This window comes from Hippocampus bargibanti, linkage group LG01 (genome assembly GCF_051943395.1).
Source record: "Hippocampus bargibanti isolate YZ-2025 linkage group LG01, ASM5194339v1, whole genome shotgun sequence".
Taxonomy (NCBI): Eukaryota; Metazoa; Chordata; class Actinopteri; order Syngnathiformes; family Syngnathidae; genus Hippocampus; species Hippocampus bargibanti.
Window position 1 is genome coordinate 22,726,867 of NC_142734.1, and position 72,089 is coordinate 22,798,955.

Genomic DNA, 72,089 nt, shown 5'->3' on the forward strand with positions numbered 1-72,089 from the left:
ACTTATTTGACGTCTGACTTCGTAAGAAATATTGGTCAATGCGAGGCCCTTGTCTCTGCTTTCCCAAACACTGTCTTTTCCCATGGTGGATCTTTAACCCGATAGCTGATGTTACTTTTGCCCAGCCACACATGCACACCTTGAGTGAGTGTCCTGCTGCCGTTGTCTCATGTGCCTTGTTCTTGCTCATAGTCACATTCCTTCCTGGGTCGGTAGCCGTGTTGTCAGTCATTGAGCCATCTCGTAGGCTCTAGGGGTATCTTTCCCTGTATCCTTTCTGTAGCATTTAGCGGGTGTCTCCAACAAACTGAACCAGCGTTGGTGACTGCCACCATGGGTAGCTAGCCCATGACAGCCCCAATGGGGTCTATTCCCTCCTGTCAGCTGTCTCTCCAAGCTGTCACACAGACTTTGGGTAAGATGGTGACATTGGTGTTTAACGGTAGCACATATAAACATTTATCCTCATCTATAAAACCTAAATTTTGACCTGTACCGTATATTGCAACACATACTGGTAATCGCAATCCGCTCTTGGTCATAACCTGATTTTTAGTTTCCAGAATGGTATCTAAACTTTGAACAATCTCTCCTCTCGAAGCATTGCGAAGAACTGGAAAATGTTGATCAGGTTTATGCGAAGATATTAACATATATGCAGCTCGAGCCATTTTATCTCCAAATACCTTTGAATGCACTCTCTGTTGCATCACCGAATGTGACATTTTGGAACAAACGAAGCAATTACTTTTCCTATTTTGTTTAGCAATTAGTGTAGCATAACGATACCACGTGTTTGATAACAATGGATTCCAGTCATGTTTTTCTCCTGCAAACGGTTGATATAATGCGTCCATGACACCTGAATTTTGGGCTTTTTTGGCAGGTATTTCCATCCAGGCTGTCAGTTTGATGTGTGGTTTGCGCTGGAAAGGCGATGTTACGACTGGTGATGTCACAGATGACATCATGCATATAGTTACGGGAAAACCAATGTGATGTTCACGAAAATCAGGACAGAGTCTCAAGTCCATGCATCCTGCAACCTTGTGGGTTACGATAACGAGTTGGATATCTGTCATTGTGCCAGTTCCAGTTCCTAACCAGTTCCCTCGAGTTATCTTTCTGACAATTCGTTTCGCTTCTTGGGCACAGCTATTTTGAACCCATTTTGTTTTGGGCTCAGAATGGAGCATAACGGAGTCCCAACCAGTGGTCCAAGCCTTCCCTGACTTGATACGAGCGTACCAAGAACCATGAGGATAATCACTTCCATTTTGTCGTGCTTCGATCATGAGGATGTTAAGGGGAAATGAGATGATTCCTGCATCTTGTAGTGGCAAGCAGGCTACAGGATCTGCCATGCTTGGGCACTTTTCTGCCGTCGTTGGATGTAAGGGTGGAGTTTGGCAGGCCGATGGAATGGGAGGCTTTACGTGCGTCATCTGGATTGCCTCCACTAATTCATACAGCAAGATGATGTGGACCAAACCCATGGCTATTGAGTAGTTTGGCTCCGTCTCTCTTCCACCTGCTCAGGATCTGGTTGGTGAGCGATCTTGCAGTGGCTTTGATGCACCCAGGTGGTTCTTTCGGCGATCTTGATGGCAGTTGGCGTTGTTATCAGCACGGTGAATGGCCCCTCCGACTTTGGTGCAGACCTTGATCAGGGCCTTGCCTCCGGGGCCCAGCCTCTTTTCCTGTGGAGGGAACACATGACTGCGGCAGTACACGTGCTGGGGACCTCTTTGTTTTTGTAAAAATTTTACACGATTTTGCCAACAAAACGCTTGGATCTGATTCATTCTTTTGCCCAAAGTTCACCTTCCCATAATGGGAGGAAGAATGGTCTTCCATTGCAATATCTCAAAAGGCGTTAAGCCATTATTAGTGGGCATTATTTTCATATATATATATATATATATATATAATTTAATCAGAAATAGACGTTAAGGCCATAATTTGACTGTTGCCTCCATCGTTTTTCTGAGTCGATTTTTATCGTACCATTCGTTCTTTCAGCTAATCTTGCACTCTGTGGATGATATGCACAGTGGTTCTTTAATTTAATACCTAAATGTTCAGAAATTTTGTTTATTACGTCATTAACAAAATGTTAATGACCATTATCACTCCAAATTATTCTTGATATGCCATGTTCTGGAATAATATGTTTGCATAATGCTTTTGCAACGGATAATGTATCGGATTTCTTTGAAGGCACAATTTCCCCCTCTGGTGAATGAATCAATTAACACCAAACAGTATTTATAAGAATTACTTGTGCTTAGTTCAATGAAATCCATGTGGACCACTTTAAAGGGGTGTGAGCCCTGTGGAAATGTTCCTCTTTTTGGTCGCATGTTACCTTGTGGATTGTGTTTACAGCAAATCAAACAACTCCGACAAAAGTTTTTTGCATACGAATTGAAACCTCTGCTTAAATGGAATACTATCCCTGCTATAAACACCATGCCCGCTGTTGATACATGTGAACTACCATGGCTCAATCGAGCCACCATAGGGAACATGTTTCTCGGTAAACATGGTTCGTTGTCTATTTTATACAGCTCATCAACGAGCTTAGCACCATCGGCAAGCCACAAATCTTTTTCGGATTTTGTAGCTAAATATTGGAACAAAGCTATTGATACAGTCTTGTTCTCATCTTCAGTCTGTGATACATGAAGACATTTCTTGTGAGAAAAAAATTGGTGTAACGACTGAGTGTCCCCAGTAGGGGACGTGTGTTCCAATCTATTCTCATCCTGACCCACATCTGGTATACATAAAGCAGTAAGGGGGGGGGGGGGTGAGTGAATGTGGGGGAAAAAAAGAGGGCAGCCTTCTCGGGGAAGTGGTGGAGTGGACCCCGCGCGAAGATCCTCCCCACCCCTTTGACCTCTGACTCCCAAGCTCAAATTCCCCATTCCACAGCTCGCCCCGCCTACTGCATCGGTTAATTCTCTGTCTCAGCAATGGCGATTTTAAGAACATGAGCTCCTTTGTCCTTCTAAGGCAGGAGGTACTTCTTCAGCGGCCATCTTTGAAGACATAGCTTTTTCATTCTTTCTAATCTGCTTGAATTGCTCAACATATATGGAATCCTCATCATGTCAGAAAATAATACAGTTGGGGTGTCAGAAAAACACACTGAAAGCGTCCTTTCAGTATGTTTTTACATGTTTCCCATTTTTTATGTTATTATGTTGAATTTCCTACTCCGGTGGATTTTTTATAATGTCCGGATGTTGTCACAAACCAATCTTCGTTGTGTTGTCACCTCCTCATACGTCATATTTGTTCCCGTCGATGTTTTCCCAGAATAACACCCTTTCACCCGATTCCAATGATGTCCCAAGCATCTCCTGAGAACCTTCAGCGTTTCTTGTCCATTCAACTGATAAGAAGCACACAATTCCTCAAAATTCTCAGTCCAACTTTCCGCATTCTCAACAAAAATCACCTAATCCTTTGCATGCTTCAGGGACATCACTGTCGCACCAAGATGGTTTAGTCCTGTATGCTTGAAGAATTAGCCAATTGAACAAGTGGAAAAGCTTCACAATCACTTTCATTATTCATTTTAATTTCATTCAATTCTTCAAGCGGATACAACAGACATTTGGAGTCATCACAGGGGGGGGGGGGGCACCCGCCCCACAGGGGTTGAACAGTAGAAGGAGGAGGAAGAGGAGGAGGGGGGGTGGTCTGAGGCGCTCGCCTAGGGACAGCCCACAGCCCCTCCTCATGGTCTCCTATGGGGGTGTTCTGCAGTTTGGATCAATGACTGCATCCGATCTGCCATCTTTTTTAATTCGTTTCACTTCCAATTCCTGCTCTCTGATTCGCGCTTGTATAAGTCATCTATCACAAGCTAAAATCTCATCACGGATCTTTTGGAGAGATCTGCCAACCGCAGAGGCCTCTTCAACTGAAACATAATCTCGTTCAATGGCTGAACTTGCAAAGCACCAGAATATTCACCATGTTCCATCCATCAGACATTTAAACAGCTTCTTCCCCCAAGCCATTAACTCTTTGAACTCTTTCAACAGTAGCCAAAATGGAACTGTATAGTGCCACTTAGCAGTTTTTTTGTTTTGTTTTTTTTTTGACAACGATACTAGTGCAGCGTGTTCTACCGGAAACAAATTCCTTGTGTGTTCTACATACTTGGCAATAAAGATGATTCTGATTCTGATTCTTGCAATAAAGTTCACTTCCTGGAATTTTTTTGGACATGAATTCGACGTCTCGATGAATTTGAGTCTTTTTAGAAAAAATAGCACCCATTTTCAATTTTCCAACAAACAAATTCCTTCAGTGACTATCACTCAGAAAAGAGGCACACCCCGTGATGTTGATTCAAACCCAAGAACAAAGGGCGTGATTCGCGCCAATCCTCAGTCACGATGCGCGTTCACGCACACACAAGGAATGCACTTACGCATGCACACACACACACACACTAACGCAGGGGTGGGCAAACTTTTTGACTCGCGGGCCGCATTGGGTTCTAAAATTTGACAGAGGGGCCGGGCCAGGAGCATTTGGAGGGAGTGTTTGGGCCGGAAATACTCTGAACAAGTTATGTCCATAATTTATAAAATCACTTCAAATGACTTCGACTGAGCGTATTTTACAAAGATGTGGAATCTTTGTAAAATACGCTCAGCATATAGCTATAGTTTACGTTTTAAGACTTGCGCTGAATATTCATGAAGTCTTGTTTTCGAGTTGATGACGATCCCCATGTGACGTCACGTTTGGACCGCCCCTGACCGAGAAAGCGACATACAATGCATTTTGAGTACTTTGTTTGGTCTGAAAACTTCGTGTTGATCCGTGTTGATGGTGAAATTCGAAAGAAAACACATAAAGAACGCGATGGTGAATCGTTGTGTTGCACCAAGACAACTATTTGATATTCGCTGACACAAATTCCCAGCTGACAAATCAGCCCATTTCCAACGGAGCTTGGGCGCAATCTTCTGCATTTTCTGGGTGCTACATTGCTGTCATTGACGGCTCGAATTGATATGGGAGGACTCCTTGAATCAATTGCAAACATTTATGCTTTCCTCTTTAGAACTATTTGAATCATATTCATAACTGGATGAGTAACAAGAAAACATCTTCTCCGAATCTGAAGCCATTGTTTTGATTCTCGATCAAAGGCAAGACGTCTTGGCGTGACGTCACGAACAGGGGGGTGGGACCTTCTGAAACTGACCATTTCCGGATTCATTTGAAGTCATTTTTATTTTTGTTTTTCATTTAACTAAAAATATCAGCCTGCCTGATTTGGGTATTTTAGATGCTATAAAACGTTTTTCTGATGTCAGTGGGAAACAAAAACAAAAAATGGTGCCGGTTGTCCTTTAAATGTAGTGTGTACAAACCTCATAGCACAGTAAGAACACTACAACCGAATTTATTAACTGTCTTTCAAATGTGAAAAATATCCCTGATCAGTTAATAAATTTGTCTCAAGGAATATGGCGTTTACATACTATTTCGCAGATACTTGGAGGAGGAAATGGAAATAGATTAAAATAACATGCACTGTGATTTATCAAGATTATGTCTGTTTTTAATAAGTTTCTATCGAAGGGGCAAAGTTAAAGAAATCAACATTTATTGAAAAATTGAATCCCTTTCAAAATTCAAAACATATTATTACACAACGAAATTTCAAGCTCAATAATACCTACTTGTGTTAAATTCCGCCAAATCATCGATGGTTTGTCCTGACCGAGCGCTCAACAAACTCCTCACTGACGCCCTCGCCTACACGCACAAACAAAACACGTGTACCGTCGCCGAGCACACAAACATAGGCTACCTGCAGTTGAAATTTGCATACTCGGCACGGCAGCCAATCAGAAGCCTGCTTCTTTCTTCCGGACTTTCGCAAGCGTTATAAAGTCGTGCAATTGCATGTCATTTTCCAAAATAGATGCACAGAACCTCAGACCAGAAGAAAGATTCAAAAGAAGCTAACAACATATGTGACGCTAAAAAAAACGTAAATTTACATTAAACCGTGACTGTAAAGTGTACGTGAGACTTATGAAAGGGGCTTAGTGGCTCGTAGGAAGGAATGCAAATGTTGTATTGTGCACCGCAATGACAACAGACTACTGCAGCAAAAGCTACAGCCTTGCACATTTACCGTAAATTACGCAAGGTAGCATTTGTAGTAGGTGCATTCTTGTTTTAAAGAAAAAAACTTTATACTTTGTTACAATGTTTTTTTAATGTGATTAGTTGTGGCTTTGTGCTTCAAAAAATGGGACAGGCAACTTTTCAGTATCTGCCCTGTTGTTCGCTAACTTTTTGTCATGAGTTTTAGACACTGTTTGAACTATAATTTGGGCAAGTTCGGCGGGCCGGATTAAAAAGCCTAACGGGCCGTATGTGGCCCGCGGGCCGTAGTTTGCCCATGCCTGCACTAACGGCTCAAATGACTTCGCCCCCACCTTGCATTAATGCATTAATTTTTCAGATAACCCAGTACTTTAGCAGCTGCACTTTAAAATAACATATAACGTTTGCATCAGAATTAAAAACCTTTTGGTTTTTTCAACCGGAAGCAGCCCTCACACAAACTGAGTTCCAGATTATCACCACCTTGTGATCGATTCCTTTCGCTGGAAAACTTCCGAATTATAAGTCGGCGTGTGGAACAAAAACCAGACGTCTAGTCCATAAAAGCCCTAGAATGTCGCGTACACAAGTCCTTTTGTGCACCACCGGTCCCGTCTTCTTATTGGGCTCACCTTAGTCCAAAGAAAACCGTGTTACACCGGTATGTACATGGGTTAAATGAATAAGATACCTCTGGCCAGGAGGAGTCTCACAATACATTCAAATAATGGCTGCTAGGTAGCGTGTTACTCACCTCGTGAACTTTTGAACACTGCCGTGTAGTTTTCCAGCCAGAACGTCAGGAGCCCCACAGCCACCAGAAAGAAGTGATATTCTTCCCGTCTCTTGTGAGGACTCACAAGCAGGCTCCAGCGAAGAGCGAAAAAAAACTTCGTTTCTTCCGTAGGGTGGCGCCAGCCAAGGAGCAGGTTCGCCGCGCGTCCCCACGCGTCGTCTCCCGTTGAATTTTAAAACGGGCCGAACCACCGGGAGCTTCTCAAGCTTTCCCGTCTCTCGTTAACCGGGGCGCACAGGTGGAACTCTTCAAACGCGAATGGCTGGTGTGACTGGGCACGGATTTCAGCGCCAATTAATGTTCGGTTTAAATTCTTGTTTCTTTCCTGGTTCGGTGTTCAAAGAAGTTCAGTGATAAAAATATCAGTAACGACGATAGATGGTGAACAAAAAACTACTTTATTCTAGTGAGACAGAAAAAGCACTTCTCATCTAGGTAGGAGCGAAGACATGAGCACACGGACAAAGATAGGAACAAAGAGAGCGAGCTCCCGCTCTGACAAGTTTTTGAATGTCCACAGCAGCGATCTGTTGTCCAATCAGCTACGGACAACTCAGTGTTGGAAGGGTCTTAGATTGAAGTTGGAGCCGTTGCTTCTTTGCAACGACCATTGAACTAATAAGATTGATAATGCTATTAGACTGAAATTAAACGTGCAATAATCACAATGTGTACTAAGCTAAACATGAAATAACATAATATGTTTACTAATGTGCATAAAACACTCTATCACTATTAAGTTCGTAAGCCAACGTATCACTGTATCTTGTGTATTTCGGAGCACCTTCTCTGTGGGCTTTCTGCTCTTTGTCACTGACCATCATGTCTTCTCAGTGTCCAAGGATAGATTGTACAGACTCCTGCAACAAAACCAGACCTGGCACCATGCTCATGCATCCTGCCGGAAACCTCAACAGCGAACTGGCAAGTGTGAGGAACCATCCGGAGAACTCCCGTGTCATGAGGCTGATTGTTGACCAGGGAACAACAAGCCTGGCTTGGCCTCAAGCTCCAATCATGGAAGCGGTTAGACGGAAGTAGCGCTTCATTCTGGTTCTGGCAAAAGGGAAGGCCGTGTCACGTTTTGCTAGGTGGTGATGGCAGATGTGGATCCCAAAAAGCAGGCAGGAGGGAGGAACAGGTTGTATTTGAGAAATTGTATTAAAATAAAGTCAACTGAAACAAAATCTAAAATATCAAAATCTTTCAAACAGAAAAATAGAAAGTATCAAAATAAAGACCAAGAGTACAAGTCTGCCAAGATGAAACAAACACATGCAAACATGAATATAACATACATCAACATGTACAATGCATACAACAAACAATGACCAGACACCGGATGTTTGTGCCGGGAGTCATTTTAAGTGTCTCTGATTGAAACGACCAGCACCTGCGAGGCAGCAGACAGGCTGACAGCGCTACCCGGTGGTCGCCAATCCAAACATGGCAGTCCGCCAAGGCTCGGAACGACCAGCACCTGTGCAGGTGCAGGTGGGGCCGACAGCGGCGGCCTGATGGGAACGGGACTCAGCCTGGGGTGGATGAAGCGCGGCATGGATCGTCGTGGACGTGTGTGCGACCCTTCTCGCACAATCACATGACGACGCATGGCTCAACGCGGATGTCGAACTGCCAGGCGTAGAGTGGCACCCCGGACGGCCGTATGGGACCAGGTCTCGGCCGGACGCCAACGTGGGCGTGAACTGCCCGGCACCGGGGAAACGAGACCAGTCCTGAGCCGCTCCGGGATCCAGCGGTGAGTGGGGTCTCGGACTGACGACGCGGACGTTGCACGGCTCGTCGTGGATGCGACTCAATTCCACATGCACGACGCCAGCGTGGCTGGACGTGGGCGTGCACTGCCAGACACCCAGTGTCACCTTGGACGGGCACCTGGAAGGAGGTCTCGGCCGGACGTTGACGTGGACGTTACGGCTCGTTGAGTGACACAATTCAAACACCGCTACCCATTGGTCGCCAATCCCAACGTGGCAGTCCGCCAAGGCTCGGGACGACCAGCACCTGTGCAGGTGCAGGTGGGGCCGACAGCACCACCCGTTCGTCGCCAACAAGATCATGACAGTACCCCTCCTTCAAGGGACGGCTTCCAGAAGTCCCAACAGTCTCCCAAAAGGTCCAACTCGCCAGGAAACGATGGTGGAGACGGCAACCATTGCCTCTCCAGCATATGATGGGCGGCGGCATGATGGGAATGGGACTCAGCCTGGGGTGGATGAAGCGCGGCACGGATCGTCGTGGACGTGTGTACGACCCTTCTCGCCCAATCACGTGAAGACGCATGGCGCAACGTGGACATTGCACTGCCAGGCGCAGAGTGGCACCCCGGTCTGCCGTATGGGAACGGGTCTCGACCGGACGTTGGCGTTGACATTACGGCTCGTCGAGTGACTCAATTCAAACTCGACGCGGCGTGGGCTAACGTGCACGCGAACTGCCCGGCACAGGGGAAACGAGACCAGTCCCTAACAGCTCCGGGATCCAGCCATGAGTGGGGTCTCGGACTGACGACGCGGACGTTGCACGGCTCGTCGTGGATGCGACTCAATTCCACATGGACGACGACAGCATGGCTGGACGTGGGCGTGCACTGCCAGACACCCAGTGTCACCCTGGACGGCCAACTGGAAGGAGGTCTCGGCCGAACGTTGACGTGGAAGTTACGGCTCGTCGAGTGACGCAATTCAAACTCGACGAGGCGTGGGCTAACGTGGACGTTGCACTGCCAGGCACAGGGTGGAAATGAGACCTGCGGGATCCAATGGTTGGTCGGGTCATTCTGTCACGTTGGTCGGGTCATTCTGTCACGCTTTGCAAGGTGGTTATGGCGGTTGTGGATCCCAAAAAGCAGGCAGGAGGGAGCAGGAGGTTGTGTTTGACTAATTGTATTAAAATAAAGTCAACAGGAACAAAATCTAAAACGTTAAAATCATTTGAACAGAAAAATACAAAGTGTCAAAAGAAAACCAATTTTAAAAGTCCGCCAAGGTGAAATGAACACATGCACAGCATACAATTGCATACAATGCATACACAATGCACAATGCATAAAATTGCATAAAACTGCATTCAACAAACATCAAACAATGACCCGACAGCGAATGGTCGTGCTGGGAGTCCTTTTGAGTGTCACTGATTGTAACGACCAGAACCTGCGGGACAGCAGGCAGGGCTGACAACGCTACCCATTGGTCGCCAATCCCAAAGTGGCAGTCCGCCAAGGCTCGGGACAACCAGTACCTGTGCAGGTCCAGGTGGGGCTGACAGCGCCACCCGTTGGTCACCAACCAGATCATGACAGGCCGGACAACAACATTAGCAATGCCTCCTGTGTCGCGGCCAACTTGAATCACTCGGCACAATGGAAGGACCAGAACTGTGACCAGAACTGTGACTCCCAGCACCCCTTACAATGGTAAGTGGATGTCTGTATTTGGTTCGGAAAGGAGAATATTCCTTCAGGTCATTGCATAACAGCAGTCGGTAGGAACGAGGGGCGGTATCTCTCCTTCTTGCAGCGGGGGTGTGACAGTCTCTGGCCAGCCCTGGACAGGACTGGCCCTCTTGACCAGGCGCTTCAGCCTTTTTCTGTGCCGGGTGGTGACGCTGCCTGACTAGCAGACCATTCCATCATGGATGGATGAAGCGACCGCAGAGTTTTAGAAAGTCTTCAGGAGTGAAGTCAGGATTCAAGAGGGAGATAATAGTCCACAGGTATTCATTAGCTGGCTGGCTAGCTATTAGCTGTCTAGCTGGCTGGCTGTAAGCGGTCTGACTGGCTAGCTGTTGGCTATCTGGCTACCTATTGACTATTTATTTGCTATCCATTAGCTATCTATATAGCTATTAGCTACTGTCTGCATTGCTGTGAGGTAGGCATATAGACTCGCAGTCACACGATTCAGAAAGTACTTATGAGGATGTGCGAAAAAATATATATGTTTGGCTATCTGGCTGGCTCGCTATTACTGTAGCTATCTAGCTGGCTGGATGTTAGCTGGCTAGCTGTTGGCTATCAGGCTATCTATATGCTATTTATTAGCTATCCATTAGCTAGCTTGATAGCTATTCGCTGTCGAGCTGGCTGGCTCTAAGCTGTCTAGCTGTTGGCTATTTGGCTATCTATTTGCTATTTATTTGCTATCCATTAGCTAACTAGCTACCTATCAGATACTTTCTGCATTGCTGCGAGGCAGGCATATAGACTAGTAGTCACACTATTCAGAAAGTACTTATGAGGATGTGCAAAAAAAGATATTTTTGGCTATCTGGCTGGCTAGCTATTACTGTAGCTATCTAACTGGCTAGCTATTAGCTGTCTAGCTGGCTGGATGTTCGCTGGCTAGCTGTTGGCTATCTGGCTGTCTGTAAGCTATTTATTATCTATCCATTAGCTAGCTGGCTAGCTATTAGTTGCCGAGCTAGCTGGCTGTAAGCTGTACAGCTGTTGGCTATCTGGCTATCTGGCTATCTATTCGCTATTTATTTGCTATACATTAGCTAGCTAGCTACCTATTCGCTACTGTCTGCATTGCTGCGAGGCAGGCATATTGGATTGGATTTGCCTTTATTTGTCTCACAGTGGAGAAATTTCACAGCAGCAAAGTGATGAAAGGAATGAAAGTAGAAACACAAAATATATGAGCTGCTGGAAAGGCAGCCACTCTCGCGGTACCCTCTTGAAGTCAAAAGAACAAAAAAAAAACTGAAAAACTAACAAATATGTTAGCTATTATCTGTCTTGCTGGCTGACTGGCTAGCTGTTGGCCATCTGTCTATCTCTGCTGTTTATTTGCTATCCAGTAGCTAGCTAGCTAGCTTTCTCTCTATTTGAGTTACTTACCGGTTGAGTGAACGCTGGCACTTGTGGCTGCTGCTGCTCACCCACAGAAAAACTTTATCCTGTGACTGTAAAGTGACCTTGAGAGTTTTGAAAGGTACTTATAAATGAAATATATTATTATTATCATTATCTGTTGATTTGTTTGTTTGTTTGTTTGTTTAATTGTTTATTTGTTTGAATGAATGAAGTGGTTCATCCTGTGGCAAAACTTGGTCAGGCTAACAACTGTGCAGAAGAACGACTCCTCTGCGGTCCTCAATCAGAGTGCAGTCCTCGAGCAGGTAAACATCACTTGAAGTGTAAATCAAATGTCTTGGTCAGATCTCCTAAATGTCAACTTTGTGTGTTTAAGTTCCATCGAAGTCTGCAGTCCAACCGAAAAAGCCGAAAACTCGAGCTGGGCTGGAAGATGCGACAGCAGAACAAGGTCCGGAATAAACCATTTAAAAGTATTACTGGAACATGCCATTAGTGTAGCATTATAGACTAATGCCACTGATTCGTGGATTACATTGCTAGACCTTCAGTCGTGCTACGTCTGAATCACTCCGTAGCTGCGAGTGCGGTGTGATATTACTACACGTCCACAAGAGGCCAGTTGGCCAGTAAAGAATTTGTGACTTGAAGGAACTGAAGAAATAGTCATACCTCAGCTTATGAACTTAATTGGTTCCCAGAAAGTGTGTGTGAGGCGAAAAGTGTCTTCCAAACATTAATTTCTATGGCACAGTCATACAGTCAGTGAGGTGGCAGGGATTGCGCGCGGTCTTTACTGAATGCATCCCGCACGTCGTGGTAACATCGCGGCACGCCCTCGAGGAAAATCTCCTCGGGCGGGCCGCAGCTGGAGAGGTTGCGCCCTGCTGTGGCTGACCGAAGACAGTGCGCGTAGCAGTGGGGACTCCAGCCATCTATGGTGGGGCCCTCCCATGAGATGGAAGGGGCATGGGTGCTGAGCCAGGAAAGGCCCAGAATGAATGGCGTAAGAGGCACAGAGTTCGGGTTGGACTCCCGGACCGCCAACACCCAGGAAACTGCCTGGTCGGTATGTAGGCTCGTGACAAACGTAACCTTAGCCTCCTTGCTGGCGTATGCGGAGGGTTGTTGGTCGAACACCAACGAGCACTGCAGAATAAATTGGACGCAGCGCCCGGGTTCACCTCCGTAACGTGCTGGGTGTGGTAAGGGGAGATCGCGACTGCTTACCGAGGGGGTGGGGGGCCCCGTCAAAGTCGCAACGCGTGTCTCAACTCCTTCAAAGCGTTGGACCAGCATGGACATCGTACCGCGGATCTCCGCGATATCTTGTGCCAGCTGGCTCAAATGCTTTGCCTGATGAACTAGTGCAGACATAAAGTTGCCTCCATCGGCGGGAACAATAGTGGCCGGTGTATTCTGTCACGTCCGCACGAGGCAAAAAACAAAACAACCTCATCTGACAAAAAGGAGGTGTATCCGAAATACTCGATGGAGGAAGTAAAAGAGTTCAAAATGTTTTATTGAGACACGCAGGGGAACACCAAACAGAACGACAGCACAAAGGGAGAGCGACCAATCTGGCATACGGCAGTGGTGAAACACGAAAAGGAAATACACCAACAAATACAGAGAGAAACTGGGTGACTCTTATAGTCTTAACGCACATCAGTGAATGAGGAACTGGTGTGCAAACCGGAGGAACAGGGAGGGGAGGGGCGCGCACCTGTCGCAATTCAGGCTGTGACAAGCATAGGTACTACAATAAATAAAATACAATCACAAATAGAATACGACAAATAAAATACAGTTATAACTAGGGACAAGAGAAAGAGCTCCACAGAAAATGTGATTCTAAATAGGTGGGTTTTGAGATGGGATTTGAAGGTGGGAAGAGAATGGATGTTACGAATGTTGGGAGGAAGGTAGTTCCAAAGTTTGGGGATAGAGCAGCTGAAAGCCCTGTCCCCCATCGTGCTGGGAAGGCCAGGGGACACACAGAGGTCGAGGGTGGAAGAGGATCTGAGGGAACAAGAGGGAATAGAAATTTGAAGAAGATCAGATAGGTATGGGGGTGCAAGGTTATGGATAGCTTTAAACGGATAAAGACGAATTTAAAAGTTGATTCTATATTTCACTGGGAGCCAGTGGAGCTCTTGGAGGAAAGGGGTGATGTGGAGAAAGGATGAGGTTCTGGTGACGTTCCGGGATGAAGAATTTTGGACGAGTTGAAGTGTGTGGAGAGATTTCTCAGGGACACCAAGGAGAAATGAATTGCAATAGTAAATTCGTGAGGTGACAAGACGATGAACGAGGATAGAAGTGGTGTGAGGGGTGAGAGACGGGGGAAGATGATTGATATTGCCTCGGTGGAAGTACACAGATCGAGTTAAGTTATTTATCTGGGAGTGGAAAGATAATGTGCTGTCAAGGATGACACCTAGGCTTTTGACCTGATGGGAGGGAGAAACGGTCTAATTGTCAATAGTTAGAGAGAAACTATTAGCTTTGCTCAAGGTGGATTTGGTACCAACGAGGATAATTTCAGTTTTTTTTCGCTGTTAAGTTTGAGGAAGTTATGGGTAAACCCGGATTTAATTTCAGAGAGGCAGTGTAAGGGAGGGGGAAAGGGAAGAAGGGAGAGGGAGAGAGGCGTCCGTTTTGCTGGAGAGAGCTGGCTGTCCGCAAAGCAATGAAATTGTTTACCAAATATATGGAGAATATTGCCAAGGGGAAGAAGTTATGTGATAAAGAGAAGAGGTCCCGGGACAGAGCCTTGGGGCACACCAGAAGATACAGGAGAGGACTGTGAAGGAGTCAATTTGGATGAACTGAGATCGGCCACAGAGATAAGAGTGGAATCAGTGTTAGGACGTGTCGGTGATCCCTATGGAGGAAAGTCTGTCAAGGAGGATTGGATGAGAAATGGTGTCAAAAGCTTCAGTGAGGTCAAGAAGGACGAGGATGGAGAGTAAACCGGCGTCAGCTGCCTAAAGAAGATCATTCGTGACTTTTAAGAGAGCTGATACTGTACTATGGTGGGGGCGAAAACCAGATTGGAATGGTTCGTAGAGCTCATTCTGGGAGAGGTGAGAGTGTAGCTGAGAGTACACAACTTTTTCTATGATTTTGGAAATTAAAGGAAGGTGAGAAATGGGGCGAAGGTTCTTGAAGTCATTGGGATCAGATCCAGGCTTTTTAAGAATTGGTGTGACAGCCGCTGTTTTAAGGGTGACAGGGACGATTCCTGTGGACAGTGAGGAGTGAATAATGGCTGAAGTGAATGGAAGGAGAAATGGCAAGCAGGATTTGACCAGAACAGCTGAGAGGGGATCTAATTGACAGGGATAATTCTTGCAATTAGTTATGAGGTTCGAGAGGGATAGGGAGATCATAGAGTGTAGAGGGATGAGGGAGATCAAAAGAAGATAAGAGATGAGAGGGGGTAGGAAGGTTCAGGGTGGGGAGGGGTATAGAGGAGCCTAGATGTTGGTTGATTTTGTTGACTTTTTCAGAAAAGAATACAAGGAGAGAATTGCAGGTGTCAGCTACTACGACTGCAAGTCAGCTACAATACTAATAATAATACATTTGATTTCTAAGCGCCTTTCAAAACTCTCAAGGTCGCTTTACAGTCACAGGATATTTTGTGTGCCCTCAACCCGTATGAAAGCTTTCTAGCTAATAGATAGTAAGCTCGCTAGCCAGCTAGATAGATATACTGTATAAGTAATAGATAGCTAGCTCGATAGCTAGACAGCCAGCCAGATAGCTAACAGATAGCAAAAAGATAGCCAGTACATTAAGTACATTAAGGTTGGACTGCGCCGAAGCTAGCAAAAATAGCAAATAATATTGCAATTTGATGATGTTGTCATAAATCCACACATTTGTAGTCAAAATGTGAACAGTTTAATGAGAGTATTTCTTCAGTTTCTTTCAGTCACAAGTTATTTCCTGGCCAACGACATCCTCTGATGGACATGTAGTAAATCACACCACACTAGCAACTGCGGAGTGATTCAGACGTACTACTATTGAAGGCCTAGGAGAGACATACACGGCCCGCCACTGCCACTGCTATTCTGAAATACATTTCTGCAACTCATTGATAATTTGTCCTCTTTTTTTGCATGGGAATGTGCTCTTTCCAAAGAAAACTGCATTTTGAATGTAACAGTGAACAAAATGTCATGAAACACACATATCAGACCTGACACAAAAATCAGCATGAAAGATTACATTTTCATAATAATAATAATAATAATAATAATAATAATAATAATAATAATAATAATAATAATAATAATAATAATAATAATACATTTACAATCGCCTTTCAAAACTCTCAAGGTCACTTTCCAGTCACAGGATCAATTTTTCTGTCGGTGAGCAGCGGCAGCCACATGCGCAGCATATGGGCTCACTAGTTTCACCCATAGTTGCTAATATGTACATGGAAGAGATGGAGAAACAGGCCCTCATATCCTTCCCGGGGACAAAACCTAGACACTGGTTTAGATACGTTTTGTTTTAAACGTTGAAGAATGATGTTATATTATAACATAGGATTTAACTAAACACAAAGAAAAATGTATTTTATAATCGTTCATATTTATATTTACTCAGTGTGAAACCTGGGCCTGTTTGGACGAACAGAAAGCTGATATCCTGGTATCCTGATATGAAAGACACACAAAAAGCTCTTCCTCCACAGCTCTCAGTCTTTCTCTGTCTTTTGTTTTTACTGCAGTCAGGCTTGAAAAGCTCACCTCACACAGATATATTGTGGAAAATGGGAGCAGTGTCAAAATAGCTTTGTTAGCCAGCATGGATAACTCTTTGGCAGCTGCCAACTAAAAACTGTGTAAAAAACAGTGTGTAATGATCCCGTCTGGGTTTATTTCCCTCACTCTGCTTACAAAGCCTTTGGTGCGCCCGACCAGGGCTGCAGCTCCATCAGTGCACACACTCACGCAGTAATCCAATTTTTCCAGATATTCTGATGTGACGGAAAAATTTCCTCCCTGTTGTTTTTTCTGGCAAAGCCTTGCAAAATAGAAAGTTTTCTCTGATTGCATCTCCATCCACAAAACGCACATTGTCCAGGAGTTGAGCATGTCCACTTAAATCAGTAGACTCATCAAGTTGCAAGGCATATTTATTACTGATACAGCTATTGCTATTTCTTTAGCTGCTTCGGGTCCAAGCATCTCATTTACAATGGCTTTGCAGGCCGTGAGTATCAATTGCTCTGCCACAGTGTGGGACTTTTTTGATTTAGCCACAAGTTCAGCGACGTGGTAGCTAGCTTTAAGGGCTCGTTTACTTTTGTGGTTTTTCTCATGAATATTGCCTGTTTCCCCGTTTGTTCACGCAGGCGAACAAAGTATTCTACATTTTTATTTTGGACTGAGGGGTGTTTCGTTTGGAGATGGCGTTTAAGCTTACTTGGTACCATAGCGCTGTTGGAGAGCTTTGTGGTGAAAAGCACAATGGAGTCAGTGCCGCTGTATCTCCGGTAAAAGTAAATCCAAATGAAACATAGCTTTCGTTGTATTGCCTCACGGCAGAAACTTTGCTCGACTTCATTGTCTTTGCTTTTTTTGACCTCCATCTATACTAGGGCTTTCATTTGGGTCCGGGTTATGTCCAGGTTCTGAGTCATCATTTTTCCTCTTCAAAAACCTCTCCATCACTTTCACCGTCGTCCCGCTAGCCACAATCTGCACTTGCCGCGCTATCCATGTGTCATTAATTCGCTTGTCTCAAAGCGAATTAGTGACGCACAACTACCCGCTGTTGCCAACTGCTGGTATGGATGAGTACTACATGATTACTCTGCCAGGCGCTAGACTGGACAGGCACATAAATCGGATAATTTCCCGCGGCAAACCTGACAATATCTCGCGGCACAGTGGTGTGCCGCGGCACACTGGTTGAAAAACACTGTTCTAGAGGGTCTATACAGGTAACATCCGACTTAAGACCAGCTCGACTTACGACCACTCGTACTAACAACCACAACCTCCATTTTAAAAATTTTAAATCTACGCCTGGCACCGCAACGAGCTAGCAGGCCGGCAATGTGTTCGACAAATTTGGCCAGCCAGCCAGCATCTCACTCTCACACAGCAATCGACCGTGTGATGGCACCAGAGGGGGGAGTTTACCAGTCCCCATCTCTATTGAACATTATGAATGGATTTCAACTTACAACCGTTTTGACTTACGACCATTTGGGCAGAACGGAACTCGGCAGTAAGTCGGATGTTACCGGTACACTGTATATATCCCGACTGTCCAGAGGTGGCGTTGCCAGAACTCTTTTCTGCTTTCATAGCAGTCATATTTTAGACATCTCATTGCAAACGGAGCTGATTATCTTGCCATAAAACGATGCTTGAAAGTTTCCTCTGGGGATATTTTTTCGACATCCACAAGATGCTGAGCCTTCTGGTGTGAAAGACATGCAGCTAGTTTTCCATATCCATGTGAATGGTTTGGAGGTTAAACAAAAAAGAATCAAAGCAAATTTTAGCAAAAGCCAGACAAGCTAGGTGAGAAAATGTTATTGGTGGTTCAGACTGAAAAGTGTGAAGGGTCTTATGAGGGCTTTTCCCACTGACGAGAAGAACCTCCTGGTTGTGCTCTGCCCAGCTCGGTCGTGCCAGTTGTTGAGCGTGTTGGTCAGGTGTGTCAACACGGCTTCGTCAAAGCACGGCTCGTCATACCTGAACGCTACTAGCAACTTCTCCTTTGAGCCAAACTGTCTGAAAATGTATTTGATGACGGCCTGGACGAATCTGCTGTAGCTCACCATGTCCTCGGCCGCCAGCGACGCCAAGTTGACTTGGAGGATTTTTCTGGAGAGACGGCGAATGATCAGAAGCATATCGTCTGGCTGCAGAGACTTGCGGACCTTCTTTGGGAAATACTTGACCATTGTGATGATCAGCATGCTAACAAAGTTCCTGGTCACCTCTCGTAGAAAAGACTCACTGATAAAGGCCTCCGCCTGGTCGTGGTCTCCTTGGGTGGACGCAGACGCCGAAGCTTCTGACTCTGCCACCAGAGCCGTCTGAGAACTGAAAGCTTTATTTTCTGAGGTCACGATTGTGGTGACCAGAGTGTCAATGTCTTTTAAGGCACCGCAAACCTCGTCTGCGCTGGCTTTCCTCTTTCCTGGCTCCATCTGCATCCAAAGTAGCACCTGCTGCAAAAATTTCCCGACCGAATCCTCAATGATGTTTTTCATGATCTCTGGTTGCTGGACTATTTGCTTACCGGATCTGTTTGGAGATTGACCGCCTGAAAACTCCTCTGTGAGGCTAGTCTGGTTGGCCTTGATGTAAGTGCAAATTTTATCTCTCAGCTGTGTTGAAAATGTCGTGATATCACCTCTGAGGCTCTCCAGGGTTTCGCTGACTTTTGGTCCTTCCAACGGAAACTTGTCGTACAGGTCCTCCACATCGTTTTGTATTCCTTCAAAGTTGACTGAAGGAAGACTACCGGGCGTTTCCAGGTTGGACACCGGCAGGCATCCCTCACGATTTAATGAGTTGCCACGGGTTGAGTACTGCTTGATCCCCACCAGGAAGTCCGACTCCTTCTGCACATCCGGAGAGGCAACATCTGTGACAAGTTTGGCAAATCGATTTTTGGAAAACTCGAGAAAGCTGCTTTTTCGGAGGACCTCATGTTGGGGCGCGGGCTGTTCTCGAGAGGAAAAAAAGTTTGTCAGGGTCTTCAGGATCAACCTCAGATCAAAATGAGGACAGGCGGAGACGCTGCTCTTTCTGTCTGTGTTGGTGGCGTAATGAAGGTCACTCTTAATCATCGTCACAATATCCGAAGCCGTCCCGTGAAGGTCCGGGGAGATATTTGATCGGGTGCCGACGGGATCGGAGTTTGTGGGGCCTGACCACTTTCGTAGTATTTCAGTCACCGCCTCCGTCGTCTCTCCAATACCAATGTTGGATTTCGGACTGGAAAATGACTTTCGACTCTGAGGCTTCTCATTCTCTGTCACCTGAGTGCTGGCGGTGCGTTGACGCCAGCATGCTCCCAAACACCGGGTGTTGGATTCAACGTGGCCCAGGTAAGACCACAGAGCGCCGCAGGAGAGCCTTACCATCTTGTACAGAACCTCCAGCTTGGTGAAGGTCCCGGGGACGTAGATGACGGGCAACTGTTGCTCAGCATCTGTGTTTGTGGCCAAAGCCAAAGTCCGATTGACCCTCTTGGAGATCTCGTCCGTGAGCAGCGAGTCCAGCTTGTTGGCGTAGTCGCACGGCTGCTGAGGAATGCTGAGTGCCGATGCGAAGGCGGCATTCATGGCGCCGTCCATGACCAGCGTCGTACATTTGGACTTTGTGTCCGTCACCCGCTGCTGGAACATGGGCAGGATCATTTTCAGGGTGTCGGCTGAGAGTTTCTGAGCAATCTCTGTGCACATGTCGGCTAAAATGGCTCCCGTATCTGAGTCAAAGTCTCTGGCTGCAAGCAGGCACCACTGCGCCGAAGAAATGTTGTTAAAATGTTTCATCACAATCGGGAGGACCACCGCTTGCTTGTCTGCACAGCTCGACTCCATTGTCAAACATCAAAGGAGTCCAGATTGCGGTGACAATTCTTCCCGATGAAAAAATGACTATGACAATCTGGTCAAAAAGGGACACAGTTACACCCGATGACAACGGGTCCCTTTGCTAGAAAAATTGCCTTATGATGTCATAATGTTGGCCTTCCTCCTCTCATTGATGATGTAATTTTGCTATCTCTTAACAGTGCCATCTTGAAAGGTAAATAGTTTTTTTCAGTGCTCATTATTCACTTCAAATGAAACCTGACCATGGGTCACTGAAGGCTATTTCCTTGGACAAGTGTGAGTCACTCTTTACTGTCGATCACTTTTCAACCTTTCAATTTAAGAGTGAAAAACTTTTCGGGGCATTTTCACAGATCAGAAGATAATAACGTTGCCCAGAGAAGAGCTGTGGTATTGTATGAGGAAGTCTGGAGTGACGGAAAAGTATGTCAGAGCAGTGCAAGACATGTATCATGACTGTAAGACAGTTGTGAGGTGCGCTGTCGGTATGACTGAGGAATTCAAGGTGGAGGTGGGACTCCACCAGGGATCAGCTCTGAGCCCCTTCTTATATGCTATGGTGATGGACAGGCTGACAGACGATGTTAGACAAGAATTTCCTACGACTGAGAGCTTACACAGACGTACACTAAATGCAGTTATTATACAGTGCAGATACCACTACTTTTTTTCCTTTGACGTGCTCCTGAGTCCGAGCGTGTGTATAAATACATAAATGAACTGTAAACAGTTTGTTATATAATAGTATAATCAAAAACGTTGCTTAAAAACAACATATTGACATTGTATGCTATCCTGTCGTGTAAACGTCACGTTGGCCATTTTGAAGGGATTTCGATTTATGACCGTTTTGTCAGACAACCTGGTCATAACTCGGATGTTATCTTTATTGTTTTACCTATGATGCATTGCATTATTTACATTCTAACATGGCGCAGGGTTGCGATATAGAACGTGAGTAAAACTAAAACACATTCAAAATAGGAAGCAAACCAACATATTTTCGTTTTTTTAAGAAACAATCGAATAAGTCTGCGGAGGGTAGTGACAATTCGTTTCAGCAAACTGATGTTCATGATTCCATTTTGTGGCTAATGGGAATGATCTCACAGCTTTTGCAGCACATTGGAAATCTCAAAGCAAAGAAATTAGCTTAAATCGATGCTACTAAGAAATAGTGTGCTAACTCTTTGTGTTCTCTGTAATACCTTTGATAGTGTTTTTATACAGATCCGTAAACATCATGTTTAGTTTAGTACATAGTATGTTATTTTCATGTTTAGTTTAGTCTATATGGATGTATGTAGCTTATTAGTTAACTAGTTGTGCATGCAGAGTGTAACAACACAGTAACACTGTAAGTGTAGTACAGTGTAACAGTGTGTGGATGCTACAGCTGCGTGTTTGCTTTCAACATTTAGCTTGTAGTCGACGTGCACATTCCACCATGATGTCCCTGATCCACTGGTGAAGAGACACTTTGATCCTCTCCTCTTTCATCTGGAACTGCTTTATGTAACAAAGAGGGTACAGAAAGTGTTTAAGAATGACTGTCTCTCTGTGTCTTTGTGATGTCATGTTATTTGTTATTTAGTTTTTTTTTGTTCTTTTGACTTCAAGACGGCGCCGCGAGAGTGGCTGCCTTTCCAGCAGCTCCTGTGTTTTGCTTTTCTACTTTCATTTTTTTCATAACTTTGCTACTGTGAAATGTAAATTTCGCCACTGCGAGACTAATAAAGGCAAATCCAATCCAACAAGTATCAACTTTCAGTCTAATGTCCTCCCAACCCTTGTCCGTAGCTGATAGGCTCAGTCGAGAAGATGTCATCAACTGCTGTGTGTTAAACTAGTTTGAGGAGTCGGGCTTTGCGCTCTTGGCTTCCCGCTCCGACGAGACATGTTCTTTATTTTGTTCTACTAGAATAAAGTAGTCTTTTCTGTTCACCATCTATCGTCCCCGCTGGTATGTCATCATAAAACTCCGTTGAACTCCGAACCAGAAGAGAAACAGGAATTATACTCCAACATAAATTGGTGCCAGTCACCCGAGCGGAGTACATCACTTCACCATCCTTTTTGTTTGCTTCTGTCCAAAATGGGGAAGTGGAGCACATTCAAACTGACTTTTGGCTGAGAATCCATTTATATATCTGTCAACTTGTTAATAGCTACAGCGATTGGGTGTGCGTGCACCCATTTCGTGACTTCACTTTGCGTGATGGTGTAAGCCTTACGACTGAGAGCTTACACAGACGTACAATGAATGCGGTTATTATACAGTGCAGATACTGTGTCGGCAACATCTCCTGTAGTACTGTACACTATTTTTTTCCTTCGTCGTGCGCCTCAGTCCGAGCGTGTGTATAAATACATAATTGAACTGTAAACAGTTTGGTATATAATAGTATAATCGAAAATGTTGCTGTTGGGTTATTTTTTATCGTTCGCCCTTGGTTCATTGCTTAGACGGGTGTTGATGGAGATCGATGGTTAAATCATCAGGGAGCCAGGACTTGAACAGAAAGTTGATTTAATTTGGAGAGCACGGGCATTGTGGTGCGGACGGAGGAGGGAGCGCATGGAGAGAGAGAGAGACGAACGGGCTGCAGGAGTATTTATGCGGCACATAGTAATGACGCGACAGGATGTGACGTAATAAAATGCGACATCGTGTAAAGGAAGGCAGGATATGACATACGAGGAAGTTCAAAATGTAAACAAAGATTACAGAGCGATGTTTAGAGATGTTTGTATGGCGAATTACCCTAACATCTCCCCCCTGACGAACATTTTTAACATCGGTCGAGGTGAACAGAAAAGAAAATCATAATGGAAACATTCTCAAATCAAAGTCATGTCATTCTCTAGCTACAATAGTCAAATCTTCATGGGATCCTGGATGGTGATCACCAGAATGACGAGTAGGAACAAAATCGTTTGTAGCATTTGTCGCAAGCAGGCCCCAGGGTGTGGTACAGACGAGCTGGTGAATGGGAAAAGATGTGTGATCTTCGGCTCCAGTTGTGCATCGGGAATCTTCTTGACGGTGTGGTGTCCTCGCGAGTCCAGACGAAGCTTGTAGCTGCTAAGACGGCTAGCAGCTCCGCAACCGGTCCATCCCACTTTGGCGTGGCCCACGTCATCTTCTTCAAACCACAGCTCTGTCCTGTGGAGACTAAAAGAAGACTTGTGCCAAGTCACATGTCAAAAGGATGGTATCATTCTGCACATCACTTTCTTGGGGTTTCTTTCCCTATCAAAATCTGTCTCATCGTTTAGGCTCTGTAATGCATTCTCTCACAGAAATGGCAGACATTGTTATTGTTAGATTTTAGTTGGTTAGTGTATGTTAGTTGTTAGTGAGTCTGCATTTCTGGAGGGCACCACTTTCTTGTGGGAATGATATTACAGCTAACATCACTCAACACCAAAAGTGAAAATTTTGGCAATGATGATCTAGGCTATTGCCATTCCCCCCTGTTGAGACATGAAAAGTCTCAATTTGCCAATTGGGAACGTGTTTGCGCGGAACACGATCCCTCTTGGACATTGCACAGATCATCAATACGACCAGTCAGACCCTAGTTCGCTGACGAAGCCTCTTGGATAGGAGGCGAAACGTCCGAAACCTTCAAATTTGTACAGATGACGGCTGAAGAAACCTTCTCATCGATGGACCACTCCTGTACGACTGAGAGCTTACACAGACATCAATTTGCATAACTGCTTTTCAATCATTGGTCAAAAATTTGGAGTCCAAATTTTGGCATGTCTCTCAACACCTGCATGAGAACTAATTCATGTCGCGTGTACCACGGAATGTTTGTACATTGAGCACAGCTTTTTCTGCTGTTACTCCTCTGCTGGCCCCCAGGCAAATCATCTCTGCAAAAATGTGTTTTTGGTGGACATTTGCATGTCACCAAATTGTATGGGTGGAGGACAGTCTTCTACAATTTGCACAAGTTGACATGGTCGTCAACATTATGGCGATCTGTGTAAATGGTCATCTCGTACTCGCCTTTTGTCATTCAGTTGGAGGGCACCAGTTGACAGTCAGATTTGCTCCTACATAGGACATCCATGTGCACAACCCAGCTTCATCTGCGGCCACCCTGGCACGGATTCCGCAGGAGTCTCCTCCCCTTCTGAAGGATCTCCTTCTCCCCATTCTGAAAGAAGCTGGTTAGCGTGGAAGCCCTACACAATATATCTGATTTCGCCTGAATCTCTAGCTGACATCGGTGCCCACTCAACTCATTTGCCAATTTCATTCTTACCGGCGAGAAATTCCTTTAATGTGCACTGCTGTCAATGACTTTAATGTGCACTGCAACCAATTCATAATAATAATGATAATAATTCGCATATAAATCTTAACAGTTTATCTTGCACTTTTTGTCGTAACTACAACTTACTTTTGAACTGACAAATGTCATCACTGTACGCAAAGGCAGCCAGAAGATAAATTAGCATCCGCATGCTGTCTTAATAAACGTTGGATTTCCTCCATTGCATCTCCAACATTGAATACTTTCAATTCAATCAAGCCTAATTGTAACAATTCGTTGCTCGCTAGATGGTTGAGAAATATGTGCAATAAAAACTGTCATGCATTACAATAAATGCCACACATTATGCTTTTGGAAAACAAAACTATTCTCAATATGGACTTTGTCATTGATCCCAAATAATCAGGTGGGTGTGCCAACTCTAGTTCTGCAGGTGCATCCCACCAGCCATTGCGGCCTCTCCTTTGTTGGATGTCCTATGACAACTGAAGCAGAGATTAAACTTTGTTTCCAAAAACACCAAGAATGCAAATTCGGTTCGGATGATACTCCGGATGAAAATCACAGGATGGGTGGATGCAAATTGTGCACCCTACAGTTCACCAATTCATCCTGCAATTGGAACAATTTCTCAACCATCATCCCAGCTCTGTTTGCGAATTGTTACTTTACACATCATCTGCACAAAAAGCGTAATGAAAAAGGTTCAGTCATCAAATTTTGCAACTCCATCTTTTCCTTTTGAAATTATTTTCTCTGCTCAGAAACTAATAAAGGTGCATCCGATCAAATTTAATGTATCGTTTTTATGAGTCAAATCATCTGCTCTTTGATTTCAGGGGATGACAACTGTCAGGTCAAAACCAGTGTAATGATCAGGTCACAATCATTATCTTAATAAATCTATAACTTTCCTTCTATGAAATGTCCAACAATATCAACTGGTGAATCTCTGTAAGGACTTAATCACCAGCAAATTTAGTTACATTTACCTTGCCAATTCCATCCAATTCAAGATAAATGTTCCTGTTATTCAGCCCAATTTACTGACCATTTTATTTACTTTTTCCAATTGAACCGTCGTTTACGAGCCAGCAGGGCCTCCGAATTTTCTCTGGGTCTTTTAAACCCCTCTTTGAAGCTCTGTGCTGACAAAAACCCTTGATAAGAGGCATCGTAAATAACTCTGGCTTGTTTCAAATGGCTTGAACAAGCTGTGTACAGAACATGGTTCAGCTCTGTTTGACAAACTAAACTCATAATTTTATAAAGGCACTCTTTGATTCTGTCATTTTATACAATTTCCATTTCATTTCGCATGTGCCCAAATCAGGATTTCAAAATGATTTGTCTTACATGGAAAAGGGCATGTAGCTTCAAAAGAGTGAATTAATCATAATCATTTATCATTGAATCTAGCACCATCTATCTTGCTGATTTCAGTTCAATTTGAGATAAACATCCTTATTTCCTCAATTGAACCGTGATAGAGGAAAAACTTGAGCAAAAACATACATGATTGTTATTCTAAGGAATGCAATGGTCTCACTGCTTAAACACCATCCCCCAGTTTTTGACACACAGCAGGCCAGATCCCAGCAGTCATAACTAACTCCAAAACGCAAATGGCCAATGTTCAAATCGCTCTTGAGAACAATGTGGCACAATTTCAACGCTGATAATTTTACAAATTCACTGTAGTTCGGCTTATGTCTATTCATTTGTCCGCTGTCTTCATTTATTTGCTCACTCAGTCTAATTAATTATTTAATTCAGTTTTTTGTTTCAAGTAGACGGCATTCGTCAATAAGCTATGGGAAAAGAAACAGTGTTATGTCATTCATGAGGACGTCGAGCGGAGACGAAAGTCTCCTCGCTGCATGGTTGGACAGGTCTCCCGATGAGACAGGACAGCCCACTCCATGGCACCCGGTCGAGTTCTCTTGTGATGACAAGGCCGCCTCGGTTCTGTGGAGAAGAGAGGCCTCGCGGCAGAATCAAATTCGGCAGAAAGAATGTCTTTTATACACATGTTTGTGTATGTTAACGCAGCCCTTTATTAATTTTATTTTCGTTTATTAACTTATTCGCGATTGAATCAATTTGCCCATCTCAGAATGTGGCTGTGAATTCACCCCTTAGCCCTCTCTTACGGGTAGAGAAAAAAGGATGGGGAGGTGGTCTGTCCGCATTCAGCCACCCCCTCTTTTTTTTCTTAGCGAAGTTTAGACAACGCGCGTACATACACAACAATACATAAAACACACAATGCATGCACAAAAAGACGAAAGACAAAACACGAAAAGGGAAGACAAGAACACACACACAAGGACTGCTCCCCCTAACGCCCCCCTCCTCCAGCCGACCACCCTCTGCCCCTTGGACAATGAAACTCCCTAGGAAACCCCGTAGCAATGGCTAGCATTGTTGACCATGTGCTAGTGTTGGTGAATGAATTGAATGAAATGAAAGTACGGTAATCCACAATATCGCGTCAACAAGCAGGTCTCGCCGAGGGAACGGTCCCTCGTCGCTCTTGTGGATACAAGCAGACGACCACCAAAAGCTAAGAGCTTCTGTCTCTTGCCGACAACCATTATAGCTGCAGCTATTTAAAACAAAAAAACGTCCGGAGTGAAATCTCTCAATTCCCCAATTTCACTCACGGCCCTCGCGCACAGTGAATTCCAAAAATTCACCCCTTGTGAATATTATAATTAGAATTATTCTGGTCTTACAGTACGGCAGCCAGGGCGCGGTAAACCAGACATCTCGATAAATATTAGGATCGATTTGTCGCGTATATATTTAATACACCTCCAGGCACGACTCAAATGGGGACCCGCCTTGGCCCGATCATCAGAAATAGAACCCATAGTTTGAACATGGGCTATAATCGGACGATATCTTCCAATAAAGTCGCGTTAGTAGCCTCGATACGTGGATTACGCGCAAAGAAATCCTTCTGGCCACAAAGGATTCCACATTCGTTCACCCAACATAGCAGCATGCTAGCGGCACTCACCCGTGAAACTCAACCGTGTGGTCAGGTCAGAATGAAGAGGCGCTTCCATCACGCACCCCTCAAGCGCTTCGGACCCAACCGGCGCGGGTTTCTTGGCACCAGAATGTTGGGTTATTTTTTATCGTTCGCCCTTGGTTCATTGCTTAGACGGGTGTTGATGGAGATCGATGGTTAAATCATCAGGGAGCCAGGACTTGAACAGAAAGTTGATTTAATTTGGAGAGCACGGGCATTGTGGTGCGGACGGAGGAGGGAGCGCATGGAGAGAGAGAGAGACGAACGGGCTGCAGGAGTATTTATGCGGTACATAGTAATGACGCGACAGGATGTGACGTAATAAAATGCGACATCGTGTAAAGGAAGGCAGGATATGACATACGAGGAAGTTCAAAATGTAAACAAAGATTACAGAGCGATGTTTAGAGATGTTTGTATGGCGAATTACCCTAACAGTTGCTTAAAAACAACAGATTGACATCGTATACTATCCTGTCGTGTAAACGTCACGTTGGCCATTTTGAAGGGATTTCTATTTATGACCGTTTTGTCAGACAGAACCTGGTCAAATGGGGGAGGGACCCGTGAAGCGTGGGCCCAGCTTGGCTGAAGACCCTGCCAGCCGAAGGTCCCTCGTCGACAGCCACACCTCCTGCCCGACCTGGTAGTTGGGTGCCTGTCTCCGATGTCGGTCCGCCATCCGCTGGTTCCGGGATGCGGTGCGTGTCAGGGCGTCTCTGGTCTCCTTCCAGACTCGGTGGGCCCGTCTGAGGTGATGTTCAATAGACGGGACCTCCACCTGGCCCTCCTGTGTGGGAAACAAGGGCGGCTGATAGCCACAGGCGGACATAAAAGGGGACTGACCTGTGACTGCGGAGACCAGGGAGTTGTGGGCGTACTCCACCCAGGGTAGGTGCAGGGCCCACGACGCCAGGTTGTGGAGGCACACGCACCGGAGGGCCGCCTCCAGGTCCTGGTTCTTCCTCTCCGTCTGTCCGTTGGTCTGGGGATGGTATCCAGACTACAGGCTCGCCGACGCCCCTAGGGACCGACAGAAACGTTTCCATACCTTGGACACGAACTGTGGTCCTCGGTCCGACACGATGTCCGGCGGAATCCCGTGGAGACGGACGACGTGGTTAACCAGGAGTTGAGCCGTCTCGATGGCGGACGGCAACCTGGTTAACGGGACTAAGTGGGCCGACTTGGAAAATCGGTCCACAACGGTGAGGACGACCGTCTTGCCACGGGAGGGGGGGGAGGCCTGTCACGAAGTCGACGGAGATGTGGGACCAGGGTCTGGACGGTACCGGTAGCGGCCGGAGGAGTCCTGCCGGGGGCTGATGGGAGGCTTTCCCACAGGCACAGGTCGGGCAGGCCTTCACGAAGAGGGTGATGTCCCTCCGGAACCCCGGCCACCAGAACCGTTGGGCGATGAGTTGGATCCGTCCTGTTGACCCCCGGGTGACAAGCTATCTTGGAGGTGTGCCCCCAGACGAGCACCTCCGTGCAAAGAGGGGGGGGGGACGAACAGGCGATCCTTAGGACAGCCCCTGGGGATGGGGGTCGTCCCCTGGGCTTGCTGTACTTTTCTCTCAACCTCCCACCTCAGGGCACCCAGGATGCGTTGGGCCGGCAGGATGTTGGTGGTGGTCTCCTCCCTTTCTGCCGGCTCATGGATGCGGGATAGGGCATCGGGCTTGGTGTTCTGTGACCCTGGGCAGTAGGTGAGAGAAAAGTTAAACCGGGTGAGGAAGAGTGACCATCGGGCCTGTCTAGAGTTTAGTCTCTTGGCCGACCGGATGGCCGCCAGGTTTTTATGGTCCGTGTAGACGGTGAAGGGGTGTTTCGCTCCCTCAAGCCAGTGTCTCCATTCCTGAAGGGCCAGGACGACCGCCAGCAGTTCCCGGTTGCCGACGTCATAGTTGGCCTCGGCGGGGCTGAGCCGGCGGGAGAAGAAGGCGCATGGGCGTAGCTTCTGGTCCATGGGAGAGCGCTGGGACAGGACGGCCCCTACTCCGGACTCGGATTCGTCAACCTCGACCGTGAATGGGAGATCCGGGTTGGGATGACGCAGAACAGGGAGGTTAGTGAAGGCAAGACGGAGGCGGTTGAAAGCCCCCTCAGCATCGGTCGTCCACCTGAAGGGAATCTTGGAGGATGTGATGTTAGTGAGGGGGAGTGCCTTCTGACTATACCCTCGAATGAAGCGGCGGTAGAAGTTGGCAAACCCCAAAAACCGCTGGAGCTGTTTGCGCGTGTTCGGGATCGGCCATTCCACCACCGCTTTCGTCTTAGTGGGGTCGGCCCTGAGCTGCCCCTGCTCCACGACGAACCCTAGGAAGGACAGAGAGCGGACATGGAACTCGCACTTTTCTGCCTTCACGTAGGGCCGGTTTTGCAGGAGCCGCGCCAGGACCCGTCGGACGTGTTGCCGGTGCTCCTCTGCAGAACGAGAAAAAATAAGAATATCATCCAGATAAACGAAAACAAACACATTGAGGAAGTCCCTGAGCACATCATTGATCAAGTTCTGGAAGACGGCGGGCGCGTTCGTGAGTCCGAACGGCATCACCAGATATTCAAAATGTTTTCCATTCATCCCCCTCCCGGATGCGGACCAAGTGGTACGCACTGCGGAGGTCTAATTTAGAAAAAATGGTTGCGGACTGAAGGGGTGTGAAGGCTCAGTCCATGAGGGGGAGGGGGGATTTGTTTCGGATGGTGATGTCGGTCAGACTCCGGTAGTCGACACACGGACGCAGGGTTCCGTCCTTCTTGTCAATAAAGAACCCTGCGCCCAACGGAGACCGTGACGGCCGGATGAGTCCCGCCGCCAGGGAGGAGTCTATGTAAGTGCTCAGGGCTTCCCGTTCAGGTTGTGAAATGTGAAAAAGTCTGGAGTCCGGTAATGGAGCCCCTGGCTGCAAGTCGATGGCACAGTCATACGGTCGGTGGGGTGGCAGGGATTGGGCGTTGTCTTTGCTGAACACCTCCCGCAGGTCATGGTAGCATTGTGGCACGCCCTTGAGGCAGATGGCCTCGGGCGGGCCAACGCGGGAGGGTTCTCGCCCTGCCGTAGCCGACCGCAGGCAGTTGGCATAGCAGTAGGGGCTCCAGCCCTGAATGGTGGGGCCCTCCCAGGAGATGGATGGGTCGTGGGTATTGAGCCAGGGGAGACCCAATACCAACGGCGCATTCCGGGAGGGCATAACTACAAATTGGTGGTGCTCGACGTGGTTCCCCGTTAACCGGAGTTTTAGCGGGGCAGTGAGGTGGGTGACTCGGGCTAACAGTCTGCCGTCCAGGTCGACGATCTCCGTCGGGGGGTGGAGATCGATCAGCTGGCAGCCCAACGAGTCTGCCAGCTAAGGGGTCAATGATGCACCCGTCGGCCCCCGAGTCCACAAGGGCCCGCACGGTTTGGGAGCTGGACGGGCCGATTAATTCACTGTCCAGCTCCAACCGTGTAACGGGGGTCGTGGCTTTGACCTCCAGAGGTCGCTGTGGTTGCCGTTTCGACGGGGACTTGCAGGGACCTGAGGTCTTTGGCTGGGGGCCTTGGGTGCGGCGAGCCCCGGGGATAGTGCGGTCATTCCCTCTCCCTATGATCATGTGTTTGGGGGATTCCTCCAGGCGCCGCACGCGCTCGCTGCCGGGTGTGGGAGATCTGGACCGGCTTCGGGGCCGTCTGGGCCGTCGGCCGCGCTGCTCTCTCTGTCGCTCCCGAAGGCGGTGATCCAGGCCGATGACTATGGTGACCAGGTCGTCGAAGGTGGTGCCCGCGTCACGGGTAGCCAACTCGTCCTTGAGGTCGGTGTTCAATCCGCGACGAAACACCCCCCTCAACGCTCGGTCGCCGTAGTCGCTGCCAGCGGCCCGGATGCGGAAGTCGACGGAGTATTCCGCGGCTGAACGGGCCCCTTGGACGCAGTCCAGTAATCTCCCCTCCGCTTCAGACTCACTGGATGATGGAAAACCCGGCGTAACTCGGCGACGAAGTCCGGGTACGAGGTGCGCAGCTCCGGTCGGGATTCTCGGATGGCCAGCATCCACGTCTCGGCTTCTCCCGTGAGCAGGCTGGTGATGAAGGCTACCTTCGCCTCATCGCTAACGCAGGCGTATGGATGTTGCTCAAACACGAGCGTGCACTGCATTAAAAACTGAGCGCAGCGCCCGGTTTCGCCTGCGTAGCGTGAGGGAAGAGGAAGTTGAAGAGCGTGCCTACTCACGGGTGGGGAAGACTTGGCCGTGAGAGCGGAAATGCGTGCGTCAGCCGCCTCGAAGCGTTGAGCCAGCATGGTGGTAATTTGGCTGATTTCCGCGATGGCTCGGGCCAGCTGGCTCAAACGCTCCGCTTGCTCGGTCAGGGCGGCGAGGAATCTGTCTTCACCGGCGGGATTCATAGGTGGTCAGAGTATTATGTCACGTCACTAGAGACTCGAGGGCTGGGCTCGAGTGACGAAAGGAAAGCGGGGAGTGTGGATCCAAAATACACGGCGAGACAGATACTCGTATGCAAAAGTCTTTACTGAGGCACGCATGAAAAAATGACAGCAGGATGAGGTGAGTGAGGGAGATCGGTGACAGCTGATCTGACGGCACGGAAGTAGCAGGGTAGCTTTCAGAATACTCTGACGGAGACTGTATTGCGCGATCGGTAGATATAGTCAGAAGGCACAATCAAGGGAATGACAATCAGCTGTGGGGACCCAGGTGCATGATGATGGGAGGGGCCGTCTCCAGGGAGCAGCGGAGGAGGTGACAGGAGGGGCGGGGCGCGCCCAGGACGGCGACGAGATGTGACAATGACAATTCATTTCAGCAAACTGATGTTCATGATTCCATTTTGTGGCTAATGGGAATGATCTCACAGCTTTTGCAGTACATTGGAAATCTCAAAGCAAATAAATTAGCTTAAATAGATGCTAGTAAGAAATAGTGTGCTAACTCTTTGTGTTCTATGTAATACCGTTGATAGAGGGTTTTTATACACATCCGTAAGCATCATGTTTAGTTTAGTACATAGTATGTTATTTGCATGTTTAGTTTAGTCTATATAGATGTATGTAGCTTATTAGTTAACTAGTTGCGCATGCAGAGTGTAACAAGTACAGTAAAGTCTCGTTATATCGATATTCAAGGGAGTCCGATAAAATATCGATATAACCGGGACTATCGATATATCCGACCCTGTGTGCATGTAATTTTCTCACTGCGTGCATAGAAATAGTATCGATATAACCGGGACTATCGATATATCCGATATCGATATAACGAGACTTTACTGTATCAACTTTCAATCTAATGTCCTCCCAACACTTGTCCATAGCTGATAGGCTCAGTCGAGACGATGTCATCAACTGCTGTGTGTTAAACTAGTTTGAGGAGGCGGGCTTTGCGCTCTTGACTTCCCGCTCCGACGAGACATGTCCTTTCTTTTGTTCTACTAGAATAAAGTAGTCTTTTCTGTTCACCATCTATCGTCCCCGCTGGTATTTCATCATAAAACTCCGTTGAACTCCGAACCAGAAGAGAAACATGAATTAGACTCCAACATAAATTGGTGCCAGTCACCCGAGCCAAGAAGTCGTTTCCCGGCGCATGGCTGACCACAAGAGACAAAAGTTTTCTTTTTGGCAGAGCCTGCTCGTGCTTTCTCACGAGAGACAAAAAGATTCTTCTCTTTTTGGTGGCACCTGCTCGTGGTGACGCGGTGGGCTTGCTCCTCTTCATTCTGACTGACTACACGGCTGAGTTCGCCGAGAGTTTTTTTCAAGGTGGGTGACGCGCCAGTACGCAGTCAATTTGTTTGAATGTATTGTGGGATCCTTTTTGGCCAGAAGGTATTCTATTCACGGTTAATCGACGTATCCAGGGCTGGTAACGCAAATTTTTGGGTTAGATCATCTGATTCTGATTCTGTTTCTGCCGATTCTGATCACGGCGGATCACCTTAAATTCGGGCCCATGCGTATGATGTACTTTACGCGTGACTAGCGACGCCTCTATGGATTGCTACGTCTGATGCTGCGACCCGGCGGACGTAATGTAAGTCCGGAAGAACTCTAATAATATTCACAAGAGGTGGACTCCTGGAATTCACTGTGCGCAAGGACTGGATAAGAAATTGGAAAATTGAAATATTTTTATTTTTGATCCAGGGGATTAAGTGTTAAATGCAGCTGCAATGGATCGTGGATTCAGCGTGATATTAATACATTCATTTTGGTTGATCTGTGCTGAAATTGTGAACTACAAGAGTTTCTTTGTCTCACAAAGATCTTGAACAAAGGAAGGTGGAGGCAAGGAGCCATTTGAGCCGTTATTTAGAGTGTGTGCGCGTGTGCGTGTGAGTGCGTGCATGTGTGCGTGTGTGTGTGTATGTGCATTCATTGTGTGTGTATGTGAGCGCGTCTCGGGGTTGGAGACGTTGTGACTGTTAGGGTAATTCGCCATACAAACATCTCTAAACATCGCTCTGTAGTTTTTGTTTACATTTTGAACTTCCTCATACGTCATATCTTGCCTACACGATGTCGCATTTTCATTACGTCACATCCTGTCGCGTCATTACTATGCGCCGCATAAATACTCCTGCAGCCCGTTCGTCTCTCTCTCTCTCCTGCTCCCTCCGCGGCCGATACCACGATGTCCCGTGCTCTCCCAATTAAATCAACTTTCTGTTCAAGACCTGGCTCCCTGATGATTTAACCATCGATCTCCATCTACACCCGTCGAAGCAATGAACCAAGGGCGAACAATAAAAATAATCCAACATTCTGGCGCCGAAACCCGCACCGGTCGGGTCTGAAGCGGTTGGGGGTGCGTGGTGGAAGCGCCTCTTCATTCTGACCTGACCACACGGTTGAGTTTTCACGGGTGAGTGCCGCTAGCATGCTGCTATGTTGGGTGAATGAATGTGGAATCCTTTGTGGCCAGAAGGATTTCTATGCGCGTAATCCACGTATTGTGAAGGGCTTGTGACGCGGGATCTGGATATCACCTGGTTTAGATCGGGTGGTTCGACCAAGCGGGTCTCCAATCCTGGGCCCAGGTGTATTTTTTAAAATACACGCGACTGATCGATGCTAATACTGGTCGAGATATGTCTGGTTTGCCGCGCCTGTACTGTAAGACCAGAATAATTCTAATTATAATATTCACAAGGGGTGGATTTTTGGAATTCACTGTGCGCGAGGGCCGGAAGTGAAATTGGGAAATTGAGAGATTTTTTAATTTCACTCCGGAGGTTTATTGTTTTAAATAGCTGCAGCTAGAATGGTTGTCGACAAGAGACAAAAGCTCCTAGCTTTTGGTGCGCTTCTGCTTGTACCCACAAGAGACGAGAGGTTGTTCCCTCGGCGAGGCCTGCTTGTTGACTGACGATATTGTGGATTACCGTAATTTCAATTCATTCACCAACACTAGCACGTGGTCAACAATGCTAGCCATTGCTACGGGGTTTCCCAGGGATTTTCATTGTCCAGGGGGCAAAGGGTGGTCGGCTGGAGGAGGAGGGCATTAGGGGGAGCAGTCTTTGTGTTTGTTCTTGTCCTCCCTTTTGGTGTTTTGTCTTTCGTCCTTTTGTGCATGCATTGTGTGTTTTTATGTATTATTGTGTATGTACGCGCGTTGTGTACACTTCGCTGAGAAAAAAAAAGAGGGGTCTGTCTGCATCTTTGCCAGCAAAGATGCAGACAGACCCCCCATCCTTCTTTCTCTACCCGTAGGAGGGGGATGGGTGGTTTGCCAGCAAAGAATGCAGACAGACCCCCCCCATCCTTCTTTCTCTACCTGTAAGAGAGGGGTAGGGGGTGAATTCACAACCACATTCTGAGATCGGCAAATTGATTCATTCGCGAATAAGTTAATAAACGAAAATAAAATTAATAAAGGGCTGCGTTAACATTCACAAACATGTTGTGTATAAAAGACATTCTTCCTGCCGAATTTGATTCTGCCGCGAGGCCTCTCTTCTCCACAGAACCGAGGCGGCCTTATCATCACAAGAGAACTCGACCGGGTGCCATGGAGTGGGCTGTCCTGTCTCATTGGGAGACCTGTCCAACCATGCAGCGAGGAGACTTTCGTGTCCGCTCGACGTCCTCATGAATGACATAACACTGTTTCTTTTTCCATAGCTTATTGACGAATGCCGTCTACTTGAAACAAAAAACGGAATTAAATAATTAATTAGACTGAGCGAGCAAATAAATGAAGACAGCGGACAAATGAATACAAATAAGCCGAACTACAGTGAATTTGTAAAATTATCAGCGTTGAAATTGTGCCACATTGTTCTCAAGAGCGATTTGAACATTGGCCATTTGCGTTTTGGAGTTATTTATGACTGCTGGGATCTGGCCTGCTGTGTCTCAAAAACTGGGGGATGGTGTTTAAACAGTGAGACCATTGCATTCCTTAGGATAACAATCATGTATGTTTTTGCTCAAGTTTTTCCTCTATCACGGTTCAATTGAGGAAATAAGAATGTTTATCTCAAATTGAACTGAAATCAGCAAGATAGATGTTGCTAGATTCAATGATAACTGATTATGATTAATTCACTCTTTTGAAGCTACATGCCCTTTTCCATGAAAGACAAATCATTTTGAAATCCTGATTTGGGCAAATGCGAAATGAAATGGAAATTGTATAAAATGACAGAATCAAAGAGTGGCTTTATAAAATTATAAGTTTAGTTTGTCAAACAGAGCTGAACCTTGTTCTGTACACAGCTTGTTCAAGCCATTTGAAACAAGCCAGAGTTATTTACGATTCCTCTTATCAAGGGTTTTTGTCAGCACAGAGCTTCAAAGAGGGGTTTAAAAGACCCAGAGAAAATTCTGAGGCCCCACTGTGCTGGCTCGTAAACGAAAGTTCAATTGGAAAAAGTAAATAAAATGTTTAGTAAATTGGGCTGAATAACAGGAACATTTATCTTGAATTGGATGGAATTGGCAAGGTAAATGTAACTAAATTTGCTGGTGATTAAGTCCTTACAGAGATTCACCAGTTGATATTGTTGGACATTTCATAGAAGGGAAGTTTATAGATTTATTAAGATAATGATTGTGACGTGATCATTACACTGGTTTTGACCTGACAATTGGCATACCCTGAAATCAAAGAGCAGATGATTTGATTCATAAAAACGATACATTGAATTTGATCGGATGCACTTTTATTAGTTTCTGAGCAGAGAAATTAATTTCAAAAGGAAAAGATGGAGTTGCGAAATTTGATGACTGAACTTTTTTCATTGTGCTTTTTGTGCAGATGATATGTAAAGCAACAATTCGCAAACAGAGCTGGGATGATGGTTGAGAAATTGTTCCATTTGCAGGATAAATTGATGAACTGTGGGGTGCACAAGCAATTTGCATCCACCCATCCTGTGATTTTCATCCGGAGTATCATCCGAACCGAATTTGAATTCTTGGTGTTTTTGGAAACAAAGTCTCTGCTTCAGTTGTCATAGGACATCCAACAAAGGAGAGGCCGCAATGGCTGGTGGGATGCACCTGCAGAACTAGAGTTGGCACACCCACCTGATGATTTGGGATCGATGACAAAGCCCATATTGAGAATAGTTTTGTTTTCCAAAAGCATAATGTGTGGCATTTATTGTAATGCATGACAATTTTTATTGCACATATTTCTCATCCAACCATCTAGCGAGCAACGAATTGTTACAATTAGGCTTGATTGAATGGAAAGTATTCAACGTTGAAGATGCAATGGAGGAAATCCAACGTTTATTAAGACAGCATGCAGATGCTAAATTATCTTCTGTCTGCTTTTGCGTACAGCGATGACATTTGTCAGTTCAAAAGTAGTTTATAGTTACGACAAAAAGTGCAGGATAACCTGTCAAGATTGCGAATTATTATCATTATTATTATGAATTGGTTGCAGTGCACATTGAAGTAATTGACTGCAGTGCACATTAAAGGAATTTCTCGCCGAAATTGAAAATGAAATTGGCAAATGAGTTGAGTGGGCACTAATGTCAGCCAGAGATTCAGGCGAAATCAGATATATTGTGTAGGGCTTCCACGCTAACCAGCTTCTTTCAGAATTGAGAGAAAGAGATCCTTCAGAAGGGGAGGACTCCTGCGGAATCGGTGCCAGGGTGGCCGCAGATGAAGCTGGGTTGCGCGAATGGATGTCCTACGCAGATGACCATTTACACAGATCGCAGATGTTGACGACCATGTCAACTTGTGCAAATTGTAGAAGGCTGTCCTCCACCCATACAATTTGGCGACATGCAAATGTCCACCAAAAACACATTTTTGCAGAGATGATTTGCTTGGGTGCCAGAAAAGGAGTAACAGCAGGAGAAGCTGTGCTCAATGTACAACATTTTCGTGATACACGCTACATGAATTGGTTCTCATGCAGGTGTTGAGAGACATGCCAAAATTTGGCCTCCAAAATTTTTTGACCAATGATTGACAGTTTTATGCAAATTGATGATCCGTGCAATGTCAAAGAAGGATCGTGTTCCGCGCAAACACGTTCCCAATTGGCAAATTGAGACTTTTCATGTCTCAACAGGGGGGAGTGGCAATAGCCTAGATGATCATTGCCAAAATTTTCACCTTTGTGGTGAGTGATAGCTGCAACATCATTACCACAAGAAAGTGGTGCCCTCCAGAAATGCAGACTCACTAACAACTAACATACACTAACCAACTAAAATCTAACAATAACAATGTCTGCCATTTCTGTGAGAGAATGCATTGCAGAGCCTAAACGATGAGACCGATTTTGACAGGGAAAGAAACACCAAGAAAGGGTGCTGTGCAGAATGAAAGCATCCCTTCGACATGTGACCTGGCACAAGTCTTCTTTTAGTCTCCACAGGACGGAGCTGCGGTCTGAAGAAGATGACGTGGGCCACGCCAAAGTGGGATGGACCGGTTGCAGAGCTGCTAGCCGTCTTAGCAGCGACAAGCTTCGTCTGGACTCGCGAGGACACCACACCGTTCGTCAAGAAGATTCCCGATGCACATCACTGGAGCCGACAGAGACACACATTCTCCCATTCACCAGCGCATCCGTACCACACCCTGGGGCCTGCTTGTGGCAAATGCTACAAACAAATTTGTTCCTACTCGTCATCCTGGTGGTCACCATCCAGGATCCCATGAAGATTTGACTATTGTAGCTAGCGAATGACATGACTTTGATTTGAGAATGTTTCCATTGTGATTTTCTTTTTTCTTCTTTCTGTTAACCTCGACCGATGTTAAAAATGTTCGTCAGGGGGGAGATGTTAGGGTAATTCGCCATACAAACATCTCTAAACATCGCTCTGTAGTTTTTGTTTACATTTTGAACTTCCTCATGCGTCATATCTTGCCTACACGATGTCGCATTTTCATTACGTCACATCCTGTCGCGTCATTACTATGCGCCGCATAAATACTCCTGCAGCCCGTTCGATCTCCATCTACACCCGTCGAAGCAATGAACCAAGGGCGAACGATAAAAATAATCCAACAGTGACACAGCGGGAGTCTTCTTTGTGTTTAAGCTAACAGAATAAATTGTTAGTGAACTGTGGTGAATTGAATTGATGGGTGCAATATTTTTCTGAGAAAACCCCAATCCACCAGGATACGAATTTCATGAAAAAGTGGGGAAGATGAAAACATTTTCAGAGGACGCTTTGAAGGTGTTTTCAGACACCCCAGATGTATCCCTGAATCTGCTGATGAGGATTCCGTGTTTGTTAACCAATTTAAACAAACTGAAAAAATGAAGAAGCCATGTCTTTAAAGATGGCCGCGGATAAAGAAACTCCTCCCTTACAATGACAAAGCAACTCGTGGTCTTAAAATCGCCATTACTGGGACAGACATATAATTAACCACTGCAGGAGGAGGGGCGAGCTTTGGGCTGGGGAATTTGAGCTTGGGGGTCAGAGGTCAGAGGGGAAGGATCTGCGCGCGGGGTCCACCACCTCCTCACGACTGCCCTCTCTGTCCCCCGCCCTCCCTCCCACACTTCTTGCTGCTTATAGAAGACCAGATGTGTTTTCAGAAAAAGAGTGGCACACACACACTGGGGGGAATTAGTCATTACACCATTTTTTTCATTCATGTATTGCTGACTTTAAAAATCCTGTGACTTCTCAACTTATTTTGTACATTGACGACATCTTACTTGTCTCACCGACTGAAGACGAAAAGAAGACTGTATCATTCGCTTTGTTCCAAAATCTAGAAAGTACAGGTAACAAAGCTTCTTTGACTATGTTACAGATTTGCCAAAAAGAAGTTGAACTTCTAGAAAATAAAATAAAAATAACATAAAAAAAGATGATGACATTTCTACGACCTGATTTGAAAGACGGTGCCCATTTTTACAGACAGCCAATATTGTGCCTTAAAAGAAATCCGATGCATTATCCGTTGCGAAAGCATTATGCAAACATATTATTCCAGAACATGGCCTGAATTTCTGTTTTTAGTTAAATTATATATGAGAATAATGCCCACTAATAACGGCTTAAAGCCTTTTGAGATCTTGCATGGCAGACCTTTCATCCTCCCATTATGGGAAGGTGTGCCCTGGCAAGAGAATGAATCAGATTCAAGTGCTTTGTTGGCAAAATGGTTGTGTCAAATGTTTACAACAAAACAGTAGTACATTCCACATGTGTACTGCCACAGTCCTCTTTGTTCACTCCACAGGAACAGAGGCCGCGCCCCTGGAGATGAGGTGCTGATCAAGGCAATCAGGAGGAAGACCTGGTCTGCACCAAAGTGGGAGGGGCCATTCACCGTCCTGATCAAAACGCCAACTGCCATCAAGATCGCCGAAAGAGCCACCTGGGTGCATCAAAGCCATTGCAAGATCGTTCACCAACCAGATCCTGAGCTGGTGGAAGACACACGGAGCCAAACTACTCACTAGCTATGGGTTTGGTCCACATCATCTAGTTGTACGGATTCGTAGGGGCTGTCCAGATGACACACGTGGAGCCCCCATTCCATCAGCCTGTGAAATTCCACTATTATATCCAACGACGTCAGATAAGTGTCCAAACATGGCACATCCTGTAGCCTGCTTTCCACTAGAGGCTGCAGGAATAGTCTCATTTCCCCTTAGTATCCTCGTGAACGAAGTACGACAAAATGGAAGCCATTATCCTCCAGTTTATTGGTACGCTCGTATCAAGTTGGGGAAGGCTTGGACCACTGGTTGGGATTCCGTTGTGGTCCATTCTAAGCCCAACACAAAATGGGTTCGAGATAGCTGTGCACAAGAAGCAAAACGAACTGTCGTCAAGATAGATTGAGGGAACTGGTTAGGAACTGGAACTGGTTTGATGACAGATATCCAACTTGCTATCATAACTCATGATGCTGAAGGATGCATGGACTTGAGACTCTGTCCTGATTTTCGTGGAAATCACTGTGGTTTTCCTGTAACGATATGCATCATGTCATCTGTGACATCACCAGTGGCGACATCGCCTTTACAGCATGAACCACATATCAGACTGACAGCCTGGATGGAAACACCTGACAAAAAGGCCCACAATTCAAGTGTCATGGACGCATTACATCAACCATTTGCAGGAGAAAAACATGACTGGAATCCGTTGTTATCAAACACGTGGTATCGTTATGCTACACTAATTGCTAAACAAAATAGGAAAAGTAATTGTTTTGTATACTCTTATATGCCTCATTCTGTGACACAACAATGCGTGCATTCAAAGGTATCCGGAGATAAAATGGCTCGAGCTGCATATATGTTAATATCTTTGCATAGACCTGATCAATATTTTCCAGTTCTTCGCAATGCTTCGAGAGGAGGGTTTGTTCCAAGTTTAGATACCATTTTGGAAATTGAAAATCAGGTTATGACCGAGAGCGGGTTGCGACTACCAGTATGCGTTGCAATGTACAGTACGGGTAAAAATTTGGGTTTTATAGATGATGATAGATGTTTATATGTGCTACCGTTAAACACTAATGTCACTGTTTTGCCCGTATGTTCAAATCTTTGGTGGTTATGCGGTTGGAAAGTATATTATTTTATTCCTCCGCGAGCCTACGATTTGTGCGCACCTGTTACGGTAACTGACAATACGTTCTTCGTTACCAGTCGTCAGTGCACCATCATGTGAAAAGAAGAGTATCGTTTAAGCCCCATAATTTGATCTGGCGAACTGATGTTCCAGAACAATTCAAACACCATAGCACGGGTAGTAACGTAATGTTAGCTCTTTTCCCACAAATTGGAGTGGCTAAAAACATGCTACGAATTGAAACAATTGATTACAGATTTCAAGTGTTTGTAAATGCCAGCTTGAAAGTGGATGAAATGCATGCATCCATCCATTTTCCGTACCGCTTATTCCTCATTAGGGTCACGGGGGTTGCTGGAGCCTATCTCAGCTGTGTTCGGGCACGAGGCGGGGGACACCCTGAATTGGCTGCCAGCCAATCGCAGGGCACACAAAGACGAACAACAGTCACTCTCACACTCACACCTAGCGACAATTTGGAGTTGTCAATCTGCCTGCCATGCATGTTTTTGGAGTGTGGGAGGAAACCGGAGGACCCAGAGATAACCCACGCGGGTCCGGGGAGAACATGCAAACTCCACACAGGGACGCGAACCGGCGTCCTCTGCACTGTGAAGCCGTTGTGCTAACCACTCAACTACCGGGCCGCCCAGTGCAGAAATGCAGAACACCGAAATTGCAGCAATTAGACAAATGGTGCTGCAAAATAGAATGGTTTTGGACCTTTTGACAGCCCCACAAGGGGGTGTCTGTGCTATGGTGGGTGACACTTGTTGTACGTACATACCCGAAGAAGCGAATTCCATAAACATGACTAATGCTTTGTCTGTTATCAGGGATCTCAGAATTGCTATGGCCAAGGATCGGCGGCTTGATCACCCGTGGAGTTTTGACATACTTTTCGGAAGCCCTTGGTATACGACTTTGCTTAGACTGTTTGTGCGATTGTACTTATTTTCTTAGTCATTGGTTGTATTATTCCATGCTTAAGAGTAACGCTAATGAATATGATAACTAATTCTCAGGTGAACTACGCAAAGGTTTTGTATCAACAAATGCGTCAAGGGGACCCTGTGTTGTAGCTTGGAATTGTACACCATGGGCAGAGTGTGGTTGCTCCAACCAAAAAACGGAGGGCCGAGAAGGAATTTTCGTCGTCAATATTTTGATTGAATTGAATTTACCTTTAAGACTCTCGCAAATGGAGAGGTTGCATATAACAGCATTAAAGTTATGACAGAGGTTTTTCGCCTCTCCATGGTATATAAAAAATGGTACCCTATGCAGTTAGTATGACGTGCATGCATGAAAACCGTTTTGGAAATGTATGTACTGATGTTTAAATGTGCAACAGGGGGGAATGATAGAGTGTTTTTATACGCATCCGTAAACATCATGTTTAGTTTAGTACATGGTATGTTATTTGCATGTTTAGTTTAGTCTATATGGATGTATGTAGCTTATTAGTTAACTAGTTGCGTATGCAGAGTGTAACAAGTATCAACTTTCAGTCTAATGTTCTCCCAACACTTGTCCGTAGCTGATAGGCTCAGTCGAGACGATGTCATCAACTGCTGTGTGTTTAAACTAGTTTGAGGAGGCGGGCTATGCGCTCTTGTCTTCCCGCTCCAACGAGACATGTTCTTTCTTTTGTTCTACTAGAATAAAGTAGTCTTTTCTGTTCACCATCTATCGTCCCCGCTCTGTCATAAAACTAAGTTGAACTCTGAACCAGAAGAGAAACAGGAATTAGACTCCAACAACCGTCCCATATCAAAATAACACAGGATGGATATTTGTTTGATTCCACACACATTCGGAGTACATGCAACCATGTGACACGGATCTTATGACTTCGAGTGTGTTTATTAATATAATTCGCCCATTTCATGTCCATGACAGCTACATGATAGAAAATAACCCAGAAACACAAGAGAGCATTCGTTCTCCACTGGAGTCAAAGTGCCTGAAATTTATTCTGTGCTATATCTTTTTTTAACTCATCTTCATCACACATTAGTATGGCTTGATTGTCTTCATCTAACCTTTCCATCATTATATTTTGACATTGCACTCTCACATGCTTATCCATCATTCGTCCCCCCCAAAAAAAAAATGAAATAAAAAAAATCAAGATTGCTTAACAATCGACTCCATTTTTTTGTTTCCTAATTGACATCAGAATTATTTTTTTTCTTATAGCATCTAAAATACCCAAAACACGCAGGCTGATATTTTTAGTCAAATGCAACACACCAATAAAAATGACTTAGTGTCCCAAAACTTTGTCCCAAAACTGCCACAAATGAACTTGAAACTGGGGAGATTCAGAAAGTCCTGCCCCTTGTTTGTGACGTCACTGTGAGCCACACACTGCCTTGCTCCAAATCAAAACAAAGACTTCAGAGAGGTCAGATTCGGAGAAGATGCTTTCTTGTTACTCATCCAGTTCTGAATATGATTCAAATAGTTCTGAAGAGGAAAGCATAAATGTTTGCCACATAAAGAAGTCCTTCCGTATCAATTCGAGCCATCTGCAAGCGCTGAAACCGGTGAAGATCTGGACTCAGAAAATGCACAAGATGGCGCACAAGCTGCATTTTGTCCAGTATATGCAATTCACTGATTTGTCCGCTGGGAATTTGTCTAAACTTACACCTTCTTTTTTGCGTATGACCACAATTGGCTGCCACACGATTCACCACCGCGTTATTTATGTAGTTTTCCTTCTAATTTCGCGATCAACACGGTGTTTTCAGATGAAAAATAGTACCCAAAATGCATTGTCGCTTTCTCGATTAGGGGCGTTCCGAATGTGACGTCACTTCGGGCATCGTCATCAACTCGAAAACAAGACTTCATGAATATTCAGCGCAGGTTTTAAAGCGTAAAAGTTATTGGCCTTTGTGACTCCTGAGTTTATGTTCTTGACTTGACAACAGGTTGGAGCGGCTAAAAGGTGGTTCCTAGAGATCCTGCACACTACTACTAAACACGCATCTCACATATCATCGAGCAGCAAACTCCAGTACAGACGCTCCACAGCTTACGAACATTCGAGTTACAAAAAACGGAACAAAACGAATGTTTTTGCTGGTACTGTATGTTGAAAAAATGTTCGGACAGAGATGCTGTCAGTTAGATTTTGTATTGCGCACCTTTTTCCGGCCGAGCTCGCTTGCGATTGGCTGTGTACTGTGCTTCACACACACACTGACACATTGGAGATTTCAAGGGCTGGATGGACACCAAGGCTGACCAATCAGCGCCCAGCTATGCGGAAGTGTTGCCAAAGAGTTCAGGCCCAGATCCGGTTGGATAGGATGGTTTGATAGGATCAGTGACCAGGAGTGACCAGGTTGGTTAGGATTAGTGACCAGGAGTCACCAGGTTGGATAGGATCAGTGACCAGGAGTCACAAGGTTGGATAGGATCAGTGACCAGGAGTCAGCAGGTTGGATAGGATCAGTGACTAGGTTGGATAGGATCAGTGGCCAGGAGTCACCAGGTTTGATAGGATCAGTGACCAGGAGTCACCAGGTTGGATAGGATCAGTGACCAGCAGTGACCAGGTTGGATAGAATCAGTGACCAGGAGTCACCAGGTTGGATAGTATCAGTGACTAGGAGTGACCACGTTGGATCGGATCAGTGACCAGGAGTCACCAAGTTGGATAGGATCAGTGACCAGGAGTCACCAGGTTGGTTAGGATCAGTCACCAGGTTGAATAGGATCAGTGACCAGGAGTCACCAGGTTGGATAAAATCAGTGGCCAGGAGTCACCAGGTTGGATAGGATCAGTGGCCAAGAGTGTCCAGATTGGACCGGATCAGGAAGGAGTATTTCAGAGGGACAACTCATATTAGAGGCTTTGGAGACAAAGTTAGACTGAGATGGTTTGGACATGTGAGATGGAGAGAGTGACTACATCGGGAGAACGATGCTGAGACTTGAACTGCGAGGCAGGAGACCGAGAGGAAGACCAGGCAGGAGGTTTATGGATGTTGTCAAAGAGGACATGAAGGTCGCTGGTGTGAGAGAAGAGGATGCGCAAAACCGGGTTAGATGGAGGACATTGATTTGCAGTGGCGACCCCTAAAAGGAAAAGCCGAAAGGAAAAGAAGTTGACCACCAGGAGGACGCCGATTCATAAAGTAAGTAAAGTGTGCCAATGACCATTTTGTGTTTGGGAGCATTTTACTGAGTGAGTTGTTTGTTCTGTAACCACAAAGGGACACAAGTCTTCTTGTGCCGGTCCCAAGCCCGGATAAATACAGAGGGTTGTGTCAGGAAGGGCATCCGACGTAAAAGCTTGGCCAAAAAAAAAAACATGCGGATCAAACCTTTAAAGATGGAGGGCACTGATTTGCTGTGGCGATCCCTTGCAGGGAAAAGCCGAAAGGAAAATAAGAAGATGATTATTATTATTCAAGAGTTTTTCCATCCATCCAGTATCCATAACGCTTTATCCTCATTAGGGTCTCTGAGTCATATGAGTCTATCCCAGCCGTTTTCGGGCACGAGGAGGGGGACACTCTGAACCGGTTGCCAGTCAATCACAGGGCACACAGAGACAAACAACCAGTCCTTCTCACAATCACACCAAGGACAATTTGGAGTGTTCAATCCGCCTGCCATGCATGTTATTGCAATGTGGGAGGACACCAGAGGACCTGGTGAAAACCCACGCGGACCTGGGTGGAACATGCAAACTCCACACAGGGAGGCGGGAACTCACAACCTATGTACCTTGATGTCGCCGTGCTAACCACTCGAGTACCGGGCCGCCTGGCCAGTTTTTTCTTTTTGTAAATTTGGGCTATAATTGAGATGTGAAATATCTGGCCTTTCATTTTTCATTAAAAAAAACACTTTTCCAATTGCCAATAAACTCATTCAGTGCCAGACGATGTGCAAAAATGTGTCCACTCCAGTGCCAGGGTTTTTGTCATTGTCACTCGAATTGTAGCCCCCACAGAATATTTTAGGACGACATAAACATTCAATACAGCGTTAGAAACCTTGGACTCTCTGCTTTCATCAGAAAAATTTTGTTAATTCCTAAGTTATATGCCTCTGGAGTTATATGAGCTTGAAATGAGGGCAGCTGTCCAGTGCATACATATTGGTTTATACGTATTGCACTCTAACAAGAGCTGAAGGTGTAACAAAGCGCTAACACGGACAAAAGGCAAATGTGGCCCCCGTGCAAGGAAAAAACATTGCCAGAGGCCATGGCCAGCGCTTTATTGGTACCCAAACAAGAAAAAAAACAAATCCAGAAAAAAATCGTAAATGGCGCTCTTCGTCATATTTTCAATTCAGGGATGGCAGTGAATGAGTTGAAAACGGAAAGGACGAACGATACGCAGATTGCAAAAACAACCCTGTCAGTTCTGTCCTTCCGGATGAGTTTGTCCGAAGTTGCGACGAGGGCTTGGTGTCACCAGATGACGCTGGATATACTGGTCTCCCGGGGCAGAAGCGGCAGCATGGCGTTGTTGCTGTGGCCTTCCTCTAAACTCTGTTGCCGCGGCGATTTGAACTGCGGCCGCTGCCCATTCAGGAGCGTCATGGGGACGTTGCAGTACGTTTGCTGGTTGCATTCGGACGACAAGTGCGGCAGAGTGCCCCTTTGCGGCAACTCATCATCGTAACTCCGGTAGTACTGTTTCTCTCTGATCTGGTACGAGTTGTGGAAGTTGGAACGCAAATCCGGGCGCTTCATCGCCATGGCGGTGGAGGCGGTGGCCGCCATGGACATGGCCGAGACCGCCTGGAGCTCACCGAAGGGTCCCTGTTCGCTAACGTCCAAAACTTGTTCATGGGAGATGGTCAAGGGCTCGGGGCGCTTGAAGGGCATCTCATAGACCAGCTGCTTCCAGAACTTGGAGTCCAACTTGTTGCTGGTGGTGCCGCGCCATTTGATGACGGTCAACATCTTAATGGTGTGTTTGAGGGCCTCCACTTCCTGGTAGTTCATGACGCCGTGTAACTCCACGCACTCGATCAGGATAACCTTGATCTCTCCCGTCACCAACATGTGACGGAGACGCGTCTCCAGCTCAAAGATGCTCCAACCCCTCCGTATCACGTAGCTGGCCGTCAAAACGATGATGAGGCGCTTGCTCTGGTCCATGCAGCGGGCGACATCCTCGATGTAAGCTAGCAAACGCACAATAAACATCCCGGATTACTTTCTAGAAGACAAAGTTCATAAATGGTCAGGATTTCTTTTTGTTTGCATGCTAAAGTGTCTTAATAGCTTTTGATGACGCAGAAAAAATCCTATCATTTACACCAGTGGCGGACCGTCAAGGGCTACAAAGCCATTTCTGCCAGACGATATGCAAATACATATGTGTCCACTCCAGTGCCAGGGCTTTTGTAATTTTTACTCAGATTGCAGGACCCACAGAATGTTGAGTTTTAGGACTACATAAACATTCAGTACAATGTTAGAAACCTTACACTCTCTTCTTTCATCAGAAAGAAATAGTTAATTCCTAAATTATATGCGTCTGGAGTTATATGAGGTTGAAATGAGGGCAGATATCCAAAATACAATGCAATACATACATATTGGATTATATAGCGCTTCAACAACAGCTGAAGCTGCCACTGTAAACCCGAACAGTACTACTGACTTAAAGTCATTGAGGTCAGTCAACTCAAAAGCCGATTTTTTGTTTCAAAAACTCAAACATTTTGAGTTTTTGAATGAGTAATGCGTTTTTAATTTGCAGTAGATCAATACTTTTGAGTTCATGGCAATCGTTTACTCAAGTATTTTGAGTTCACGGCAGTAAGCTGCGTGATGACGTCACTGCGTGCTCTCATTGGACGCCATTTGAATTCTCAACGGCCGAATCTGGCAGAGACCGACAGATTATTTATTTTAAATTAGGGTAGAAGGACAAACAATTGTATTTAATATACTATATATGTATACTACAAGGACCCAGTGTGTCAATGCTGTAGTCGCTCCACAGGAAAGGAATATTGGGGCATTATATCCGCCGCTCGAGCCAAGGACTTCTCCTAATGTTACGAGCTCTTCTGTGGTAAGTAGGAATGTTTCTTCAACGTCTCTTTTTTGTTGAAAGACACAGCAGGGTTATTAGGAGAATTGTACCGCAAAGGTTTGTTTGGGCGGTGGTGGAGTAATATCTATCACGGGGTGTTGCGAGTTATGTTTGTGTCCGCGAAGGTTCGAGAATAATAGTCAAATGGGTGTTAAATTAAGTTTTATATGAACTTCAAAAGTTATAAGGGTCACCCGAAATCCACCACACAGATGCTGCAACGCCAGCAGGTTGGTGCTTTGAGTTAACTTTGTTTTAAACGGCAGCACAATAAGTCATGCTAATTCAACGTGCAACAGTTGTGCTGCCGTTTTAAGAAGGCACTAAGTAAATATAATGCTAGCCAAATGAAATATCACTCTGTACAATTGGTGTAGTTTTAAATGGTCATTCATGTGGAAACATAAAACTTTTTAAATGTATTTTTGAAACTGCAAACACCATTTTTCAAACTGCAAACACCTGACTGGCTTGATGGCATCATTTAATCTGGTAAATTAGATTATTTATTCAATTTAAAAAGTAAACATGGATCAAGGTGTTTTATTAAATTAAATGATTACATTTGTTGTCTGTTTTTTCTATTCAACCTTTTAGCCCCAGGGTGGAAATTGAGTAACACCACCATTATCTAAAGTATGTTTACAATTTTATTAATGCTACATGATTAATTACCCGAATCATATTAAAAATAATACATGTATGTATTTTTTTATATTGAACAGAATTTTACCTAAACTTAATTCTCCATAGGTCTCCATAGGCCACTGTCTTGGGTTTGAGATGCTGAAGACAAGTACTGCAATGTTAAGGTCCTGTCGCTTTCCCCAAATTAAAACTTTGCTTTTATCTCCTCTTGCTTTTGATAAAGAACAGCATGATATACACGAGACGCAGTCTGGCCCTTCGTGCTCTCCATGCATACCTACGAGAAGATGACTCACAGTTCTTAAAAACATGCAATGTATGTATTGCCTGACTTAACTCAAATGTCTATTGATGTATTTTGCAGTGGGAAGAGGATCCAGACATTGAAAACATTCCTGTCGCATTTCTCTCCGTGACAACTGACAACTGGCGCCATCTTGTTTAACCCCAACAGTATTTCTGTTGTGATAGAAGATGGCATTATTGTGAGATGTCTCCCAAGGTTGGCTGATACACACCTCCTCTTGTTTGTTTTAATGTATGCACTGCATTTAGATTCTCCCAAAAAATTAATCCACACATTCACCTTCATTCAGAAAACACTGCTGTGTCTTGATGATAACAGACCACTCAAACAACGCCTGCTAAGTTTAAAAAATGGTTTGTTCCGCAATATTGAAGGCACCAGTGCCTCCAATATTACGGAACAAAGCAACACTGGATAAGTAATTTCATAGTTTTACTCTGCTTTGTATACCTAAACATTGATGTACTGTTTGTGACTGATTGTCTATTCATAATTTGATGTGTAAACCTGGATTCCACTAAAATGTCTTTTTTCATTTCATGAATAGTGTTTGTTTTTAGTAAGTTTTACTTTGATTTGCACCTTATAACGAGTACATTGAAATGTATTCTCTTGTATTTATTCAAGTATATGCTTGTCAGAGAATTTATTTTTGAACAGAACAGCAGAGTATAATTTGTTGTTTTTTTCTGTTTTGTTTTGTTGTTGTGTTTATTTCACATCTTTATCACGATGTTGTGTTAATTACTAAAAAAGAACTCCTCAGGTGTTTATTTCTTGTTTTGGTACGTGGACATGCTGTGCATTTGGTACTGTTATCATGAATGTTTTATCAAAGGTTGTTTTAAACCTTAATAAAAAAATGTGCACTAAAACAGACATGTGAGGTGGGTTTTTGTTTTTAGACATAGAAAGCAAAGTACAGTACATGAATATATTTTTTCAGGTAACATAAATTTGAGTTGGTTACGCTTACATATGAAACCTAATTTTAACTTAAAAATTAAGATAACAAGAAAACAGAGTAAACTGAAAGTACATCTTTTAAGTTCATTCAAACTCATAACATTTCAGTTCAGTCAAACTCATAAAATTTATTTCCACTACTCAAAAATTTTGAGTAAACTGTACTCAAAAATTTTGACGTAATCAGTTGCCATAAAATTTTTGAGTACTTTCAACTTGTTGGGTTTTACAGTGGAAAGCGCTAATATGGACAAACGGTTAATGCTACCCCCCAAAAACATTTCCAGAGGTCATACCAGCGCTTTATCGGCACCCACTTTGCAAGAAAACCCAAAACCTGAACAAATTCGGTAATGGCGCTCAACATCTTATTTTCAATTCCAGAATAAATTTGAGAATGGCAGGGCGACAAGTTGATCGCACCACCAAGCTCCGAAAATCTCCCGATTAATGATTTCTGAAACTTAACATGTACTTGTTATTTATCTGGCTATCTGGCTGGCTACGTAGCTGGCTATTTGCTGTCTATTAGCTATCTATTTGGCTGGCTATCTGGCTACCTATCTGTTAGCTATCTAGCTATCTATCTATTGGCTATCTGGCTAGCTATCTATTAGCTATAGAGCTAGCTTTCTATCTATTTGAGTTATTCCGGGTTGAGTGAACGCCGGCGCGTGTGCTTGTGGCGTCACCGGTGCGCACCACCGCTTTAATGTCTTTCAATTCCTTGATCTTCTTGATGTGTGTCTCACCCTGACGTATATCACATGCTTGAAAATGGTATAAAAGCAGCTGTCGTGGGACAGAGAGACTCAGACTCATCTCGGACTCAGACCCGGACAGACACACCGCTCGCAGAGACCTGCTCAGCATCGCACGGAGTTTCACAGCACGACTTGCTCGACTCCACGCCGCGATCAAGCTCTGTGCGTCACCTGCCTGGGAGATCTGACAACGAACCTACTTACAAATAAAGAGAACCATCAAACTCTTTATTGGCGAGCCAGCCTGGAACATTTTTGTCCCTCCTCCTCAGCCCAATCAACTCTCCGAATGGAAAGAGACCAGATTTCCGCCGTCTCCCTCAAACCCCCCCCCCCCCCCCCTGGCACAACGACATGGAGCTCTGGTTCCAAGTGGTTGACTCCCAATTCGTCAACCGTGGCATCACCCAGGAGACCACCAAATTCCACTATGTGATCGCTGCCCTCACTCCGGAGTTGGCTGGCCGTGTGCGGCGAGTCATCTTCGATCCTCCGGCTGAAAATCCTTACTCTGCCCTGAAACAGGAAATCCTGAGGCAAACCACCCTCACGGAACACCAGAGGTACGTAGCCTTGAGGCATGACGTCGAGCTGGGGGACAGCCGGCCCTCCCAGCTCCTGCAACGCCTCGAGACGGTGGCGGGCAACAGCCTCAAGGACCAGACTTTCCTGCAGCATGTCTTCATAGAGAAGCTGCCCCCGAGGATCCAAGCAGCCCTGGCAACCACACCACCCGACTCTACCTTGCAGGAGTTGGCCCAAAGTTGCGGAGGCGTACGCAGGGCAGCCTACCGTTTCTGCCATGCAGCGTCCTCTGAAGCCAGGGCCCTCGACTGATGCTCTGCAACTGCTCGTCGACGAGATGCGTGCCCTGCGAACGGAAATCCGGGAACGCAGCCACAGTCGAGAGCGCCGCCGTAGTCGCGGACGCCGCCCCATTCGAGAGTGCAGCCCAAGTCGCGACCGGAACCCATCCAGCGCGGACCCCGACCTGTGCTGGTACCACCAATATTAGGGTGACGATGCAGTGAGCCGTGCAAGCGGTCGGGAAACGGCCCAGCCAGGGAGTGAACACGGCTTCCCACTTGCCTGGCGCCTCCACAACCAGCCACATCATTTATGTCCGCGACCGCGCATCGGGAAGACGATTCATGGTGGACTCGGCTGCTGATATCAGCGTTCTGCCTCCTTCCCCTGTGGAGCACCGGAACCCCGACGCTGGAGTGTCCCTGCAAGCTGCCAACCGCACCACCATTAAGACGTATGGCCAATGGTTTCTCAACCTCGACTTGGGCCTATGTCGCTCCTTCCCTTTTATCTTCACCATTGCTGATGTTCCTCAGCCCATCCTTGGCGCGAACTTCCTGCACAAGTTTGATCTGTCCGTCAACATCCGCAGGAAGAGGTTGACTGATGACTGTCCGTGCACGGTAGGACGGGCAACCCTGCGCTTCTTCATCTCTCGCATGTACCATCTCCTTCATCTTCTCCATTTCTCACGGTCCTTCGACGATTCCCCGACCTGACCAACCCCAGTCGGACGACCCTACCTGCTCCCGACATTCTCGTTTCAACGTTTTCGCCGCCTTGCCCCGGCAAAACAACGGATTGCTGAAGCCGAATTCAACCACATGCTTCAGCTTGGTATTATCCGTCCATCGGACAGCAAATGGGCCTCCTCGCTGCACATGGTCCCCAAGGCGAAGGCAGGCGACTGGCGTCCCTGCGGTGACTTCCGAGCTCTGAATTTCATCACAGTTCCTGACCGCTATCCTCTTCCTCACATCCACGACTGTGTGTCATTCCTCCACGGACAAACAGTGTTTTCCACCATCGATCTGGTGAGAGCCTATCACCAGATCCCTGTCGCGAAAGAGGATGTTTCCAAGACGGCCGTCACCACCCCATTTGGCTCGTTTGAGTTCCTCCGCATGCCATTTGGCCTCCGGAACGCCGCTCAGACTTTTCAACTGCGCGGTCTTGACTTCTGCTGTGCCTACATCGATGACATCCTCATCGCCAGCAACTCCCAAGACGAGCACCTGCAGCACCTGGAAACGGTCTTCAAGCGTCTGGATGAGCACGGCCTGGTCGTCAACTCCGATAAGTGCGTTTTTGGCCAGCCCAAGGTCAAATTCCTCGGCCACCTAGTTCATGGCAAAGGAGTACGCCCTCTACCCGGCAAGGTGCAGGCCATCCGTGACTTTCCCACACCCGAGACGGTAACCCAATTACAACGCTTCCTCGGGATGGTAAACTTCTACCGACGCTTCATCCCGAACTGTGCCGCGGTTGCCCTGCCACTAAACTCGCTGACTGGCAACAGGAAGAAGCACGTTCCCGTCGACCTCTCCTCCGAGCAATTGAAGGCTTTTCAACGGCTGAAGGATCTTGTTGCCAATGAAACACTCCTAGCTCACCCAAGCCCCGGTGGTCAGTTGTCATGGTTGTTGTCATGGTTGACGCCTCCACGGTTGCAATCGATGCGGTTCTCCACGACGGCCTCAATGGCGACTCTCGACCCATCGCCTTCTTCTCCAAGGCCCTCCAGCCGGCCGAACGCCGACACTCCACCTTTGGCCGGGAACTTCTTGGTGTCTACCTCAGCGTGAAGCACTTCCGGCACTTAATCGAGGGTGGACGCGTCATCATCTATACCGACCGCAAGCCACTCCTCTCCGCCATCCCCTCGGCATCGACGAAGTACCTGGAGCGAGAAGTTCGGCACTTGGACTACCTCTCGCAATTTGACCTTGAGTTTCGCCACGTCCAGGGGGCTCAGAACGAGGTCACAGATGCCCTTTCTCGAGTTGAGATCAACGCGATCCAGTTTCCCGACGGTCTTGACTACGGTGAGATGGCAGCAGCTCAGGTACGAGAAGGTCTGGCCGACCATGCCAACGACTCCAACATCATCGCGGTCCCTTTCCATAACTCTGGCTGCACAATCCTGTGCGTCCAGTCCGACGGCGTCCCGCGACCACTGGCCCTTCCGGCGAAAGGTGTTCCACTCTCTACACAGTCTCTCTCATCCTGGAATTCGTGGCACGACCAAGATGCTGGCGAAAACGTTTTCCTGGAGGGGGCTGCAAAGAGACGTGCGAGACTGGGTGCGCGGCTGTCTACGATGCCAATGTTCAAAGGTTTAGCGCCATACGAAGTCACCCGTGGGAATTTTTGACACGCCGGACGCCCGGTTCAGTCACGTCCACATAGATCTTGTCGGACCCCTTGCCCCCTCCCGTGGCTTTCGGTACTTGTTGACTTGCGTTGACCGCTTCACCCGGTAGTGCGAAGTGCTTCCCTTGTCCGACTGCGGGTCCGAAGCTGTTGTCGGAGCCTTCCTCCAACATTGGGTCGCCCGCTTTGGGTCACCGAAGACCATCACCACCGATCGGGGAGCCCAGTTCGAGTCTGCACTATTTGGCAAGCTGTGCAATTTTCTGGGATGTGAACGAAACCGGACGACTGCCTACCACCCAGCTGCGAACGGCATGGTGGAACGCCTCCATCGCCAACTGAAGGCCTCCCTAATGTCTGCCGCCATTGCCGAAACACTGGGTGGATAACCTGCCTCTGGTGTTGCTGGGCATCCGTTCCACGCTAAAGCCCGACATCAACTCGACTCCAGCGGAGCTGGTATATGGCACCAGTTTACGCCTGCCTGGTGAGCTGCTCAACCCGACCGACCCTACGATCGCTGACGTCAATGATCTGCTCACCCGCCTCCGGCAGTTTGCGCTGGCTCTGCAGCCCCAGTCACCACGAACATCGTACCAGCCGACGCACGTGGATCCCGCACTCCTAACATGTACGCATGCCTTCCTGCGGTGTGATCGGGTGCGTAAGCCCCTCCAGCCCCCTTACAATGGCCCGTATCCCGTCCTCTCCCGCGGTGAGAAGACGTTCCGGATTCAAATCAACGGCCGCGAGGATACAGTCTCCATCGACCGACTCAAACCGGCAGTCGTAGAGCCCACGTTGCCGTGCTCCCGAACACCGACGTCGGCCACCCCACCAACAACGCCCCCTACCGCTGATCGACCTTCTTCGTGCCTGGCCTCTCCGTGTGGCCGAACGACCCGGAGCGGCAGACGTGTGCATTTCCCAGAACGTCTCACCTCCTACGGGCTCTTCTGAGTGCGTCCAGCTCGTCTTTTTTCCTGCGTCGCCTTCCCCGACTTCAGATCCAGGAGGGGAGCCCTGTGGCGTCACCGGTGCGCACCGCCGCTTTAATGTCTTTCAATTCCTTGATCTCCTAGATGTGCGTCTCACCCTGACGTATATCACATGCTTGAAAATGGTATAAAAGCAGCTGTCGCGGGACAGAGAGACTCAGACTCATCTCGGACTCAGACCCGGACAGACACACCGCTCGCAGAGACCTGCTCAGCATCGCACGGAGTTTCACAGCACGACTTGCTCGACTCCACGGCGCGATCAAGCTCTGCGCGTCACCTGCCTGGGAGATCTGACAACGGACCTACTTACAAATTGTTACGCTACTCGAGGCAAGGACGCCGGGCTCGAGTGGCGAGGGAAGGAGGGAAGGCTTGGATCCGAAATGCAACGGCGAGACAGAGATCAGGGTAAAGTCTTTTACTGAAACACGCATGCAAAACAACAAACTCATAAAGTGGGGAATGTGCGTAAAGGCAATGGAAGAAATAGCGAACCTGACAGCAAGGTAGTAGTGGGGGTGACTTCCGAAATATTCCGACGGAGACTGGATAGCGCAATCGGTAGATATAGTCAGAAGGCACAATCACGGGAATGACAAACAGCTGTGGGAACCCAGGTGCGTGATGATGGGAGGGGCCGTCTCCAGGGAGCAGCGGAGGAGATGACAGGAGGGGCGGGGCGCGCCCAGGACGGCGACGAGATGTGACAGTGCCCCCCCCTCAACGGACGCCTCTTGGCGGCCCACCAGGTTTGGAAGGGTGAGCCGCATGGAACGCCCGGATGAGAGATGGGTCGAGGATCCAGGCACGTGGGACCCACTGTCGTTCCTCCGGTCCATAGCCCTCCCAGTCGACCAGGTACTGCACTCCTCTGCCCATGCGCCTGGAGTCCAGTATCTCCCGCACGGTGTAGACCGGTCCGTCGGCCAACATCCGGGGGGGAGGTGGGGGGGGTGGGCGTGGGGGCTAAGGAGCTGGTTTCCACTGGCTTGAGGAGGGAAACGTGAAAGACGGGGTGGATCCTCATGGTGGGTGGCAGCCGGAGCCTCACCGAGACCGGGCTGAGGATGGCCTCGATGGGGAAGGGACCCGTAAAGCGTGGGCCCAGCTTGGCTGAAGACCCTGCCAGCCGAAGGTCCCTCGTGGACAGCCACACCTCCTGCCCGACCTGGTAGTTGGGTGCCTGTCTCCGATGACGGTCCGCCAACCGCTGGTTCCGGGATGCGGTGCGTGTCAGGGCGTCCCTGGTCTCCTTCCAGACTCGGTGGGCCCGTCTGAGGTGATGTTCAATAGACGGGACCTCCACCTGGCCCTCCTGTGTGGGGAACAAGGGCGGCTGATAGCCACAGGCGGACATGAATGGGGACCGACCTGTGGCTGCGGAGACCAGGGAGTTGTGGGCGTACTCCACCCAGGGTAGGTGCAGGGCCCACGACGCCGGGTTGTGGAGGCACACGCACCGGAGGGCCGCCTCCAGGTCCTGGTTCTTCCTCTCCGTCTGTCCGTTGGTCTGGGGATGGTATCCAGATGACAGGCTCGCCGACGCCCCTAGGGACCGACAGAAACGCTTCCATACCTTGGACACGAACTGCGGTCCCCGGTCCGACACGATGTCCGTCGGAATCCCGTGGAGACGGACGACGTGGTTAACCAGGAGTTGAGCCGTCTCGATGGCGGACGGCAACCTGGTTAACGGGACGAAGTGGGCCGACTTGGAGAATCGGTCCACAACGGTGAGGACGACCGTCTTGCCACGGGAGGGGGGGAGGCCTGTCACGAAGTCGACGGAGATGTGAGACCAGGGTCTGGACGGCACCGGTAGCGGTTGGAGGAGTCCTGCCGGGGGCTGGTGGGAAGCTTTCCCACAAGCACAGGTCGGGCAGGCTTTCACGAAGCTGGTGATGTCCCTTCGGAACCCCGGCCACCAGAACCGTTGGGCGATGAGTTGGATCGTCCTGTTGACCCCCGGGTGACAGGCAATCTTGGAGGTGTGCCCCCAGACGAGCACCTCCGTGCGAAGAGGGGCGGGGACGAACAGGCGATCCTTAGGACAGCCCCTGGGGATGGGGGTCGTCCCCAGGGCTTGCTGAACTTTTCTCTCAACCTCCCACCTCAGGGCACCCAGGATGCGTTGGGCCGGCAGGATGTTGGTGGTGGTCTCCTCCCTTTCTGCCGGCTCATGGATGCGGGATAGGGCATCGGGCTTGGTGTTCTGTGACCCTGGGCAGTAGGTGAGAGAAAAGTTAAACCGGGTGAGAAAGAGTGACCATCGGGCCTGTCGCGAGTTAAGTCTCTTGGCAGACCGGATGGCCGCCAGGTTCTTGTGATCCGTGTAGACGGTGAAGGGGTGTTTAGCTCCCTCAAGCCAGTGTCTCCATTCCTGCAGGGCCAGGACGACCGCCAGCAGTTCCCGATTGCCGACGTCATAATTGGCCTCGGCGGGGCTGAGCCGGCGGGAGAAGAAGGCGCATGGGCGTAGCTTCTGGTCGGTGGGAGAGCGCTGGGAAAGGACGGCCCCTACTCCGGACTCGGATGCGTCAACCTCGACCGTGAACGGAAGCTCGGGGTCGGGATGACGCAGGACAGGGGGGTTGGTGAAGGCACGACGGAGGCGGTTGAATGCCCCCTCAGCATCGGGAGTCCACCTGAAAGGGAGCTTGGTGGACGTGAGGTTAGTGAGGGGAAGTGCCTTCTGACTATACCCGCGAATGAAGCGGCGGTAGAAGTTGGCAAACCCCAAAAACCGCTGAAGCTGCTTGCGCGTCTTAGGGGTCGGCCATTCCACCACCGCTTTGGTTTTGGCGGGGTCGGCCCTGAGCTGCCCCTGCTCCACGACAAACCCCAGGAACGACAGAGAGCGGACATGGAAGTCGCACTTCTCTGCCTTCACGTAGAGCCGGTTTTGCAGGAGCCGCGCCAGGACCCGTCGGACGTGTTGCCGATGTTCTTCTGCAGAGCGGGAAGTATCTCCCGCACGGTGTAGACCGGTCCGTCGGCCAACATCCGGGGGGGGAGGTGGGGGGGGTGGGCGTGGGGGCTAAGGAGCTGGTTTCCACTGGCTTGAGGAGGGAAACGTGAAAGACGGGGTGGATCCTCATGGTGGGTGGCAGCCGGAGCCTCACCGAGACCGGGCTGAGGATGGCCTCGATGGGGAAGGGACCCGTAAAGCGTGGGCCCAGCTTGGCTGAAGACCCTGCCAGCCGAAGGTCCCTCGTGGACAGCCACACCTCCTGCCCGACCTGGTAGTTGGGTGCCTGTCTCCGATGACGGTCCGCCAACCGCTGGTTCCGGGATGCGGTGCGTGTCAGGGCGTCCCTGGTCTCCTTCCAGACTCGGTGGGCCCGTCTGAGGTGATGTTCAATAGACGGGACCTCCACCTGGCCCTCCTGTGTGGGGAACAAGGGCGGCTGATAGCCACAGGCGGACATGAATGGGGACCGACCTGTGGCTGCGGAGACCAGGGAGTTGTGGGCGTACTCCACCCAGGGTAGGTGCAGGGCCCACGACGCCGGGTTGTGGAGGCACACGCACCGGAGGGCCGCCTCCAGGTCCTGGTTCTTCCTCTCCGTCTGTCCGTTGGTCTGGGGATGGTATCCAGATGACAGGCTCGCCGACGCCCCTAGGGACCGACAGAAACGCTTCCATACCTTGGACACGAACTGCGGTCCCCGGTCCGACACGATGTCCGTCGGAATCCCGTGGAGACGGACGACGTGGTTAACCAGGAGTTGAGCCGTCTCGATGGCGGACGGCAACCTGGTTAACGGGACGAAGTGGGCCGACTTGGAGAATCGGTCCACAACGGTGAGGACGACCGTCTTGCCACGGGAGGGGGGGAGGCCTGTCACGAAGTCGACGGAGATGTGAGACCAGGGTCTGGACGGCACCGGTAGCGGTTGGAGGAGTCCTGCCGGGGGCTGGTGGGAAGCTTTCCCACAAGCACAGGTCGGGCAGGCTTTCACGAAGCTGGTGATGTCCCTTCGGAACCCCGGCCACCAGAACCGTTGGGCGATGAGTTGGATCGTCCTGTTGACCCCCGGGTGACAGGCAATCTTGGAGGTGTGCCCCCAGACGAGCACCTCCGTGCGAAGAGGGGCGGGGACGAACAGGCGATCCTTAGGACAGCCCCTGGGGATGGGGGTCGTCCCCAGGGCTTGCTGAACTTTTCTCTCAACCTCCCACCTCAGGGCACCCAGGATGCGTTGGGCCGGCAGGATGTTGGTGGTGGTCTCCTCCCTTTCTGCCGGCTCATGGATGCGGGATAGGGCATCGGGCTTGGTGTTCTGTGACCCTGGGCAGTAGGTGAGAGAAAAGTTAAACCGGGTGAGAAAGAGTGACCATCGGGCCTGTCGCGAGTTAAGTCTCTTGGCAGACCGGATGGCCGCCAGGTTCTTGTGATCCGTGTAGACGGTGAAGGGGTGTTTAGCTCCCTCAAGCCAGTGTCTCCATTCCTGCAGGGCCAGGACGACCGCCAGCAGTTCCCGATTGCCGACGTCATAATTGGCCTCGGCGGGGCTGAGCCGGCGGGAGAAGAAGGCGCATGGGCGTAGCTTCTGGTCGGTGGGAGAGCGCTGGGAAAGGACGGCCCCTACTCCGGACTCGGATGCGTCAACCTCGACCGTGAACGGAAGCTCGGGGTCGGGATGACGCAGGACAGGGGGGTTGGTGAAGGCACGACGGAGGCGGTTGAATGCCCCCTCAGCATCGGGAGTCCACCTGAAAGGGAGCTTGGTGGACGTGAGGTTAGTGAGGGGAAGTGCCTTCTGACTATACCCGCGAATGAAGCGGCGGTAGAAGTTGGCAAACCCCAAAAACCGCTGAAGCTGCTTGCGCGTCTTAGGGGTCGGCCATTCCACCACCGCTTTGGTTTTGGCGGGGTCGGCCCTGAGCTGCCCCTGCTCCACGACAAACCCCAGGAACGACAGAGAGCGGACATGGAAGTCGCACTTCTCTGCCTTCACGTAGAGCCGGTTTTGCAGGAGCCGCGCCAGGACCCGTCGGACGTGTTGCCGATGTTCTTCTGCAGAGCGGGAAAAAATAAGAATGTCATCGAGGTAAACAAAAACGAAAACATTGAGGAAGTCCCTGAGCACATCATTTATCAGATTTTGGAAAACGGCGGGCGCGTTCGTGAGCCCGAACGGCATCACCAGGTATTCGAAGTGCCCTAAAGGTGTCTTGAATGCTGTTTTCCATTCATCCCCCTCACGGATACGGACCAAATGGTAGGCGCTGCGAAGGTCTAATTTAGAAAACATGGTGGCGGACTGAAGGGGCGCGAAGGCCGAATCCATGAGGGGGAGAGGGTATCTGTTACGGATGGTGATGTCGTTCAGGCCCCGGTAGTCAACGCATGGGCGCAGGGATCCGTCCTTCTTCTCGATAAAGAAAAACCCTGCGCCCAGCGGGGAACGCGACGGGCGAATGAGTCCCGCCGCTAGAGAGGAGTCTATGTAAGTGCTCAGGGCTTCCCGTTCCGGTTGTGAAATGTGGTAAAGTCTGGAGTCCGGTAATGGAGCCCCTGGCTGCACAGTCATACGGTCGGGATGGATTGGGCAGGGATTGGGCTCTGTCCTTGCTGAACACCTCCCGCAGGTCATGGTAACATTGTGGCACACCCTTGAGGCAGATGGCCTCGGGCGGGCCAACGCGGGAGGGATCTTGCCCTGCCGTAGCCGACCGTAGGCAGTTGGCGTAGCAGTAGGGGCTCCAGCCCTGAATGGTGGGACCCTCCCAGGAGATGGATGGGTCGTGGGTATTGAGCCAGGGAAGACCCAATACCAATGGCGCATTCCGGGAGGGCATGACTAAAAATTGGCGGTGCTCCACATGGTTCCCCGCTACCCGAAGTTTGAGCGGGGCCGTGATGTGCGTGACTCGCGCTAATAGTCCTCCGTCCAGGTCCACGAACTCCTTGGGGGGCAGGAGGTCGATAAGTTGGCAGCCCAATGAGTCTGCCAACTCGGGATCGATAATGCACCCGTCGGCCCCCGAGTCCACTAATGCCCGCACTGTTTGGGAGCTGGAAGGCCCAGTCAATTCACTTTCCAGCTCCAATCGCATTACGGGGGTAGGGGGTTTTGCCTCCCGCGGTCGCCTATGTCGTTTCTTCGACAGGGACTTGCATGTGCCGGAGGTCTTTGGTTGGGGGCCTTGGGTGCGGCGAGCCCCGGGTTCGATGCGGTCGTTCCCCCCACCAATCAGCATGGGTTCGGGGGAAATCTCCCGACGTCGCACGCGCTCGCTGCCGGCGTTGGTTCTCAACGACCGGGTTCGTGGCTCGTCGGGCCGCCGACCGCTCAGCTCCCTCCGTCGCTCCTGAAGGCGGTGATCATGGCCGATGACTATGTTGACCAAGTCGTCGAAGGTGGTGCCAGCGTCGCGTGTAGCCAGTTCGTCCTTGAGATCGGAGTTAAGCCCGCGACGAAACACCCCCCTCAACGCTCGGTCGTCGTAGCCGCTGCCAGCGGCCTGAATCCGGAAGGCGACGGAGTACTCTGCAGCCGAGCGGGACCCCTGGACGCAGTCGAGGAGTCTTCCTTCTACCTCAACTTCCGTGACCGGATGGTGGAATACCCGGCAAATCTCTGCCACGAAGTCAGGGTAGGAGGTGCACAGCTCCGGTCGAGACTCCCGGATGGCCAGCACCCACGTCTCGGCGTCTCCCCTGAGCAGGCTGGTGATAAAAGCTACCTTAGCCTCATCGCTAGCGTAGGCTTGCGGCAGTTGTTCAAACACGAGCGCGCATTGCATGAGAAATTGCGCGCAACGCCCGGTTTCGCCTGCGTAGCAAGAGGGGTTGGGTAGCGGGAGCGGGTGCCCACCCGCGGACGGGGAGGACCGAATTGTGAGGGCTGCCAGACGTTCCTCGACCGTCTCGAATCGTTGAGCCAGCGAGGTGGTGATCTGGCGGAGTTCCGTGATGGCTTGCGCCATCTGGCTCGAACGCTCCGCTTGCATGGAGAGGGCGGTGAGGAATCTGTCTTCGCCGGCGGGATCCATGGGTGGTCGGAATATTATGTTACGCTACTCGAGGCAAGGACGCCGGGCTCGAGTGGCGAGGGAAGGAGGGAAGGCTTGGATCAGAAATGCAACGGCGAGACAGAGATCAGGGTAAAGTCTTTTACTGAAACACGCATGCAAAACAACAAACTCATAAAGTGGGGAATGTGCGTAAAGGCAATGGAAGAAATAGCGAACCTGACAGCAAGGTAGTAGTGGGGGTGACTTCCGAAATATTCCGACGGAGACTGGATAGCGCAATCGGTAGATATAGTCAGAAGGCACAATCACGGGAATGACAAACAGCTGTGGGAACCCAGGTGCGTGATGATGGGAGGGGCCGTCTCCAGGGAGCAGCGGAGGAGATGACAGGAGGGGCGGGGCGCGCCCAGGACGGCGACGAGATGTGACACAAATAAAGAGAACCATCTCTTCATGCTCACCCACAGAAAAAAAAACTTCTCCTGTAAAGTGACTGAGAGTTTTGAAAGGTGCTTAGAAACTAAATGTATTATTATTATTATTATTATTATTATTATTATTATTATTATTATTATTATTATTGTTATTATCCTATCCATTTTCTATCCCGCTTATTCCTCACTAGGGTTGCGGGGGGTGCTGGAGCCTATCTCAGCTGTCTTCAGGCACAAGGCGGTGGACACCCTGAATTGGTTGCCAGCCAATCGCAGGGCACACAAAGATGTACAACAGTCACTCTCACACTCACAACTAGGGACAATTTGGAGTGGTCAATCTGCCTGCCATGCATGTTTTTGGAGTATGGGAGGAAACCGGAGGACCCGGAGACTCCACACAAAGAGGCCAGACCGGGACGCAAACCTCTGCACTGTGAAGCTGCTGTGCTAACCACTCGACTACCAGGCCTCCCATTCTTCTTCTTCTTCTTCTTCTTCTTCTTCTTCTTCTTCTTCTTCTTCTTCTTCTTCTTCTTCTTCTTCTTCTTCTTCTTCTTCTTCTTCTTCTTATTATTATTATTATTATTATTATTATTAAAACAGTTTTATCCCCCCCAAAAAAACTTTTTTTTTTTGTTGCTGCGATGCACATCCAACATACTTTGCTCTTCCCATGTTGACGCAAACAGAAAGAAAGTACCTCGAAGTAGTATGGTGTCATCGTGGAAATGATCGCTGGTGAAACCTAAAGATAAATATTCAATATTGAAAAGATAACAAATACATCTTCAGTCCACACAAAGTCCGAACGAGGCATTATGGGTGGCGGGGGGTATTCCAAAGGAATGCTTGAAAACATGCACATGCACCAAGAGATTGTGGACTGCGCAGCATGCAGTGAGTAAGAACTGAATCGGGACCATGGACGGGATCCATCAGTCGAGCTGCAACCTGGAACCTGACAATCACCCTGGGAGTCAAATAATTTGCATTTCGGGTGAATCCCCCGGTAAAAATGTCCCCCAAGTCAAACCTGTCAACCTTGGCTAATAGCTGCCCCTATAAATGATGACAATTCCCGTATAAAAGTTGTAGTCTGCCTTACATTATTTGAAATGTTAAAAAAATGTTAACACGAGCAAAAATGCAGAAGCTAGCTTACCGCGCATGCTTTTATCAAGCCAACCATAAGCAGCGATTAAGAATATATATATATATATATATATATATATATATATATATATATATATATATATATATATATATATATACCCCTCCCACCGGTATCACCTCATCAGCATAACGAATGTTGCCTAACCTGTTTTGCCTAAGCAGGCTATTGTATGAACGATCCAAATTGAACCTCACCACACCAGAAGGATTTTGTTGTTTTATAACAATCACTTCTTTTAACCCCCTTTCAAACCATCTATGTTCTTTCGCTAAGATTTTAACCTCATTGTCGTCAAATGAGTGGTTGCTAGCTTTTAGGTGCAAATGTACTGCCGATTGAGGCCCACTTGTATTATCCCTGCGATTTTGATAAAGTCTTTTTTTGAGAATTTGTTGAGTCTCCCCAATGTACTGCTCTTTACAATTTTCATTCTTACAATGTATGGAATAAACTACATTACTTTGTTTTTCATTTGGTAGCCTATCTTTTGGATGCACTAATTTTTGCCTTAACGTGTTTATTGGTTTGAAATAAGTTGGAATTTTATGTTGCCAAAGGACTCTTTGTAGTTTTTCAGAAACCCCTATATATATATATATATATATATATATATATATATATATATATATATATATATATATATATTCTTCAAAGGGTGCAGTTCCTTCCAACTAACGGCCAATGACCTGTCTCTCCACAACATGGAAGCTCATGTCAGGCATCATTGCGGCTAAGATAAGTGGACACATGGATCAATACATGAGCAAAGCACAGAGAGGCATTGGTAGAGATACTAGAGGTGCCAAACATCAGCTGCTGGTTGACAGAACAGTCGCACAAGACTGCAGGTCTCGACATACCAACCTGTGCACAGCCTGGATTGATTACAAGAAAGCATATGACTCGATGCCACACACATGGATCACTGAATGCTTGGAGTTGTATAAGGTCAACAGGAGAGCCTTTGTTGCAAACTCGATGAGAATGTGGAAAACCACGCTTGAAGCCAATGGCAAGCCACTAACGCAAGTGTCCATCAAACGTGGCATATACCAAGGTGATGCACTCTGCCCACTGCTGTTCTGTATATGAAGCCAAAATGGAACTGTATAGTGCCACTTAGCAGTTTTTTTTTTTTGACGACGATACTAGTGCAGCGTGTTCTACCGGAAACAAATTCCTTGTGTGTTCTACATACTTGGCAATAAAGATGATTATGATTCTGTTTCTGATGACTGAACCCCCTCAGCCAGATAATCGCCAAGACAGGCTATGGATACCGCCTCAGAAATGGAGCTACGATCAGTCACCTCCTATACATGGATGACATAAAGCTGTATGCTAAGAGCGAAAGGGGCATAGACTCCCTGATCCACACAACCAGGATCTACAGCAGTGACATCGGAATGTCATTCGGGCTGGAGAAATGTAGTCGGATGGTGACTAAGAGGGGCAACTGAAGGGGTCTCACTCCCTGAAGGAACAATAGCAGACATTGAAAACAGCTACAAGTACCTTGGTATACCAAAAAAAAGCGGCGACGACCAAATACCTCCAGTGAGTGAGGCCTCAGAAGCCAGCTCAATGGAAAGAACAAGACCCGAGCAATAAACATGTATGCCCTGCCAGTGATCAGATACACTGCAGGAATAATAAGGTGGCCAAAGGAAGAGATTCAGACCACGGATGGTAAGACCCGAAAACTCCTCACCATGCATGGAGGGTTCCATCCCAAGTCCAGCACCCTGAGACTGTACACAAGCCGTAAGGAAGGAGGCCGGGGACTAGTGAGTGTGAGAACCACTGTCCAGGATGAAACATCCAAGCTCCATGAATACATCAAAGAGAAGGCTGCAACGGACGATGTACTCAGAGAATATCTCAGACAATGGGGAACAGAGGATGAGGTGCTGGAAGAGGAACAATCATGGGAGGAAAAGCCCATACATGGGATGTACCACCGAAGCATAACAGAAGTGACTGATCTCAAGAAGTCCTATCAGTGGCTAGAGAGGGCTGGCCTAAAGGACAGCACAGAGGCACTCATCATGGCTGCTCAAGAGAAGGCCCTGAACACCAGAGCCATAGAGGCAGGGATATACCACACCAGGCAAGACCCAAGGTGTAGGTTGTGCAAAGAGGCACCTGAGACAATCCAACACATAACTACAGGGTGTAAGATGCTGGCAGGGAAAGCCTACATGGAGCGCCATAACCAGGTGGCTGGCATAGTCTACCAAAACATCTGTGCGGAGTATGGACTGGAAACCCCAAGGTCAAAATGGGTAACACCTCCCAAGGTAGTAGAGAATGACTGAGCAAAGATCCTGTGGGACTTCCAGATACAGACTGACAAGATGGTAATGGCCAACCAACCAGATATCGTGGTCATAGATAAAGGGCAAAGGAAAGCCGTTGTCGTGGATGTAGCGGTCCCAAGTGATGGAAACATCAGAAAGAAGGAACATGAGAAAATGGAGAAATACCAAGGGCTCAGAGAGGAGCTGGAGAGAGCCTGGAAGGTAAAAGTGACAGTCGTGCCTGTGGTGGTCGGAGCACTCGGGGCAGTGACCCCCAAACTCGACGAGTGGTTGCAACAGATCCCGGGAACAACATCGGATATCTCGGTCCAGAAAAGCGCAGTGCTGGGAACAGCACCGATACTGCGCAGAACCCTCAAGCTTCCTGGCCTCTGGTAGAGGACCCGAGCTAAAATGGGGGACAGACACCACCCATGGTGCGTGAGACGCGGATTTTTTTTTCATTTTTTATATATATATATATATACGATTGAGGATGACTTTCACTGGTTTGCCTTGACAATAGTAACGATCGGCCGCAGCATTGTCGGTGGCTACACGCATTTGCGACCAACTGGATTTCAGCCAAAATGCTCTTTGGAAAATATGTTCATGATTTCACTTTTTCACTGCCATTCACAAACTTATCCATTCCCGAATTTGTTTGGGTTTTGTTTTTTCATGCTTGGGTGCCGATAAAGCGCTGGTCAGACATCTGGTATTGTTTTGCCCTTCCACAACGGGGCAGCATGTCCCTTTTTGTGTGCTATATAAACCAATATGTATTGTATTTAGTACAGCCGCCCACATTTCAAGCTCAGATAACTCCAGACCCATATCATTTAGGAATCAACTCAACTTTTTTTTCTGATGAAAGAAAATAGTCTAAGGTTTTTTACGCTGTGAATGTTGATGTCGTCCAAAAACTCAATATTCTACTAATATTCTACTTAAACAGCTTCTTCCCCCAAGCCATTAACTCTTTGAACTCTTTGAACTCGTTCAACAGTAGCCAAAATGGAACTGTATAGTGCCACTTCACAGTTTTTTTTACGACGATTCTAGTGCAGCGTGTTCTACCGGAAACAAATTCCTTGTGTGTTCTACATACTTGGCAATAAAGATGATTCTGATTCTGATTCTGTGGGTCCTCGAATTCGAGTGACAAAAACAAAAACCCTGGCACTGGAATGGACACATTTTTGCACATCGTCTGGCAGTAAATTAGTTTTAAAAAAAGTGTATAAAGGTTGTATAATGCGGTTCATTATTCTATCTCAATAGCTATCTATTATCTATCTATTACTTATCCTGTGACTGTAAAGTGATCTTGAGAGTTTGAAAGGCACTTATAAATGAAATGTATTATTATGATTAGCTATCTATTACCTGAATACCTAGATAACTAGCTAGCTAGCTAGCTATTAGGTGTATAGCTAGCTAGCTTATATAGCTATTAGCTGTATAGATAGCTAGCTATATCAATGGCTATCTATTAGCAGTGTCTGAAACTCATGACAAAAAGTTAGCGGACACCAGGGCAGAAAACTAAATTGCCTGCCCCATTTTTCACAACTTGAAACACAATAGACGACTAATCGCAAAAAAAAAAAAAACACATTGTTGCGAAGTATGAAGGATTTTTTTTTTTATTGAGGAAGTACGTACCACAAATGCTCCCTTGCTTAATTTATGGTAAATATCCCTTGCTGAAGATTTTGCTCCAGTGTCATTTGTCGTCATGGTGCACAATGCAATGTTTGCGTGGCATTGTCTGCTAAAAGCCACGTGGACTCCTCTTCCCAAGCGCCTTTAAAAACTCTCACGTACACATTACAGTCACTGTGTAATGTAAGTTTACGTTTTGTAGCGGCATACATTTTGTTAGCTTCTTTAGAAGCTTTCTTCTGGGTCTGAGGTCCTTTCAATCTACTTTGGAAAACGATATTCAAATGCACAACCTTATAACGCTTGGAAAAGTCCGAAGCACGAAACAGGCTTCTGATTGGCTGTCGTGCCGAGTATGCAAATTGCCAAGCGAACATTCGCTTGGCAATTTGAAGCCTTCTTCGTGCTTCGGACTTACCGTAACTGTAAAGTGTAGTGTAAAGACTTTTGAAAGGCGCTTAGAAAGAGGAGTTCATGTGGCTTGTAGCGGTTTGCTTGTTGCGTTTGCTTTATTGAATAAAGCAAGTGTTTGATTTGAAAAAAAAATAAACTTTTTTTTTTTTTTCTTGAACAAGTTGTCGGCCACCCGGGCCGAGATGTTTTGAAAGTTGTACGTCCGACGTAAAACTTGTACGACCCGGGCCTCCGGGTAGACGTTGTTTCAAACACTGCTAATAGCTATCTATTACTTATCCTGTCACTGTAAAGTGACCTTGAGAGTGTGAACGGCGCTTATAAATGAAATGTATTATTATTATTATTATTATTATTATTATTATTATTATTATTATTATTATTATTAGTAGTAGTAGTAGTAGTAGTAGTAGTAGTAGTAGTAGTAGTAGTAGTAGTAGTAGTAGTAGTAGTATTAGTTTTATTATAGCTATCTATTAGCTGGCTAACTTTTTATTTATTTGAGTTACTTCCGGGTTGAGTGAGCGCTGGCGCGTTTGGCTGCCGCTGCTTACCCACAGACAAACTTATCCTGTGACTGTAAAGTGACCTTGAGAGTTTTTAAAGGCGCTTATAAATGAAATGCATTATTATTATTATTATTATTATTATTATTATTATTATTATTATTATTGTTACTATTATTATTATTATTAGTAGTAGTAGTAGTAGTAGTAGTATTAGTATTATTATTAGTATTGTTATTATTTTAAATGATAAAAAATATGTATAAAATATGGGCAAATCATATAAGTTGACAGGTATGCCCCAAAGTAAAAAAACACACCACCTTACATCTCTATGCAAATTTATACTGTAAATAAAATGTCTTCAGGTAACATCCGACTTATGACCGAGTTCCATCATGAACAAATAGTTGTAAGACAAAATGATTGTGTCGAAATCCATTCAAAATGTTGAATAGAGACTTGGGGGCTAAATGACTCGCAACCCCACCCCTCTGGTGCCATCACACAGTCGATTGCTGTGCGAGAGTGAGATGCAGGCCGGCTGGCATGCTCGTGCGTTGCGGTGCCAGGCATATAATTAATATTTTAAAAATAGGGTCTGGAGGTCACGGTTGTAAGTACGGTGGTCGTAAGTTGAGCTGGTCGTAAGTCGGATATTACCTGTATTATATTTTAACTGCATTGAAACCAGGAGCCCTGCATGATCTCCATCCATTTGCGCTTATGCCTGACAAAGCAAGTTGCCAAGCCTCTTTTGCTACAGCGTGTTAGCAAAAGAAAACACACCACGACGATGTAGCCCTGTGCTAACACCTGCGACGCCGAGCCACACTATATTTTACGCATCGCAACGGAGCGAGAGCTTACTTCCTGTGGGGATCAAGTCCCTGTCTGGAATGAAGAGTTTATAACCATAATGCTTCTCCAGCACGTCAGGAAGAATCTCCAAGGCAAAGTGTTCCTCCTCCTGAGTCTCTTGGCTCCACTGGTCAGGTTCCACTTTGGTGTAGGACAGGTAGGCGTCGTAGTCTTTGCTATCTGGAGGCGCAGAGGCACGAACAAATCGGTCAGGATCTTTTGATACAAATCTCTTCGTTATTATCACCTTTGTTTTGGTTCAGTGTCACGATCACAACTGGAACAGTAAAAAGTTCATTGTCCTGGCGATAAGTGGTGCTTTTATTTTGACGTCTGTGTACCTTATTTTCCTGTGTACAAGGCGCACCGGAGTATAAATAACTTAACCCAGGGGTGGGCAAACTTTTTGACTCGCGGGCCGAATTGGGTTCTAAGATTTGACACAGGGGCATTTGGAGGGAGTGTTTGGGCCGGAAATACTAAACCTAAAGCAATAAAGGACAACCGATGCCTCCGGCCAAATGACTTTGACTGAGCGTATTTTACAAAGACTCTACAGCAGGGGTGGGCAAACTTTTTAACTCGCGGGCCGCATTGGGTTCTAAAATTTGACAGAGGGCCCGAGCCAGGAGCATTTGTAGGGAGTGTTTGGGCCGGAAATACTAAACCTAAAGCATTAAAGGACAACCGACACCTCCGGACAAGTTATGTCCATAATTTATAAAATCACTTCAAATGACTTTGACTGAGCATATTTTACAAAGATTCCACAGCATATTTTACGTTTTCGTTCTAAGACTTGCGCTGAATATTCACGAAGTCTTGTTTTCGAGTTGATGACGATCCCCATGTGACGTCACGTTTGGACCACTGAAACTGTCTGAAAACTTCGTGTTGATCCGTGTCGATGGCGAAATTAGAAGGAAAACACATAAATAACGCCATGGTAAATCGTTGTGTGTTGCACCAAGACAACTATTTGATATTCGCTGACACAAATTCCCAGCTGACAAATCAGCCCATTTCCAACAGAGCTTGGGCGCAATCTTCTGCATTTTCTGGGTGCTACATTGCTGTCATTGGCGGCTCGAATTGATATGGGAGTACTCCTTGAATCAATTGCAAACATTTATGCTTTCCTCTTCAGAACTATTTGAATCATATTCATAACTGGATGAGTAACAGGAAAACATCTTCTCCGAATCTGAAGCCATTGTTTTGATTCTCGAGCAAGGCAAGACGTCTTGGCATGACGTCACGCACAAAGGGGGTGGGACCTTCTGAAACTGGCCATTTCCAGATTCATTTTTAAATCATTTTTATTGGTGTTTTTCATTTAACTAAAAATATCAGCCTGCCTGTTTTGGGTATTTTAGATGCTATAAAACGTTTTTCTGATGTCAGTGGGAAACACAAACAAATGGTGCCGGTTGTCCTTTAAACGTACTGTGTACAAACCTCATAGCACAGTATTTATTTACTTTTATTTATTTATTTATTTATTTATTTATTTATTTATTTATTTATTTATTATTTATTATTTTACTTTAATTTATTAACTGTCTTTCAAATGCGAAAAATATCCCTGATCAGTTAATAAATTTGTCTCAAGGAATATGGCGTTTACATACTATTTCGCAGATACTTGGAGGAGGAAATGGAAATAGATTAAAATAACATATGCACTGTGATTCATCAAGATTGCGTATGTTTTTAATAGGTTTTCATTGAAGGGGGAAAGTTAAAGAAATAAACATTTATTGAAAAATGGAATCACTTTCAACATTCAAAACATATTATTCCACAACGAAATATTCAAGCTCAATAATACCTACTTGTGTTAAATTCCGCCAAATCATAGATGGTTTGTCCTGACCGCCCGCTCAACAAACTCCTCACTGACGCCCTCGCCTTCACGCGCAAACAATACACGTGTACCGTCGCCGAGCACACAGACATAGGCTACCTGCAGTGAAATTTGCATACTCGGCACGGCAGCCAATCAGAAGCCTGCTGCTTTCTTC

General features: G+C 47.2%; 2 protein-coding genes and 1 long non-coding RNA gene across 3 annotated transcripts; 1 reads left to right on the forward strand and 2 right to left on the reverse strand.

Moving 5' to 3' along the window:
* The first annotated feature begins 11,210 nt into the window (after window positions 1-11,210).
* On the forward strand, window positions 11,211-40,559 carry LOC148903514 (uncharacterized). Its single transcript, XR_016115966.1, has 3 exons — window positions 11,211-12,094; window positions 12,166-12,240; window positions 40,425-40,559. It is a non-coding gene; the product is annotated as an uncharacterized LOC148903514 (long non-coding RNA).
* On the reverse strand, window positions 15,450-26,725 carry LOC148903515 (uncharacterized). The gene has a single exon (XM_089004132.1). The coding sequence runs from the start codon at window positions 20,383-20,385 to the stop codon at window positions 18,361-18,363; it is 2,025 nt and encodes a 674-aa protein (XP_088860258.1). The 5' UTR covers window positions 20,386-26,725; the 3' UTR covers window positions 15,450-18,360.
* Window positions 40,560-54,063: 13,504 nt separating the features above from the next.
* Window positions 54,064-63,165, reverse strand: LOC148903516 (uncharacterized). Its single transcript, XM_088989655.1, has 4 exons — window positions 59,369-63,165; window positions 58,723-59,302; window positions 57,298-58,688; window positions 54,064-57,231 (listed from the first exon to the last, which is right to left on the reverse strand). Exons 1-4 carry the CDS (start codon window positions 61,511-61,513, stop codon window positions 56,293-56,295), a joined length of 5,055 nt encoding a protein of 1,684 aa, XP_088845781.1. The 5' UTR covers window positions 61,514-63,165; the 3' UTR covers window positions 54,064-56,292.
* Window positions 63,166-72,089: the final 8,924 nt, after the last annotated feature.

Bases quoted from the DNA above. Each gene is read 5' to 3' on its own strand.
- LOC148903515 (XM_089004132.1), bottom strand. From the start codon at position 20,385: ATGGAGTCGAGCTGTGCAGACAAGCAAGCGGTGGTCCTCCCGATTGTG.
- LOC148903516 (XM_088989655.1), bottom strand. From the start codon at position 61,513: ATGCGCCATTGGTATTGGGTCTTCCCTGGCTCAATACCCACGACCCAT. The intron at 59,303-59,368 runs GTATGGAAGCGT...TACCATCCCCAG, and splicing joins GACCGCAGTTCGTGTCCAAG to ACCAACGGACAGACGGAGAG. The intron at 58,689-58,722 runs GTTGGCCGACGG...ACCGTGCGGGAG, and splicing joins CCCCACCTCCCCCCCCGGAT to ATACTTCCCGCTCTGCAGAA.